The following is a 72,089-nucleotide window of genomic DNA, read 5'->3' on the forward strand; positions in this document are numbered from 1 at the left end:
AAGGGAAAGCTCTATTTGTGGGGAAGAAATCTAGATAGCTCTAGATCTAAATCTAGTTCTGGATTTGGCTTATTATTCAGTGATTTATTGTTCTCCTGAATGCTGCCTTAAGGTCGTTATTCCTCAGGCTGTAGATCAGAGGATTAAGCAAAGGGTTAATGAGGGCAATTATGACTGAAAACAGCTTGTTTATGTCAAACATATTAGTGGAAGTGGGAACAAAATAAATAAAAATTAGGGAGCCGTAGAAGATGAAGACCACCAAGAGGTGCGATGTGCAGGTAGAGAAGGCTTTCATCTTTCCGGTTTTGCCAGGAATGTGGAGAATTGTACTGATAATTCTAACATATGGAAGGAATGTGAAAAGAAAGGCAGTTATTGAGACACTGCCGCCCAATGCAAAAACCAGCACTATGTTTATTGTTGGGTCAGTACATGAAATCTGGAACAAGTGTGGGAGGTTACAGAAGATGCTGTGGATGGAATTTGGACCACAGAAGGACAACCTGAGCGTACAAAGTGTATGAACCAAGGAATAAATAACCCCAAAGACCCAAATTATAACAGCTAAATGACTGCACATCCTCCAGGACATAATTTGTGTGTAATGTAGGGGGTGGCAGATGGCGATGTACCGGTCATAGGACATAGCCGAGAGCAAGAGGAGCTCAGAGCAAGCAAAATAGGCAAGGAAAAAGATTTGGACTGTACAGGCAGGGAGGGATATTGATCCGATTTTGGTGACCAAGTCAAAGAGCATCCTTGGTCCACTCACTGATGAATAGGACATGTCCAGAAATGCCAAATTGCTGAGAAAAAAATACATTGGGTTGTGCAGATGGTGGTCAACGATGACCAAGAAAAATATAATGAGGTTTGTGATCAGAGTCATCAGATAGATGAGAAGGAAGAGCACAAAAAGTCCATTCATGGTCGGTGGATGGTCTGATAGACCCACAAGAATAAGAGTGATAATCTTTGTGAGATTTCTCATATTCACTTACTGTGTAAATGTATCAACAAAACACAGAAAGAAAATTATTATTCTGAGAAATAATTAATTGGAGAAACATGTGTGCCGCACCTTATGCTCAGACTTCCATATAAACATTTGATTCAGTTCTTGGCTTATATAGATATAAAATCCTGACATTCCCACAGGACAGTCTGATGTGTTGTAAGAAAACAAAGCTTTGAGTCTCGTTAATTGTCTCTTAAGACGTAATTTCAAACACCTTTGTCACCCGAGAGCCTTTCTTTTTATAAAAAAAAGTTTAAAGTTATCTTTAAATAAATACGATTAAAGGTAATAAAATAATTTCTGACGAAAACTCTGTAATTCCATTCTTCTTCAGTTCCATTTTATTGGCTATTGGACAAGTACAAAACACTTTAAAGGGTAACTCCCCAAAAAATTTTAAAATAATAGGAAATAAAGAAAAATAATATGGCATATTCAATTACGACTCAATTGAAATTGTAATTGAATGTTATTAAAAATTATCTTCTCTTATGGTGCGCATTAGGCTTGTGCAATTCGCTTCGTAACGAATCGAAATTCGGCCGAATTTTGCATCTTTCAGACATTCGGATGCATCCGAATGTCCGAATAAAAAAAATAACGAATTACAACGAATATGAAAGAAATATAACAAATGAATTCGACATGATTTGGTAATTCTTTAAAGATCTAATGAAACAAAAGGTCAGCTCAAAGTAAATCTTATAGTCCAATCAGCTAATTAATTTTGTGCCGGAGGTTGGATTACTGGCAAAGTGCATTCCTGAGAACTGAGTGAGAAGGATGTTGTATTGTATTTGAGCCGAGGAGACGAGACGTTGTCATTGTGTGTGTGTTAAAAGATTCAATAAAAAAACGACTTTTCAAACCACGAATCATTATCACGAATGTCTATACATACATAAATAGTGAATTTCAACGAATACGAACGAATGATTTCGACACTCTACAAATAATAATAAATTATCCGAAAACATATTAACGTAACATAACCAATATAACAGAACGAAATGATGTATTTTACGAATGACAACGAACCGAAACTAAACAAAATTTTCCGTTGTACACAAGTCTAGTGCGCATGCACGAGGGATCAGTGATGACCGCCTGATCACAGAGCTCCGCGCCACCTCAGACCAACAGCACCCACTGAACCCGCCCAAGCTGCAATTAACTCATGATTTCGAGGTGTCCAGACCCCAGCACCAATGGAGAGTATCCCCCGCATGTCAAACCCGGCTTTCAGGCATAATCTGCAGCTGGCTTTCTCAGCCCTCCTACACTTCCCCCCTGGGCCTCACGGACAAAGCCAGCAGGACATGATACCCTCCCCAGCCTCCACAGGGTCCCTCCTCGGCCACTCATTTGGGGACCAAGCTTTCTCCCCACCCCGCAGGGCCTGCAACGTCTGCCTACACTGACCGGAAATGGCACAAGCAAAGTTTCCCTTATTATTTTTTTGTTCTTGTTGTAATGTAATTTCCTATACCTCTATTGCAGCTGTGGCGTTTCATCATTTGGGTTTGTACAAAAGTGGATTGAGATGTTTGTACATGTTTACTCTCAATAAAAGTGTTTATTTAAAAAATTAGGTAGCAGAATAACATGTAGTTAGGTAAGGGGAAATTATCTTTGAGAGTTTGAAAAGACTTGACCGTCCCATTAGCTACAACTTGCGGCAAGTATATGACGCCCTTGTTTACCGACATACCATGATCAGGGATAGAGGTTAGTTTGGACATATGTGGGTTGTCCCAAAGGGGCGTGTGGGAATGGGGGTAAGGTGCCTTACCGAGGTGCATAGCGAGTTGCCAGATCTTACAGTGGTGAAACAGCATGTGAGCCGCGGGGTCTGCAGAACAGAATCTGGAAGGGATGGGTCAGTGGGCCAGGGGCCTGTGAGCAGACTAGGGTGGGGTAACGTTCTCTGTCAGATTGGTTGAAGTGGAAGAAGTGAGAGAGTTGGGACGCTATGTAGTAGAGAGAGAGGTCAGGGAGTGTGGTGCCACCTAGATCGGTCGGGCATTCCAAGACCCGCCACAACAGTTTATGGTGGGAGGAGCCCCAAATGAATGTGTTGAAGATAGATTCCATGAACTTAAATATACGTGGGGGGGTGGGGTGTAGCGGGGCCTGTCAGAAAACGTAGAGGAGCTTGGGGGGGAGAATCATTTTGACCAAGTTAATTCGGCCGTAACCCCAAGGGGGAGATGGGACCATATTTGTGTTTTGGTTTTCAGGACAATGAATAGGGGTTCAATTTTGAGGGTAATGTAGTCAAGAAGGGATCTGGAGAAGTGGACACCTAGGTATTTAATGGTGCTCGCTCTAACCAGGGGAAGTGCGGCTTGGTCAGCAGTCCAATTTATCTGAAGCCCGGAGAATGCTCCAAAGACTGTGATGACTTGTAGGGATATCTGAAGTGGGAGGCCAGCATCAGCGAGATAGAGGAACATGTCATCCGCGTACAGGCTGATTACCTCTGTCAACCAATCGCAGCATAGGCCCTTAATACCTGGATGGCTCCTGAGAGCTATAACCAGGGGCTCTACAGCCAGGGCGTACATTAGGGGTGAGATGGGGCAGCCTTGGCGTGTGCCGCGGGAGAGTGGGAAGGAGATGAAGATTCTGCCATTGACTTGGGTGCGTGCCGTGTGGGCCTAATAGAGAAGTTGAAGCCACTTGATAAACTTTGGGCCGAAGCCAAATCTGTAGAGGCATTCCCACAGTTAGCTCCACTCCATGGAATCAAATGCCTTGGCAGCATCTAAGCTGACCACTACTCTGGAGCCTACATCTGTGTGCTGGGATTGGAGGTTCATGTGGAGCCGCCTGAGGTTAAAAGCCTTGTTTTTGTCAGGCATGAATCCAGTCTGATCGGGGTGTACTAGATTAAGGATTACTTTGTTGAGGTGCAGGATTTTAGCCAGTATTTTTGCATCTAGTTGGAGGAGGGTGATGGGCCTGTATGATTCAGGAAACAGTGGGTCTTTGCCTGGTTTGGGTATGAGGATGATGAGGGCTTCGCCCATGGATGTCGGGAGTGCGTTTGTGTCAAATATGTGTGTGTACAGCTTGCAAAGTTTAGGGATGAGGGTCTCAGTGAATTGGTTGTAAAATTCGAGGGGGAGTGCATCCGAGCTGGGTGCCTTGGATGTGGGAAGCTGCTCCAGGGCCTTTGCTATACAGTCAGTGGTGACAGGTGCTTCGAGCTGGGCAATCTGGGAAGGAGTGAGTGTAGGGAAAGTAAGTCCTGCCGGAATGCTGACAGCTCAACACGGAAGGGATGGGCGGTAGAGGAGTACAGTTCAGAATAGAAGGTCCTGAACTCCTCAGCCACTAGGCCAGGGTATTTTATCTTGGCCCCAGATGCCGACTGAAAAGAAACCACTACTGGTTGTTTGTGGTCTAGGTGGGCCATGTAGGCAAGGAGCTTGTTCGCCGTGTTCAAATATGCGTTGTTTGTTGAAGAAGATGCCCTGTTTGGCCTTCTCAAAGTGTAGTTGGTCTGTGAGCCTGGTCTGCATTCCTACAAGGAAAGCATTGGCAGCTGTTGGGTCATTCTGGAAGACCTGCTCAAGAGTATTTAAGCGTTCCTCTGTCTGGCAGAGCAGAAATTTAGAGATGGCCTTGTGTCTATTGATTCGCGTGGAGAGGATCATGCGGGTATGTATCTTAAAGTGGTTGTAAACCCTATTTTACAACCTTATGCTACAGGTAAGCCTATATTAAGGCTTACCTGTAGCTACCCAGGATATCTCCTAAACCTGCATGGTTTAGGAGATATCCCCTGTCCCCTGCATGTGCCGATGTCATCGGCACATGTGCACTGGGGAAAACTGAAGCAAATGGCACCTATGTTCTGTTGCTGCAGTCTTTGTGCCGTTACCTGCAGCTACCATGCACATGCGTGGGAGTGACATCATCGCGGCTCCGGAGGGGGAGACCACTGTGGGGGCTTCGATCTGAGGTAAGTAATACATAATGAGCTAGTATGCTGTACTAGCTCATTATGCCTTTTTCTTGCAGGGTTTTTTTTCTAGTTTTTTTAAGAGGGTTTACTTCCTCTTTAAAGGCTTCCCATATGGATCTGACCGGGGCATAATATTCCCACTCAAGTTGGATAGTGTCCAAGTCTGATAGGGTAGTGAGCCAAAATGGGTTCAGCCTCCAGATTCGAATCACAGGGGGAGCTGGCAACTGCAATGTTATCCAGTATGGGGAGTGATCAGAGAGCACTCTGGTGTCAAAGCCTGCGTCAAGAAGGTGAGGAAGGAGGGGGGGGCAAGGAAGTTGAAATCTATACGGGACATAGCTGAACGTGAGGGGGTAAAGCAAGAGAAGTGTGATTGTGTTGGGTGCTTATGTCTCCACGTGTTGGTGAGGGCAAATTCTGCAAGAAACTTCCCAAATCTGGTGGTACTAGGTAAAGAGGCTGGATGGGTAGCTGGGCTCAGTCTGTCTAGGCTTGGGGTAATGACCATGTTGAAATCTCCTGCCCAGATGGCCGGCACTGAGGGATGCTGGGTCATGAAAGCTACCCCCAGCTGCAGCAGAGCAAAGTGAAATGGGGGGATGTAAAAAGCCAGGAGGAGGACCTCCAGGTCTTCAAGGGAAGCATGCAGAAACAGTCACTTTCCCTGGGGGCCTGATTGCGGGAGTTGGTGGTGTGCAGGGCTTGGTATAGCCATCCCACCCAGGGCATTTGAGACACATCGGCTTCTGAACTGCCAGATGAGTTTCAACAAGAATTGAAATGTCCGCCCTCTGAAATTTAAGGTGGGAGAGGACATTTCAATTCTTATTGAGACTCATCTGGCAGTTCAGAAGCAGATGAGTGTCAAATGCCCTGGGTGGGATGGCTATACCAAGCCCTGCACACCACCAACTCCCGCGGGGTTGGCGGTGCATCGCCAAGGCGGTGCAGTTTCATCTCCACACATTGCAGAGACCCCAGACATTTCAGGTTACAATTTTAAGGGAGGCCATAGTGTGCCGGGGGGGGGGGGGGGGGGGGGAGTGTACAGTCAGACTCCCAGGGGGCAGCAGGTAGCACAAAACATTAAAAACAGCATAAGACAGTTCCTGGTAAAATAAACATGCATACTGAGCACCCAGGGGCCAGAGCAGCCAGCCAGAGGGTGCTCAGCCAGCACTGTGAAGTTATTATGAGCATGGATCTAGCACACACACACACTGGTGGAAGGCATAGCAGACCCAGACAGAAAAATTGTAAACATAGGTGTCAACAGCAAAAAAGAGGCAACATAGTTAATGCGGTATATCAATGTAGATTCAAAAGAAATGCAAAAAACAGCAAAAAATAAATAGTCTACAAAGACTCTGGACCAGAAAAGCAGATTTAACGCTCTGCCATCCACTACGAATAGAGGGGCAGAGGCTCGCCAGGGAAACAGTGGTGGGTAGGTGGTAGTCAAGAGTGGCATGGGTGCCAATTTCTTGGGGTGATCAACAAGGTTGAGGGGGTGATCAAGCTGGAGAGCGCACAACGGTGCAGGGGGGGGTGTCCAGTCTTTGGGGATGTGGGTGCAAGTGAGCAGCCCAAGGCACATAGATCAAGCGTGAGGTTGGGGAGAAGGCAGTAGCTTGCAGTATGGATGCAAGGGGAGCGGGACAAGCACAGAGCCTCAACAGAGGATGGGAGGGGAGGAGGACTGTAAGACGAACAGTGCATGTGACCAACTCACGGTTCCAGGAGAAGTAGGGGAGGTAGGCCAAACAGGGAGAGCAGTCCTCCAACTCCAGGCGGTCAAGGGTGATGGAGGATAAGGATCTAGGCATGGGCCGAGCCGGCCGCACCGTGGTGCTCCAGCCAGGAGAGAACAGTCTGCGGGTCTTCAAAGAACTGTGCTTTGCCATCGCACACCACACGGAGCCATGCTGGGAAGAGCATCACGTACGGTAGGTGGTGAACACGGAGCTGCAGCTTCGCTTCAATGAAGCGTGCTCTTTTCTTCTGGACTTCGGCCGGGAAGTCTGGGAACACCGCCACAGTCATGTTGCCAATGGGGATATTACCTCTTTCCCGGGTGAGCATGAGTATGGTATCTTAGTCACGGTAATTTAGGAATTTGGCAATGAAAGTTCCTGGCGGGGCTCCAGCAGGTGGGGGTTTTGCGGCAAGGCGATGGGCGCGCTCCACCACAAATGTGGAGGAGAAGACCTCCCTGCCATAGGTTTTGATTAGCAGGTTTTCCACCCTCAGATTTTTCAGGTTACATCTCCCAAGGCGGTTCTCCATATCGTCTTGTTTGGAGAGGACCGCGTTCAGTTGGTATTGTAGTTGTTCAGTGGTGATCTGGAGTGGATGCCGGCCTTCATCCACATGGCCGACCCGGCGTTCAGTCTCAGTCACCCGTTCACTTGTGGATATCTTGCCTAAGGAGATGTCGACCTTCACCTCCTCAATCCTGGAGGTGAGAGTGGATTGGCACAAGGCTTCCAGTACTCTAATGCCCTGTACACACTGTTATGACTAATTTCTGATTGGGACTATAAAACAAAGTTAATACTGCAGCTGCATGAACAGATTCACAGGACTCAATCACTGTGTTTAAAATGTCCGTTCAGTGAAAACATTTATTATTACATGTTATTTTATACATAGATAAGAAAAGGGTAGTGTGAGATGTTATTAACCACTTCCCACCCGGCCAATGCATATATACGGCCGGGTGGGAGCCGTCTACTCCTGATAGGACGTTCAGGAACGTCCTTCAGGAGTAGCGGGATCGCGCGCGCGCGCAGCGGCGCGATCCCGATGTGCTCGTGTCACCCGGACACGGCACATCTCAGATCGGCAGGAGGGCTCTGTGATTGGCCCTCCTGATCACATGACGGCCGTGTCCAATCACGGCTGTCATGTGATGTAAACAAACAGCCGGTTGCTAGGCAATCGGCTCTCCTCTCCTCACACGGAAGTCACCGCTGAGGAGAGGAGAGCAGAACGCTGCAGCCGGCTGATGATCAGTGAGTATGGGCTGCTTTTTACAGCTTTTTACTCACTGATCATCAGTGTAGTGTAAACACACAACACACCACACAGTACAAACACAGTCCCCACATATGTCCCCAAAACACACATGTCCCCAAAACATACATGTCCCCAAATAATAAAAACACATGTCCCTAATAATAAAAACATGTCCCCCACATATGTCCCACTAAAATCACATGTCCCAATGATTATCTGCACACATATGTACATGATCATTTGCGTACATATGTCCGTGATCACACAAACCAATTATTATACACTTAACGGAATTTTTTTTACCAAAAACATGTAGCAGAATACATTTTGGCTTAAATTTATGACAAAATTTGATTTTATTGGATTTCTTTTCAAATAGAAAAAAGAAAATATTGTTTTTTTTCCAAATTTCCGCTATTTTTGTGCTTATATCGCAAAAAAAAAAAAAACGGAGTCGTGAATAAATAACACCAAAATAAAGCTCTATTTGTGCGAACAAAATGATAACAATTTCATTTGGGTACAGTGTAGCATGACCGCACAATTGTCACTGAAAGCGCTAGAGCGCTGAAAGCTGAAAATTGGGCTGGGAAGGAAGGGGGTGAAAGTGCCCTGTATTGTAGTGGTTAAAAACGAACAAATAGAAATATGTTGTTAAAATCTAACAAATAGAAATCTATTATTAATGTTGTGATTAAAATGGTATTTCTATATACCTGACAAAGACCAGCTAGGTATAATTACGGCAATTACCATACTCACGAAACCTGCTTAGCACTGCAGACTAAGGAGACAACATCTTGCTGAACACAAGAAGAGATGAGTCAAGATTGGTGTTCAGGGGTTGTTTGGTTTATTCTGGGCGGGTCTACAATTTATATGTACCATTATTAGCCAATCATTGCATAGAACATGGGTGTGGTTAATACAGAGGTGTACATTACATATCACTACATATCATTAATTATGTCATCTGCTTTCATGAGTCACAGTTGAGTTCATGAGTTCTGTGGCCCAGACTTATTGTGACACAATTTCTTTATTTAGACAGTACAGAATAAAACTGCTTATGCAAGCTATATTTTCTTATATGTATGCTTTATAGGAAAACTGCTACAGTCTGTAAATACAGAGTTTAAACTAATTAATAGCTTAACCCAAGTTAATCTTATATGAACTTATAAAGATGGAGTCACTCTGGTTCAGCCATATCACAAGAATTAAAAGCTAGCGAATAGAACAATTGCAAAAGTAAAACCTTGTGAGGGGAGGGGGGAGTAGAGAGTGTTTAGTAGGAGAAGTCTGTGTGTTAGGTGAAGGTTACAGAACACATTTCAACAGTGAGAACAAAATGGAGTCTCTTGTGCTTAAATGAACAGTAGAGTGAATGTCCATGTCATTTCCCTCCTTTTGTTTATTTGACACCATTCTTCTCCACGTTACATTCAGCCGATTGCTGGTAACTCCTGTTACATTGGCGCAGAGAGACGGCGTCCTGTTCAGCTCCCTCCTAGTTTTCTCACAATAATGGGCTCATCAGGGCTTTGTCGGACCATTTGTTGGTACAGCGGGTAGTCACACAGAGGAATAGCCTGATGAGGAAGTAAATAACAAATATGAGAAATAGGAACATCACAATGTAAGCGCCTAGTTTCTGTAACCATGTTGCTATGCCATATAAAAAGTCACCAAAACCTCCTAAACCCTTAAAGGGGTTCCATCCATCTTTAGCAATATCTCTGGCCTTATTCTGTAGGTCTCTTATCTTAGCAAGATGCTCTTTAATAATGTTCTCATTATCAGAAATGTACATACAACAGTCAGTGCGAAATAATTTACACATCCCACCTTGAGTTGCAGTGAGATCATTTACACCCCTTTCACACCAGGGCGTTTTGCAGGCGCTATAGCATTAGAAATAGCGCCTGCAATCCGCCCTAAAGAAGCTGCACCATTGTGTGTAGTGTGATCCCCGAGGGCTTTCACACTACAGCGGTGCGCTGGCAGGACGTCAGAAAAAAGTCCTGCCAGCAGCTTCTTTGGAGCGGTGAAGGAGCGGTGTGTTTACCGCTCCTCCTCCGCTGCTCCCCATTGAAATCAATGGGGCAGCGCTGTAATACCGCCGGCAAAACGCCGCCATTGCGGCGTATTGCCGGCGGTTTCAACCCTTTCGCGGCCGCTAGTGGGGGTAAAAGCGCCCCGCTAGCGGCCGAAATGCGCCACAAATCCGGCGGTAAAACGAGGCTAAAATTTACTGCCAACGCTATGGGCGGTGTGGTGTGAAAGGGGTCTTAGCATTAGTCTGTGCTCTATTACTACTTTTTTTAATCTGAGACATTTCTTCACTTAATAAACCTATATCAGTGGTAGTAAGGGTAATAATCTCATCTACAATTCTAGTGTAATTATTTATTCTTTTCATTGCTTCAATTCCCCATCCTGTCCAGGAAGGGAACCATGACCACGCCATGTCGCCTTCAGTGATCAGCTCTCTTCTGAACACTAAAGGGTATTCCGGACTTTGATCTGCTCGCACTGTATCTTTGCGAACAGCCAAAGCAGGTGACTTCCCAATATAACATTTACCTGTAACATTAGTAGGAAGCCAGGTGTAAGCTTTATTTCCACATATATAATATAACCCTCTACGTATGGACGGTATGCCTGCTCCTAAAAAAAATGAAAGCAATAACATGGAATCTCAGGTAACCGATATTTTCACATATTGGGAACTGTGAGCAATTTGTACTATAAAGGGTTCTATTTAGTTCTGGATCCAGGATATAATAATATTGACCATGGTTTCCTCCATAAACTGTAATATTTGCTCCGGTGCAATCTGAACATTTAACCCTTGTACACAAGATCGGAGATTCCGACGGAATGTGTCCGATCGGAGCGTTTTGTCGGATATTCTGACTGTGTGTGGTCTCCATCGGACTGTTTCCGTCGGAATATCCGTCGGACCAAATTTTCCAACTTGCCGGAAATATTTTCCGACAAAATGCTCTGATCGGACATACTCCGATCATGTGTAGCCTACTCCGACGGACAAAGTGCCACACATGCTCCGATCAAATTCCTACATCAAAGCTATTGGCTACTAGCCTGAACGTAGTCCCATCGTAACGAAATTACGTCATCACGTTCTGAAAGATCGGATTTTCCGACAACTTTGTCCGACCGTGTGTATGCAACAGTTGCGGACAAAATCCAACGGATTTGGTTGTCGGAATCTCAGACCGTATGTACAGGGGCTTAGTGTTAAACAGGCATGTAACGTTTTAAACAAATCTGTGTCTATCTGTTTTGAAACCATCAAAGTTACTGATCTGTGCTGATTAGCTGTGGAGACGATGTATGAGCCATTTATTCTGGTCCTGTTTAGATCAGTGAATTTGAGAGGCATTGCTATCCTGGGTATTGTTCCTGTTTGGGGATGTAAGTGAGAACACACCCAGCAGTCTCTAGCGTTGCTATGGGTTGCATACAATTTTAACAATTTTAACATTTGGATGAAAGGGTTATGTTTCCATGTCTCAGTTCTCACAAACAACAAAAAGAAAAGGAACAACATCATCATTTTTTCAAAGGATATCATCACTTCGGGATTTTCTTGCAGTGACCGGCGTGAATCCAGAAGGGCTTTCCTTCCAACTTGACAGCGGAACCGGTTGTCAAAAGCACCAAATGTCAAATTTTGGTTCAAGCGGCTTTCTGACGTGTCGCTTGACCACCACCCAGTCACCTGGTTGGATTCTGTGAATACCTGAGACAGAATCTGGGTCAGGGATAGATTTATAAACACCTTCATGTATTTTATTCAAAGTTCTTTGCAAAATCTGAACATATTCTAACAGACTAGAGTGAGAAGCCTGCAACTGTTTAGTAAAATATAGCCCTGATTTGGGTGGCCCTCCAAATAAAATCTCATAGGGGCACAGCCCATGTGTTTTTTTTAGGGGTAGTTCGTACAGAATATAGGGCTAATGGCAAAGCTTCCACCCATCCTTTGCCTGTATCTGCTTTAATTTTTGCACATCTGTTTTTCAAAATCCCATTAAGTCTGTCAACTTTACCACTACTTTGTGGATGATGAGGTGTATGGAAAGCTTGCTGTATGTGAAGAGCTTCCATTACCTCTTTCATTACTTCCCCAGTAAAATGGGTTCCTCTGTCACTCTCAATAGTTTCAGGAACTCCATATCTACAAACTATTTCATTCAAAATTTTCTTTGCTGTTGTTTTTGCATTTGCTTTAGCTACCGGCCAGCACTCGGGCCAACTTGAGAACCTGTCAACACACACTAAAGCGAACTCATAGGTGCCTATTCTGGGCATCTGAATGTAGTCTATTTTTTTTTGTAATTCCTTTATTTAATGCCAGAAAAAATAACAGGCGCATGGACAACTTCAATAAAACATACAGAATTCCAAAACATAAACCTTTCGGTAGCACCCGGGTGGGAGATATAGGGACCACCCCCAACAGAAACTGAAACTAAACATAGAAGCATACCCGAACAGGGGGCTATAATTCCCCTCTAAGACCTCTGAGACCAAATGAGCAATCTGACCCCACCCAGGTGAGCGGTAATCATCACATGGCCATGCATTACAGTGAGAAGCACGGATTTTGTTATTTTATAAAGAAAGGGAAAAGGAGGGAGATGGGTGATGGGCCGGGCCCCTAGCGGGCAGCGCATACATTGTTAAAGACTGGTCATTCCCGGGGGAGCCCGCAACCCACCACATCCTGCATGGGCTAGTCGGCAAAATCTAACCATGAAAGAAAAAGGACTGAGGAAGTGAAGGGATGAAGGGGAAAGGGGTTACGGAAGAAAGGGACTACAGGGGGGGAGACAGAGAGGGGAGGGGGGGCCCGAGAGAAGGGAAAAGAGAGCAAGACAGAGAGACAGACCAGATAGAAGAGGCAAAGAAGAGACTCCAGGCAGGATGAAGCAAAAGAGCCAAACACGGAAGAGCAGAAAAATGACCGTGGGTGACACGAATGTAGTCTATTTGAATTCTTTGGAAAGGGAAATCTGGATTAGGAGAATGCTTCTGGGGAACATGGACAGGCCTCCCTGCATTGTACAGAGCACAAGTGAGACATGAAGCACAAAACCTGGCTGAAAATGCACTAGATCCAGGTGCTATCCAATAACAGTAAGTAAGTGCCACCATCGCGCCCTTAGCAAGATGACTGACGCCATGAAAAAGTTGTGCTAAAATTGGGTACAAACTCCTGGGTAGACACCACCTGTTGTCAGCGCTCCACAGGCCCTGCTGATTTTGGGTAGCATTACATTTGATCCACTTATCCTTCTCTTCATCAGGAGCCTGGTTCTGCAACTGAATTAGAGTTTCTACATCCCACTGCTCTTCATGAGGGGAATCTGTCCCCGCTTACCTGGGCGACCCCTACAGTGGGTCGCCCAAAAGTGGGTCTGCCTCAATTACATTGTTAACGGCTCTCAAATCATGCACCATGCCTTATGTCACCTGCCCACCCTTCTTGTCTGGCTTCTTTGCAACTGGGAACAGGGTTGTATTGACTTGGGACTTAATTGGCACAACAACCCTTGCTGCTTTCAGTTGAATGATTTGATCCTTTATCCCCTCAGTCTGAGCAATACTCCGTGGTTACTGTTTAATCTGTGGGAGATGAGCTCCTGGTTTAATTTTTATCATGACTGGGGTGCAATCCAACAGACCTACATCATATTTGCTGGTGGTCCATAATTCAGTGGGAATCACTGGTGGAAATGGCGGAGTGGAATCTTGGATTAAAAATACTCCACAGGCAGAATTTAAAACTTTTCCTGACAGACTACTGACCACTTGGACTCCTGTAGGAGTGTAGTCTATGTTTGCTAAAATTTGGTTCAAAATGTCAGCTCCCAAAAGATTGGTAGGAACTGTGTCTGGAACTAACACTTTAGTGACAACTTCTGTTTGCTGTCCTAGCCTGAGTTTAAGTGGCTTGGACTCAACCAAATCAGTAGAGGTCACGGTTAGGCCAACACCAGAGATAACATTTGTAGATAATAATCCTGGAGGTAAGTCCTCCATTAAACAGGTTATCTAGTATCTATTAAACAGGTTAATTCTGTTTCTCCTCCAGGATAGGGGAGTTCTTGTAAAAATACTTTTACTCTGGCCTCAGGTCCATGGTCTCCTCTATTTAACTTGATTGATACTGGCATGCCATTTTCCTATGCCTGATCCACTGCTTTTGGCAGAGAACTGGGATCAGCATGAGCTCTTTTCCAGTCTACGGTCAGGAAGATGGCAGAATTTGGCTATGTGTCCTTCCCCATTACAATTGCAGCATATAATTGGTCCCCGATTACCAAGATTTCTGAAACTGTCTTCCTCTTCCTCTATGCTTCCCCATGTACATAACCTTGGGTTTTCTGTCTTTTTGGTTAATCCTGTTTTCTATGGATAACAGGATAGGCAGGACGTCACGAACAGACATATTCACTGCATCAGGCCTTGCTGTGAACAACTTTTCTTTCAACTGGGGTATTAAACCATCAAGAAACCTTTGTTTTACCAGTTGTATAGATGGATTTGCAGTTTCTCCCGCCTTCTCTTCCTCTATTTTAAGGCCTGCTTCCTCAGCCATATCACTTAACCTCCTCCAATAAGTCCCTGATGCCTCCTCTTTCCCTTGCTTAGCATTCATAAATTCAGCATGTCTGGTTTGTCCATATATTTGGGGCAATTTTTCCTTCAATTTCTCACAAACCTCCCGTCCACTAACCATCTTACTTAGATTTATTTTTTTACGTCTAAACCACATTCTTTAAGTATATCGCCAGACATGTTGCTTCCCACTGTTTGTTTGCAAATCCAATTGGATTCTTTCTAGGATCTCCCAATCCCTCTAATATGGCTCTCATATCTTTGGGACTAAAAGCTACATTCCATTTAATTTGAGACTTACTGTCAACAGCATTACCTTCAAAAAGGAATTGGGTTCTGACAGGATGAACTGCAACAGATTGCTCTGTGACCGGGGCAGAAGGGGCGGCATCTCTCTTCTTTCTCTCTTCATCTTGCTGCCACAATTGGGAAATGATGGTTTGCTCCGGAAGTTCAGACTCTATCTCTCTCTTTCTCTGGCCAAAGCCTTAAGTTCAGAGAGATCTAGTTTTGCATATGTGCCGTTGGATTTATGCCAATCATCTGTTTCTAGGACACGAGCCAAATCCCTCTTCGTAGGTTGATATGGGGGCTGTTAAACCTCTGCTCAATACTATATTGCCCAGCTCATCTGTTGTGTGTTCCATGTAACCTAATTCTTTTTCTTTTGTGTGTGGACTCCTTAAAGCCAAACTGGCAGCCACATTAGGCGGGGGGCCTCCACTACAGAGTCTTCTGGCCAAAAGTAGTAAATTTGGGCATTACTTTTATTAAACATCTCCGTCAAGCCAGTTTAATTTGCTACTTCAGCTTCTGTCTCCCATGTGCGAGCTATTCTCCACGCTCCTTCACTACACAGTAGTGGGCCATAATCGTGCAGAAAAGTTTGCCATACTTGTAAATCAAAAGTCCCTTCAGATTTTAAAGGTTTAGCTGCTCCCTTTGTCCATTCTACCCATTTATCTAGGGGCTCAGTATAGGCGGAACCGTACCTTCAGTTCAAATATTCTCTAGATCTCATCTTGCGGTGGGCATTTTCTGAAGGCCTCTCTCCCCCTTCATTCCCTTAATTAATTGAATGCCCAAAATGACTGGCCAGTCTTCTCTACTTGTGCCTATACCCTCTTGCCTCTAAAACAAATAGTACAGCAAATCTGCAGATTTACAAGAATAGTCTCCACTTATCTACGTGGATAGAAGGGGTTTATGACAACAGAGAAAACACTCATTAACCACTTTCAGACCGGACCATTTTGCTGGTCAAAGACCAGACCACTTTTTGCGATTCGGCACTGCGCCACTTTAACTGACAATTGCGCGGTTGTGCGATGTGGCTCCCAAACAAAATTGACGTCCTTTTTTTCCCCACAAATAGGGCTTTCTTTTGGTGGTATTTGATCACCCCTGTGGTTTTTATTTTTTGCGCTATAAACAAAAATAGAGTGACAATTTTGAAAAAAAACGCATTATTTTTTACTTTTTGTTATAATAAATATCCCCCAAAAATATATAAAAAAACTTTTTTTTCCCTCAGTTTAGGCCGATACGTATTCTTCTACATATTTTTGGTAAAAAAAATCGCAATAAGCGATTATTGATTGGTTTGCGCAAAAGTTATAGCGTTTACAAAATAGGGATAGTTTTATAGCATTTTTATTAATAATTTATTTTTATTTTTTTTACTAGTAATGGCGGCGATCAGCGATTTTTTTTGTGACTGCGACATTGTGGGGGACACATCGGACATTTTTGACACATTTTTGGGACCATTGTCATTTATACAGTAATCACTGCTATATAAATGCAGTGATTCCTGTGTAAATTACACTGGCAGTGAAGGGGTTAACCAGTGGGTGGCAGTGTAGGGGTTAAGTGTTCCTAGGGGTGTGTTACTAACTGTGGGGGGGTTGGGCTTTCATTTAGTGAACACTAATCTCTGCTCCAATCACACGGAGCAGAGATCAGCGTCACTAGTTGCTAGGCAGAATGGAGAAATGCTGTTTACAACGTTCGGCCGCTCCGTGAGATGATCGCGGGTATGCCCGTGGCGATCGAGTCCGTGGGTCCCGCGACCGGACTCACGGGGGTCCCGACCAGCGCGGTAGCGCGCCGGCGGCGGCGCGCTCCCGATGGTAGGGAGGCAAATTTAAAGGGACATACATGTACGCCCATTTGCCTGCCCGTGCCATTCTGTCGACGTACATCATCGTGCGCTGGTCGGCAAGTGGTTAAGATGCCCTCCTCGTCTCTTCTCTTCTCTGTGAGTCTTATCTGACCCTATTTTTCCTGCAGCTGACCCTCTGCGTTTCAGAGGATGCCAGCTTATAGGCACGATGCCCCACATCTGGTGGGAGTGCCCCAGAATACGATCCTTCTGGGAAAAAAAAAATTCAATTTGATGGACAAGGTTGCGGGAAGTCAGATGCCCAGAACCCCAATGGTCGCCCTTCCTTAGCGCTTACATCCCAAAAATGCCCAAAGCCTCCCGCAGGCTAACTCACTTCATTCTTCTATGGGGCTAAACTTACTGTGGCAAAGGCCTGGAAAAATACGAAAATCTCCTTCCCAGGGGTAGTCAGAAAGGTCTCCTGGATAATGTCGCAGGAGAAACTCTCCAGCATACTCTTGGATATGGCTAGAAAATTTGAGTCCATCTGGGCACCCTGGGCTAATCACGTGGGAACCCCACTGACCACTAACTCACTATCAGCTCAATTTAAAATATGATCTAGATTCGTGGCTCCTTTCTTTATCTTCTCCTCTCTCTTTTCTTACTTCTACCTTTTCTCCCCTCCTTTCCTCTCTTTCCCTCCCACTCTACCCCCCATGTTACAAAAGTTTAAGGAAGAAAACGACAGTTTGCCTTATATTATCCCTTTATTGAGAAGTTTATTATCGGTAATATGAACCATGGCGATTTTCTCTCATTCCTGTTTATATTTCATCAGAGGTCGGGAGCCGGAACCGTCTAATCCGGTACAGTTAGTTCCCATATGGGGTGCCGGAAGGCGAGGGGTCCCTCCACCTGACGCTCTGGGAAGTTTCCTATTGCCTTAGTCTGACCACGGTCCTCCAATCTCAGGTTTTCTAATATTATTCTTGTTTACATGAACCAATTGTTTTTCATTCTGCTCAGCTACAATGCTTTTATACATTGGCGTTATACGTAATGTCGTTTTCAAATGTATTTATCGTGTTACTCAAAATAAAAAACTTTGAAATAAAAAAAAAAAAATGGCCTTTTCTTTTCAATCTACAACTGCTGTAATTGTCTGTGAAATGTAATGCAATATGGCCACACGGAGGCGCTGTGTACAGAACGCCCCCAGAAACATCATTTCCTGCTTGTGTGCTCACTGATTTTCTCAGAAGTCTGTACTAAGATACAAACTACATACAGATTTTTTTTTTTTATGTCAATAAATTTTTATTGTTTTATAAAGGATATACAAAGGCAAGTGGTACAGGACATGTTGACTTTTACAGTTGTAATTAACAGTCGATGCAATAGAGGGAGGGAAGAGGGGAGAGGGAAAGAAAGGGTAGGGAAGAAAAAAAAAAGAAACAAAAAGAAACAAGAAAAAAAAAACGAGAAAGAAATGGATAAGTAGGTGGTTACACAAACAGTAATGCAAATACTGGTTACTACACAGAATATATCTTATCAGGATTAAGATCTAGTTCACAGAATTCTTATATTTGTTGGTCCAAATTTTCCATTGCTTATCAAATAGATCGCACTTCAATGTATTTATAGCAAGAGCACGCTCTATAGTGTGGTGTTGGTTCACTCTTCTAATTAGGTCAGAGATGTTTACCGTCATGGCAGTTTTCCAATGTTGTAATATCATGGATCTAGCAGAAAGAAGGATGTTGGAAATAACAATCCGCATATCATGTGGAAATTGTTCAATACCCATATGTAAAATCCCTAGGGATGGATTGGGGCGAGTGACAATACCCGTGAGCGATGTTATTAGTTGGAACACTTGGTTCCAGTAACTAACCAAATTGGGGCACTCCCAAAACATGTGTAGTAGATGTCCTAGCTGTCCACAATTTCTCCAACATGTACTTTGGGCAGATGAAGAAAATGTCGCCAGTCTACACGGTGTGTATTGCCACCTGTTAATAATTCTAATGGCCATTGCCCAATGATTAATAGAACGGGAGGCTTTTTGAATTTCCCGAAATGTAGTTGTCCACTGATCATCTGTAAATGTTTTCCCTAAATCCGCCTCCCATTTATCAATCGATTTTGTTTTCACAAAGAATTGTTTATCATGTAGAAGGGAGTAGAAAAGCGAAATGCCTTTCCTGGTGGGGCGTTCGCGAGTTAAGAAGGTCCATGCACTGGATGGCATTGTTATGGTAGGGGGAGGGTTACGTTTTAGAAAATGTGCCACTTGGATACATGTAAACTGGTACTTGTTGGGGAGATCGTATTGAGCCATAATCTGTGTGCTGGAAAGAGCTGTACCATTAGACAATAGGTCTTGGACGGTATGGATACCGTGGTTGGGGAACTGTTTTAGGGACAGCATAGGGATTTTATGCTCGAGCAGGCTAAGCGGAAATTTGTATTCCACGGCATTTTGAGATTTATGGGTATGATGTAGGAAGAACCTCCATGCCTGTAGGGAGGCTATGAGGGTGGGAGCCATGGAATGGAGAGCCCAGGGTTTCCAGACATCACTCACGAGTAGTGCCACTAGATCTGGCATTGGGGCCATATGCCTTTCCAGCTCAACCCAAGGTGGTGAATCTATAGTTTTGAACCAGTGTTGGACCAGTCTAGATGCCCACAAATAATCATAAATGTCAATTAGTCCTACTCCACCTACACGGTTATTCGGGATCAGGTTACTAGGAGAGCAACAAGCTTTTTTACCATTCCATATGAATTTTCCACAGAGTAGTAGACAAGGTCTTAAGGAAATGGGTTGGGATAGGTATAGGTATGGATCTGAACATATACAATATGAGAGGAAGAACTAACATCTTACACGCTGCCCATCCAGGAGAGTTCAGTCTTGGCTATGCATTTAAGCGTTTCATCTATCTTTAGAAGCAGTGGCTTTATGTTGACAGAGACTAGGGTTTTCGTGGAATTGGTGATTTTTATACCTAAGTAGGGTATGCTATCCTCTTTCCATACATACGGAAGGGTGGTTTGAAGTTGGAGTTTGATACGTTTGTCAATTCCTAAATCTAGAATCAATGATTTAGCGAAATTAACTTTATAGTACGAAATCTCACCAAAGTTTTTTAAAGTTTCATGGACTAAGGGGAGAGATCTAGATGGGTTTGTCAGCATCAGGACAACGTCATCGGCAAACAAATTAATAACGTGGTTACGAGATCTTAACACGTGTCCAGTAATATCGGCCTGGGATCTAATGGCCTCCGCCAGAGGTTCTATCATAAGGTTAAAAATGGTTGGGGATAGTGGACACCCCTGACGGGTGCTACAAGTCAGATTTTGGGAAACCCCTGCAACAAACATTAAATTTTTGTTAAGATACTCCCAATAGGAAATTGTGTCTAAAGGGATGTAGACCCTGCAAGTTTCCTCATTAGTGCCCTGTAGGTGCAGCAGCTGGTTCATAAAAAAATAATAGCAAATAAAGAAAAAATAATATGGCATGTACAATTACGACTCAAGTCAAATTGTAATTGAATGTTATTAAAAATGACCTTTTCCTTCCAATGTGCAGCCGCTGTAATTTTCTGTAATATGTAATGCAATATGGCCACCTGGAGGCGCTGTGTACAGAACGCCCCCCCCCCCAGAAACATAATTTCCTGCTTGTGTGATTGGCTCACTGATTTTCCTGCACTAAGATACAAGTCAGATTTTTGGCATCCCCTGCAACAAAAATTTAGTTTTTGTTAAGTTACTCCCAATAGGGAATCGTGTCTAAAGGGATGTAGACCCTGCAAGTTTCCTCATTCGTGCCCTGTAGGTGCAGCAGCTGGTTGATAATTAAGAAACCACTTCCATTAGACTCACTGACCACATGGACACAGACAAACACACAGGCACTTCTTCAGAATGAAAAAAGGTAGGAATCTGCAACAAAGTTTCTTAAAGCAGATGTAAACGCGATTCATGAAATTTGAGCTGGGCACATCTACCTGCAGTATTTTCTTGTCTTTCTTCAAAGCCCTAAGCCCTTGTACACACGGTCGGAGATTCCGACGGAATGTGTCCGATCGGACCGTTTTGGCGGAAATTCCGACTGTGTGTGGTCTACATCGGACTGTTTCCGTCGGAGTATCCGACAGGACCAAGTTTTCCAACTTGTTGGTAAAATTTTCCGACAAAATGCTCCGATCGGACATACTCCGATCATGTGTAGAGAATTCCGATTGGACAAAGTGCCACGAATGCTCAGATCAAATTCCTACACCAAAGCTATTGGCTACTAGCCTGAACGTAGTCCCGTCGTAACGAAATAACGTCATCACGTCAGATTTTCCGACAGCTTTGTCCGACCGTGTGTATGCAACAGTTTCGGACAAAATCCGACGGATTTGGTTGTCAGAATCTCCGACCCGTGTGTACAAGGGCTAAGGCTTTCTCCTGCTCCGTTCTTCTGTTTCCCCTGGGCACATTTATCTGCAGTACTGTCTGCAGTTGCACTCTCCCTAGTATGTATGATGTTTATTCTTAGCCCCCAAGTGCAGAACTTTACATTTATCAACATTAAACCTCATCTGCCACATAGTCACCCAATTAAACAGAGCATTGAGGTCGGCTTGTAAGTTGGAGACACCCAACGGCATTGCATGAAAGTTATTTCTATCTAAATCTAGTTCTGGATTGGCTTATTATTCAGGGATATAAAGTCCTCCTGAATGCTGTCTTAAGGTCGTTATTCCTCAGGCTGTAGATCAGAGGATTAAGCAAAGGGTTAATGAGGGCCATTATGACTGAAAACAGCTTGTTTATGCCAAACATATTAGTGGCAGTGGGAACCAAGTAAATAAAACCTATGGAGCCGTAGAAGATGAAGACCACCAAGAGGTGTGATGTGCAGGTAGAGAAGGCTTTCAGCTTTCCGGTTTTGCCAGGAATGTGGAGAATTGTACTGATAATTCTAACATATGGAAGAAATGTGAAAAGAAAGGCAGTTAATCCCACACTGCCACTCAATGCAAAAATGAGCACTATGTTTATTGTTGGGTCAGTACATGTAATCTGGAACAAGTGCGGGAGGTCACAGAAGAAGCTGTGGATGGAATTTGGACCACAGAAGGACAACCTGAGCGTACAAAGTGTATGAACCAAGGAATAAATAATCCCAAAGACCCAAATTATAACAGCTAAATGACTGCACATCCTCCAGGACATAATTTGTGTGTAATGTAGGGGGTGGCAGATGGCGATGTACCGGTCATAGGACATAGCCGAGAGCAAGAGGACCTCAGAGCAAGCAAAATAGAGAAAGAAAAAGACTTGGGCTGTACAGGCAGGGAGGGATATTGATCGGGTTTTGTTGACCAAGTCAAAGAGCATCCTTGGTCCACTCACTGATGAATAGGACATGTCCAGAAAAGCCAAATTGCTGAGAAAAAAATACATTGGGTTGTGAAGATGGTGGTCAGTGAGGACCAAGAAGAGAATAAGAAGGTTTGTGATCAGAGTCATCAGATAGATGAGAAGGAAGAGCACAAAAAGTCCATTCATGGTCGGTGGATGGTCTGATAGACCCACAAGAATAAGAGTGATAATCTTTGTGAGATTTCTCATATTCACTTACTGTGTAAATGTATCAACAAAACACAGAAAGAAAATTATTATTCTGAGAAATGATTAATTGGAGAAACATGTGTGCCGCACCTCATGCTCAGACTTCCATATAAACATTTGATTCAGTTCTTGGCTTATATAGATATAAAATCCTGACATTCCCACAGGACAGTCTGATGTGTTGTAAGAAAACAAAGCTTTGAGTCTCGTTAACTGTCTCTTAAGACGTAATTTTAAACACCTTTGTCACCCGAGAGCCTTTTTTTTTATAAAAAAAAAAAGTTTAAAATTATCTTTAAATAAATCCGATTAAAGGTAATAAAATAATTTCTGAGGAAAACTCTGTAATTCCATTCTTCTTCAGTTCCATTTTATTGGCTATTGGACAAGTATAAAACACTTTAAAGGGTAACTCCCAAAAAAATAAAAAATAATAGCAAATAAAGAAAAAATAATATGGCATGTACAATTACGACTCAAGTGAAATTGTAATTGAATGTTATTAAAAATGATCTTCTCTTATGGTGCGCATTAGGCTTGTGCAATTCGTTTCGTAACGAATCGAAATTCGACCGAATTTTGCATCTTTCAGACATTCGGATGCATCCGAATAAAAAAACAACGAATACGAAAGAAATATAAACGAATGAATTTGACATGATTCGGTAATTCTTTAAAGATCTAATGAAACAAAAGGTCAACTCAAAGTAAATCTTATAGTCCAATCAGCTAATTAATTTTGTGCCGGAGGTTGGATTACTGGCAAAGTGCATTCCTGAGAACTGAGTGAGAAGAGTGTTGTATTGTATTTGAGCCGAGGAGAAGAGACGTTGTCATTGTGTGTGTTAAAAGATTCAATAAAAAAACGACTTTTCAAACCACGAATCATTATCACGAATGTCTATACATACATAAATAGCGAATTTCAACGAATACGAACGAATGATTTCGACACTCTACGAATAATAACGAATTATCCGAAAACATATTAACGTAACATAACGAATATAACAGAACGAAATGATGTATTTTACGAATGACAACGAACCGAAACTAAACAAAATTTTCCGTTGTGCACAAGTCTAGTGCGCATGCGCGAGGGATCAGTGATGACCGCCTGATCACAGAGCTCCGCGCCACCTCAGACTAACGGCACCCTCTGAACCTGCCCAAGCTGCAATTAACTCATGATTTTGAGGCATCCGGACCCCAGCACCAATGGAGAGTATCCCCCGCATGTCAAACCCGGCTTTCAGGCATAATCTGCAGCTGGCCTTCTCAGCCTTCCTACACTTCCCCCCTGGGCCTCACGGACAAAGCCAGCAGGACATGATACCCTCCCCGGCCTCCACAGGGTCCCTCCTCGGCCACTCATTTGGGGACCAAGCTTTCTCCCCCCCCCCGCCCCCCACAGGGCCTGCAACGTCTGCATGTACTGACCGGAAATGGCACAAGCAAAGTTTCCATTATTTTTTTCTTTTTCTTGTTGTAATGTAATTTCCTATACCTGTATTGCAGCTGTGGCGTTTCATCATTTGGGTTTGTACAAAAGTTGATTGAGATGTTTGTACATGTTTTCTCTCAATAAAAGTGATTTTAAAAAATAGGAAGGTAGCAGAATAACATGTAGTTAGGTAAGGGGAAATTATCTTTGAGAGTTTGAAAAGACTTGACCGTCCCATTAGCTACAACTTGCGACAAGTATATGACGCCCTTGTTTATCGGCATACCATGATCAGGGATAGAGGTTAGTTCAGACATATGTGGGTTGTCCCAAAGGGGTGTGTGGGAATGGGGGTAAGGTGCCTCACCGAGGTGCATAGCGAGTTGCCAGATCTTACAGTGGTGAAACAGCATGTGAGCCACGGGGTCTGCAGAACAGAATCTGGAAGGGATGGGTCAGTGGGCCGGGGGCCTGTGAGCAGACTAGGGTGGGGTAACGTTCTCTGTCAGATTGGTTGAAGTGGAAGAAGTGAGAGAGTTTGGACGCTATGTAGTAGAGAGAGAGGTCAGGGAGTGTGGTGCCACCTAGATCGGTCGGGCATTCCAAGACCCGCCACAACAGTTTATGGTGGGAGGAGCCCCAAATGAACGTGTTGAAGATAGATTCCATGGACTTAAATATACATGGGGGGGGAGGTGTAGCGGGGCCTGTCAGAAAACGTAGAGGAGCTTGGGGAGGAGAATCATTTTGACCAAGTTAATTCGGCCCGTAACCCCAAGAGGGAGATGGGACCATATTTGTGTTTTGGTTTTCAGGACAATGAATAGAGGTTCAATTTTGAGGGTAATGTAGTCAAGAAGGGATCTGGAGAAGTGGACACCTAGGTATTTAATGGTGCTCGCTCTAACCAGGGGGAGTGCGGCTTGGTCAGCAGTGGGGGCGCCTAAGTCTAGTGGGAAAATTTGGGACTTGGTCCAATTTATCTGAAGCCTGGAGAATTCCTCAAAGGCTGTGATGATTTGTAGGGCTGTCTGAAGTGAGGGGCCAGCGATAGAGGAGCATGTCATCCGTGTACAGGCTGATTACCTCTGTCAACCAATCTCAGCATAGGCCTTTAATACCTGAATGGCTCCTGAGAGCTATAACCAGGGGCTCTACAGCCAGGGAGTACATTAGGGGTGAGATGGGGCAGCCTTGGCGTGTGCCGCGGGAGAGTGGGAAGGAGGAGGAAATTTTGCCATTGACTTGGATGCGTGCCGTGGGGGCCTAATAGAGAAGTTGAAGCCACTTGATAAACTTTGGGCCGAAGCCAAATCTGTAGAGGCATTCCCACAGTTAGCTCCACTCCACAGAATCAAACGCATTGGCAGCATCTAAGCTGACCACTACTCTGGAGCCTACATCTGTATGCTGGGATTGGAGGTTTATGTGGAGCCGCCTGAGGTTAAAAGCCGTGTTTTTGTCAGGCATGAATCCAGTCTGATCGGGGTGTACTAGATTAAAGATTACTTTGTTGAGGTGCAGGGCTAAGATTTTAGCCAGTATTTTTACATCTAGTTGGAGGAGAGTGATGGGCCTGTATGATTCAGGAAATGATGGATCTTTGTCTGGTTTGGGTATGAAGACGATGAGGGCTTCGCCCATGGATGTCGGGAGTGCATTTGTGTCAAATATGTGTGTGTACAGCTTGCAAAGTTTAGGGATGAGGGTCTCGTTGAATTGGTTGTAAAATTTGAGGGGGAGTCCATCCGAGCTAGGTGCCTTGGATGTGGAAAGCTGTGCCAGGGCCTCTGCTATACAGTCAGTGGTGACAGATGCTTCGAGCTGGGCAATCTGGGAAGGAGTGAGTGTAGGGAAAGCAAGTCCTGCCGGAATGCTGACAGCTCAACACGGAAGTGATGGGCGGTAGAGGAGTACAGTTCAGAATAGAAGGTCCTGAACTCCTCAGCCACTAGGTCAGGGTATTTTATCTTGGCCCCAGATGCCGAATTAAAGGAAACCACTACTGGTTGTTTGTGGTCTAGATGGGCCATGTAGGCAAGGAGCTTACCAGCTTGTTTGCCGTGTTCAAATATGCATTGTTTGTTGAAGAAGATGCCCTGTTTGGCCTTCTCAAAGTGTAGTTGGCCTGTGAGCCTGGTCTGCATTCGTACAAGGAAAGCATTGGCAGCTGTTGGGTCATTCTGGAAGACCTGCTCAAGGGTATTTAAGCGTTCCTCTGTCTGGCAGAGCAGAAATTTAGAGATGGCCTTGTGTCTATTGATTCGCGTGGAGAGGATCATGCGGGTATGTATCTTAAAGTGGTTGTAAACCCTATTTTACAACCTTATGCTACAGGTAGGGATGAGCCGAACACCCCCCGGTTCGGTTCGCACCAGAACTTTCGAACGGACCCCAAATTCGAACGAACTTTAGAACCCCATTGAAGTCTATGGGACTCGAACGTTCGAAATTAAAAGTGCTAATTTTAACGGCTAATATGCAAGATACTGTCCTAAAAAGGGTTTGGGGACCTGGCTCCTGCCCCAGGGGACATGGGTCAATGCCTAAAATGTTTTTAAAAATGGCCGTTTTGGCGGGAGCACTGATTTTAATGACGATTAAAGTGAAAAAACGTGAAATATTCCTTTAAATATGGTGCCTGGGGGGTGTCTGTAGTATGCCTGTGAAGTGCCACGTGTTTCCCGTGTTTAGAACAGTCCCTGCACAAAATGACATTAAACGGAAATAACACCATTTAAAACTGCTTGCGGTTTTAATGTTATATCTGGTTCCTGCAATATGGTTGAAACTCATTGAGAAAAATGCCATGGGTAGCCCCCCCTGCCCATTACCAGCCCCTTTGGGTCTTGTACGCATATTAAGGGGAACCCCGTACCCATATTAAAAAAAGGAAATGCGTGTGGCCCCCAGGCCCTATATACTCAGAACAGCAGTATACAGGCAGTGCAAACAAGACAGGGACTGTGTAGGTTTGTTGTGTTAAGTTGAATCTGTTTGTAATTTTCAACTGGTACATTTTTAAAGTGTAGCTCCAGTCAAAAAAACTATTTTTAAACTTTTTGGAAAACATAGGGAAGGGTTATCACCCCTGTATAATTTGTTTTGTCGTCCATCTTTTTTCATCTCACTCGCTGTTTTTTCTTTCCGTTTGCAAGTAGATGTTTGTAAATTGGATGTTTGAAAGTAGGGGCCTGCCCTATATGCTCTGCAGAAATGGCGGAACAAGGTGTTGGTTTTGCCACAACATTGTAAGCCCTCAAAGTGACTCTTGGTGGGCGCTGGAGCACCCTGCTGTGAACGATTATATCAAGAATTGTAATTACATGCCATTGTTGAACAGTGGTAGAAAATTTGACCTTTGGTGGTTGTGGTGCTGGTGCCACAACACTATAAGTCCTCACCGTTACTCTGGGTGGGCACAGGAAGGGGCCCTCCTGTGAAATATTATATCAAGAATTGTAATTACATGTCCCTGTTAAACAGGGGCAGAAAAATTGGGCCTTAGGCACTGGTGCTGGTGCCACCACACTGCAACCTCTGCCCTATACTCTAGTTTTATTGCAGGAATGAGCCCTGCTGCAAAGCATTGCATCAAAAATTGTAATTAAACGCCCCTGTTAAACAGGGGCAGAAAAATTGGGCTGATGGCATCAACCAGAACCAGAAATGTTCTTCCAACATATCAGCGGAGGAGGAAGAGGATAGACAATCAACATAATAGGACAGTCACTCAGCATCAGCATAGGCAGTCTTGAAGGGATGTGATATTTCAAAAAAAATTATTCTGTTACATCAGCTTCAGGTGCTTGGTAGCTGTGGGTGATCCAAGACTGATTCATCTTGATGAAGGTCAGTCGATCAACTGATTCAGTGGACAGGCGCACCCTGTGATCGGTAACAAAGCCACCAGCAGCACTGAAGGTGCGTTCCGAAAGAACGCTGGATGCAGGACAGGCCAGTAGCTCAATTGCATACTGTGCAAGCTCTGGCCAGTGATCCATCCTCAAGACTCAGTAAGCCAGAGGATTTTCGGTGGGAAAGGTGTCCAAGTCTGACCTTGCCCCTAGGTATTCCTGCACCATGTAAATCAGACGCTGGCGATGGGTGCTGGAACTGATCATACCTTGGGGCTGCGGACTAAAAAATTGTCTGAAAGCATCAGTCAGACGGCCACCTTCTCCACCGCTCCTTCTGACCGATGCCTCAGCAACACGTTGTCCAGGACCAGGAGTTTGCAACCTCCCAGTCTCTGGGAACGCGTTGCACAGACCTTTCTGCAAGGCCTCCCGGAGATGTCTCATCCTCTGCTCCCTCTGCGATGGCAAGATAAGGTCGGCAACCTTACCCTTGTACCGTGGATCAAGGAGAGTGGCCAGCCAGTAATGGTCCCTCTCCTTGATCCGAAGAATACGAGGATCCTTCCGCAGGCTTTGCAGGATCAGGGAGGCTATGCAGCGTAGGTTAGCTGAGGCATTCGGTCCGGAGTCCTCTGGGTCACTAAGGACAACATGATCCGCAGCTACCTCCTCCCAGCCACGTACAAGTCCACAGGTTTCTTGGGACTGTAAATCATCCCTACAAGACTGCTGCTGCTGCTGATACTGAGTGCCAGCCTCCACCTCCATGCTGACACAATCATCCTCCTCCTCCTCTTCCTCCTCCTCATCCTCTTCCTGTGTGATGGGTGGCACAGCAGGAACACTGTCTGGATAAAGGGGGCCTTGAGAGGCAAGGAAGTCCTCCTCTTCCTGCCTCTGTTCTGCCTCAAGTGCCCTGTCCATTATTCCACGCAGCGTATGCTCCAAGAGGTGGACAAGAGGTACAGTGTCACTGATGCATGCACTGTCACTGCTCACCATCCTTGTGGCCTCCTCAAACGGTGACAGGACAGTGCATGCATCCCTGATCATGCCCCACTGGCGTGGTGAGAAAAAACCGAGCTCCCCTGACCCTGTCCTGGTGCCGTAGTCACACAGGTACTCATTGATGGCCCTCTGCTGCGTGTGCAGCCGCTGCAGCATGGCCAACGTTGAGTTCCATCTGGTGGGCATGTCACATATATATGGCGGTTCTTGGGCAGTTTCAACTCCTTTTGGAGCTCAGCCAGCCGAGCACAGGCATTAAATGATCGGCGGAAATGCACACAGACTTTCCTGGCCTGCTTCAGGACATCCTGTAAGCCGGGGTACCTGCCCAAGAACTGCTGCACCACCAGGTTAAGGACGTGAGCTACACAGGGCACATGGGTCAGTTGTCCCTGTTGGAGGGCGGAGAGGAGGTTGGTGCCATTGTCACAAACCACCATTCCTGGCTTAAGCTGGCGTGGCGTCAACCACCTCTCGGCCTGCCCCTGCAGAGCTGACAAAACATCCGCCCCAGTGTGGCTCCTGTCCCCCAAACAAACCAGCGCAAGCACGGCATGGCATCGTTTTGCCTGCGTACTTGCGTAGCCCCTGGAACGCCTACGAAGCACCGCTGGTTCTGAGGACAGAGCACTGGAAGAGGCCATGGAGGAAGAAGAAGAGGAGGGGGTGAAGGAGAGAGGTGTGTCACAACCAATAGTAGCATTTTGGAGGCGTGGTGGCGGAACAACCTCCAACACTACTGCACCTTGTCCTGCATCCTTCCCAGCTGCCAGAAGAGTGACCCAATGGGCCGTGAAAGACAGGTAACGTCCCTGTCCATGCCTGCTGGACCATGAGTCAGTGGTAATATGCCTTACCGCTGACCGCCCTGTCCAGCGAGGCAAGGACATTGCCGGTAGAGAGCCGGAATCGCCTTCCGTGAGAAAAAGTGGCGTTTGGGGACCTGCCACTGAGGAACCGCACATTGTACAAACTCACGGAAGGGGGCCGAGTCTACCAACTGAAAAGGCAGCAGTTGAAGTGCTAGCAATTTAGCCAAGCTAGCATTCAACCGCTGGGCATGTGGATGGCTGGGAGTGAACTTCTTTCGCCGGTCCAGCAGCTGGGGCAGGGACATTTGCCTGCTATAATCGGACGTGGGTGTACCGCTAGCAGAGTTCCTGGAAGCACTTGGCTGTGACACACCTAATTCTACACCTTCATTCCTCTCAGAGCAGGTTTCAGAGAGGACTGAAGGTCTAGTGGGGTTGGAGATGCCAGCTGATGAGGAGCAAGGAGAGGTCCGCTTTGTTCTTTGGTGTGGGTCTTTGAGGTACGCTTGCCAATGAGCTGCATGGCAGGTCAACATATGTCTGGTCAAGCATGTGGTGCCCAAGCGGCTGATGTTTTGGCCACGCGAGATACGCTTGAGACATATGTTGCAAATAGCAGCGGTGCGATCTGATGCACTCGTCTCAAAAAAGGCCCACACCAAAGAACTTTTAGAATAACGCGCAGAGGCAGCGCCCTGCACAGGCGGAGCTCTGCGGTGTGATTCAGTCGGTGTGCTGCCACTAAGCTGGCCCCCGGAGGGCATCCTGCCTCGTTGGACATGTGCCTCTTCCTCCTCCTCCTCCTCCTCCCTCCTTCCAGGCACCCACGTGGAGTCAGTGCCCTCATCATCCCCTCCCTCTTCATCGCTGTAGCAAACCTGGCAGTATGCTGCAGCTTGTGGAACATGACTGCCAGATTGCTGTCCTTCTTGAGCATCCCCTCTCTCTGCGCTCACGCTACTGCCTTCCTCTAGCTGAGTGTCATCATCAGAGCCCACAAAACACTGGGCATCCTCCTGGAGCATGTACCCAACACTGTGCTCAAAGAGTTCAGGAGACTCCTCAGGAGGACGTGGTGGGTCTAGGGAAGGAGTCACTGATGATGACATTGAGAGGAGGGAAGACGATGCGTTGGCAGCTGCTTTGCTAGTACCCTGAGACTGGGTGAGAGAGGATGAGGAGGATGAAGAGGGCTTGGTCATCCACTCTACCAAGTCGTTGGCATGTTGCGGCTCAACATGTCCAGCTGCCGAAAAGAAGGACAAGCGTGTCCCATGGCCACGTGCTGATGACAATGCACCGCGTCCACGACCAGCACTGTTGTCTCTAGACACAGAGCCTACTTGCTCTCTTTTATCAGCTCACGCCTGTCTGCCTCTCCTTGCTGGCCTTCCAGACATGGTAATGGCCTGAAGGGAGTTGGGTAAAAAAGCAGTTGGGTAGTGTATATTGTGCTAGAGGCACACAACACCCACTAACTCCTGCAGATGCCTTTATTATAGAACACCAGAGATAAAGGGATATATACAGATGTATACTGTGCTGTGCTGGAGGCACACACAACTTCCAATAACTCCTGCAGATGGCAAGTGGTCTCAAATAGAGAAGAGCTATGTAGGTGGATATAGCGGTATGTACTGGGTACAGAGCACACAGACAGCACGCACAAGCTCCTAACACTACTGACTGCAAGCTCTATTATAAAAGATAGATCACTAGCTATATAGGTGAGGTGAATATAGCGGTGTATACTGCAGTCAGGGCACGCAGACAACAACCACTACACAACAGCAAGATCGAAAATCGTCCGAAAACGTTCGGTGTGTACTGTGTTAAAGGTACATAGAACACCCACTAACTCCTGCAGATGCCTATATTATAGAACACCAGAGATAAAGGGGTATATACAGATGTATACTGTGCTGTGCTGGAGGCCTAGAGGCGATTCAGTTCGCATTGTGCGCTATATAAGTATTTCATTCATTCATTCAACACCCACTGCTTCAAACGCCAACACACTACACAAGGCCGCCGCGCTGGCGGCCTTATATAGTGTGGGGAGGGCACTACACAGTCTGAGCTATGATTGGCCACAGGCATCCTGCCTGTGGCCAATCATGGCTCTCCTCACTGCTGGCGCTGCGATTGGCCAAGCATGTGGGGTCACAGTGCATGCTTGGCCAATCATGAGCCAGCAATGCACTGCGCCATCGCCAACGGACCAAAATGTTCGGACTTCGCCGAACGGACGAACAGCCGATGTTCGAGTCGAACGTATGTTCGACTCGAACACGAAGCTCATCCCTAGCTACAGGTAAGCCTATATTAAGGCTTACCTGTAGGTACCCAGGATATCTCCTAAACCTGCACGGTTTAGGAGATATCCCATGTCCCCTGCTGCCGATGTCATCGGCACATGTGCACTGGGGAAAACTGAAGCAAATGGCACCTATGTGCTGTTGCTGCAGTCTTTGTGCCGTTACCTGCAGCTACCATGCACATGCGTGGGAGTGACATCATCGTGGCTCCGGAGGGGGAGACCACTGTGGGGGCTTCGATCTGAGGTAAGTAATACATAATGAGCTAGTATGCTATACTAGCTCATTATGCCTTTTTCTTGCAGGGTTTTTTTTCTAGTTTTTTTAAGAGGGTTTACTTCCTCTTTAAAGGCTTCCCATATGGATCTGACCGGGGCATAATATTCCCACTCAAGTTGGATAGTGTCCAAGTCAGATAGGGTGGTGAGCCAAAATGGGTTCAGCCTCCAGATTCGAATCACAGGGGGAGCTGGCAACTGCAATGTGATCCAGTATGGGGAGTGATCACTCTGGTGTCAAAGCCTGCGTCAAGAAGGGGAGGAAGGAGGGGGGGGCAAGGAAGATGAAATCTATACGGGACATAGCTGAACGTGAGGGGATAAAGCAAGAGAAGCGTGATTGTGTTGGGTGCTTATGTCTCCACGTGTTGGTGAGGGAAAATTCTGCAAGAAACTTCCCAAATCTGGTGGTACTAGGTAAAGAGGCTGGAGGGGTAGCTGGGCTCTGTCTGTCTAGGCTTGGGGTAATGACCATGTTGAAATCTCCTGCCCAGATGGCCGGCACTGAGGGATGCTGGGCCATGAAAGCTACCCCCAGCTGCAGCAGAGCAAAGTGAAATGGGGGGATGTAAAAAGCCAGGAGAAGGACCTCCAGGTCTCCAAGAGAAGCATGCAGAAACAGTGACTGTCCCTGGGGGTCTGACTGCAATGTGTGGAGATGAAACTGCACCGTCTTGGTGATGCACCGCATACCCTGCAGGAGTTGGTGGTGTGCAGGGCTTGGCATAGCCAGGCCACCCAGGGCATTTGAGACTCATCTGCTTCTGAACTGCAGATGAGTCTCAACAAGAATTGAAATGTCCGCCCTCTGAGATTTAAGGTGGGAGAGGCCCACTACATGTTTGGCCCTCTCACCGAGACCCCAGACATTTCAGGTATAAATTTTAAGGAAGGCCATAGTGTGCGGGGGGGGGGGAGCTTTTGTGTACAGTCGGACTCCCAGGGGGTGGCAGGCAGCACAAAACATTAAAAACAACATAAGACAGTTCCTGGTAAAATAAACATGCATACTGAGCACCCAGGGGGCCAGAGGAGCCAGCCGGAGGGTGCTAAGCCAGCACTGTGAAGCTATTATGAGCACGGATCCAGCACACACTTTGGTGGAAGGCATAGCAGACCCAGACAGAAAAATTGTAAACATAGGTATCAACAGCAAAAAAGAGGTGACATAGTTAATGCGGTATATCAATGTAGATTCAAAAGAAATACAAAAAACAGCAAAAGAACAGTCTGCAAAGGCTCTGGACCAGAAAAGCAGATTTAAGGCTCTGCCATCCATTATGAATAGAGGGGCAGAGGCTGGCCAGGGAAACATTGGTGGGGAGGTGGTAGTCAAGAGATGGCATGGGTGCCAAGTTCTTGGGGTGATTAACAAGGTTGAGGGGGTGATCAAGCTGGAGAGCGCACAACGGTGCAGGGGGGGTGTCCAGTCTTTGGGGATGTGGGTGCAGGTGAGCAGCCCAAGGCACATAGATCAAGCGTGAGGTTGGGGGGAAGGCAGTAGCTTGCAGTATGGATGCAAGGGGAGCGAGACAAGCACAGAGCCTCAACGGAGGATGGGAGGGGAGGAGGACTGTAAGACGAACAGTGTATGTGACCAACTCACAGTTCCAGGAGAAGTAGGGGGGGTAGGCCAAACAGGGAGAGCAGTCCTCCAACTCCAGGCGGTCAAGGGTGATGGAGGATGAGGATCTAGGCATGGGCCAGGGGGTGCTTCAGCCAGGAGAGAACAGTCTGCGGGTCTTCAAAGAACTGTGTTTGCCATCGCACACCACACGGAGCCATGCTGGGAAGAGCATCGCGTACGGTAGGTAGTGAACACGGAGCTGCCGCTTCGCTTAAGTGAAGCTAGCTCTTTTCTTCTGGACTTTGGCCGGGAAGTCTGGGAACACCGCCACAGTCATGTTGCCGATGGGATATTACCTCTTTCCCGGGTGAGCATGAGTATGGTGTCTTGGTCACGGTAATTTAGGAATTTGGCAATGAAAGTTTGTGGCGGGGCTCCAGCAGGTGGGGGTTTTGTGGCCAGGCGATGGGCGCGCTCCACCACAAATGTGGAGGAGAAGACCTCCCTGCCATAGGTCTTGATTAGCAGGTTTTCCAGATATGGGGGGGGGGGGTCCGCACCCTCAGATTAGACAGATAGCCCCATGAGGAGCAGGTTACATCTCCGAAGGCGGTTCTCCATATCGTCTTGTTTGGAGAGGACCACGGTCAGTTGGTATTGTAGTTGTTCAGTGGTGATCTGGAGTGGATGCCGTCCTTCATCCACGTGGCCGACCCGGCGTTCAATCTAAGTCACCCGTTCACGTAACTTGTGGATATCTTGCCTAAGGTGATGTCGACCTTCACCTCCTCAATCCTGGAGGTGAGAGTGGATTGGCACAAGGCGATGGCTTCCAGTACTCTAATGCCCTGTACACACTGTTATGACTAATTTCTGATTGGGACTATAAAGCAAAGTTAATACTGCTGCTGCATGAACAGATTCACAGGACTCAATCACTGTGTTTAAAATGTCCGTTCAGTGAAAACATTTGTTACTACGTGTTATTTTATACATAGATAAGAAAGGGTGGTGTGAGATGTTATTAAAAACAAACAAATAGAAATATGTTGTTAAAAGCTAACAAATAGAAATATATTATTAATGTTGTGATTAAAATGGTATTTCTATATACCTGACAAAGACCAGCTAGGTATAATGATGGCAATTACCATACTCACGAAACCTGCTTAGCACAGCAGACTAAGGAGACAACATCTTGCTGAACACAAGAAGAGATGAGTCAAGATTGGTGTTCAGGGGTTGTCTGGTTTATTCTGGGTGGGTCTACAATTTATATGTACCATTATCAGCCAATCATTGCATAGAACATGGGTGTGGTTAATACAGAGGTGTACATTACATATCATTACATATCATTAATTATGTCATCTGCTTTCATGAGTCACAGTCATGAGTTCTGTGGCCCAGACATATTGTGACACAATTTCTTTATTTAGACAGTACAAAATAAAACTGCTTATGCAAGCTATATTTTCTTATATGTATACTTTATAGGAAAACTGCTACAGTCTGTAAATACAGAGTTTAAACTAACTAATAGGCTAACCCAAGTTAATCTTATATGAACTTATAAAGATGGAGTCACTCTGGTTCAGCCATATCACAACAATTAAAAGGTAGCGAATAGAACAATTGCAAAAGTAAAACCTTGTGAGGGGAGGGGGGAGTAGAGAGTGTTTAGTAGGAGATGTGTCTGTGTGTTAGGTGAAGGTTACAGAACACATTTCAACAGTGAGAACAAAATGGAGTCTCTTGTGCTTAAATGAACAGTACAGTGAGTGTCCATGTCATTTCCCTCCTTTTGTTTATTTGACACCATTCTTCTCCACGTTACATTCAGCCGATTGCTGGTAACTCCTGTTACATTGGCGCAGAGAGACAGCGTCCTGTTCAGCTCCCTCCTAGTTTTCTCACAATAATGGGCTCATCAGGGCTTTGTCGGACCATTTGTCGGTGCAGCGGGTAGTCACACAGAGGAATAGCCTGATGAGGAAGTAAATAACAAATATGAGAAATAGGAACATCACAATGTAAGCGCCTAGTTTCTGTAACCATGTTGCTATGCCATATAAAAAGTCACCAAAACCTCCTAAACCCTTAAAGGGGTTCCATCCATCTTTAGCAATATCTCTGGCCTTATTCTGTAGGTCTCTTATCTTAGCAAGATGCTCTTTAATAATGTCCTCATTATCAGAAATGTATATACAACACTCAGTGCGAAATAACTTAGACATCCCACCTTGAGCTGCAGTGAGATAATTCAGCGTTAATCTGTGCTCTATTACTACTTTTTTAATCTGAGCCATTTCTTCACTTAATAAACCTATATCAGTGGTAGTAAGGTTAATAATCTCATCTACAATTCTAGTGTAATTATTTATTCTTTTCATTGCTTCAATTCCCCATCCTGTCCAGGAAGGGAACCATGACCACGCCATGTCGCCTTCAGTGATCAGCTCCCTTCTGAACACTAAAGGGTATTCCGGACTTTGATCTGCTCGCACTGTATCTTTGCGAACAGCCAAAGCAGGTGACTTCCCAATAAAACATGTACCTGTAACATTAGTAGGAAGCCAGGTGTAAGCTTTATTTCCACATATATAATATAACCCTCTACGTATGGACGGTATGCCTGCACCTAAAAAACTGGAAGCAATAAAATGGAATCTCAGGTAACCGATATTTTCACATATTGGGAACTGTGAGCAATTTGTACTATAAAGGGTTCTATTTAGTTCTGGATCTGGGATATAATAATATTGACCATGGTTTCCTCCATAAACTGTAATCTTTGCTCTGGTGCAATCTGAACATTTAGCCCTTGTACACAAGATCGGAGATTCCGACGGAATGTGTCCGATCGGAGCGTTTTGTCGGATATTCCGACTGTGTGTGGTCTCCATCGGACGGTTTCCGTCGGAATATCCGTCGGACCAAATTTTTTTTTTTCCCTACAAAATGCTCCGATCGGACATACTCCGATCATGTGTAGAGAATTCCGATCAGACAAAGTGCCACGCATGCTCAGATCAAATTCCTACATCAAAGCTTTTGGCTACTAGACTGAATGTAGTCCCATCGTCACGAAATTACGTCATCACGTTCTGAACGATCGGATTTTCCAACAACTTTGTCCGACCGTGTGTATGCAACAGTTTCGGAAAAAATCCGTCGGACAAAATCCGTTGGACAAAATCCGACGGACAAAATCCGACGGACAAAATCCGACGGATTTGGTTGTCGGAATCTCCGACCGTGTGTACAAGGGCTAAGGCTTTCTCCTGCTCTGTTCTTCTGTTACCCTGTTTCCCCTGGGCACATCTATCTGCATTTGTACTCCCCCTAGTATGTATGATGTATATTCTTAGCCCCCAAGTGCAGAACTTTACATTTATCAACATTAAACCTCATCTGCCACATAGTCACCTAATTAAACAGAGCATTGAAGTCGGCTTGTAAGTTGGAGACACCCAACTGCATTGCATGAAAGTTATTTCTATCTAAATCTAGTTCTGGATTGGATTATTATTCAGGGATATAAAGTCCTCCTGAATGCTGCCTTAAGGTCGTTATTCCTCAGGCTGTAGATCAGGGGATTAAGCAAAGGGTTAATGAGGGCCGTTATGACTGAAAACAGCTTGTTTATGCCAAACATATTAGCGGAAGTGGGAACCAAGTAAATAAAAATTGAGGAGCCGTAGAAGATGAAGACCACCAAGAGGTGCGATGTGCAGGTAGAGAAGGCTTTCATCTTTCCGGTTTTGCCAGGAATATGGAGAATTGTACAGATAATTCTAATATATGGAAGAAATGTGAAAAGAAAAGCAGTTAATCCCACACTGCCGCTCAATGCAAAAACCAGCACTATGTTTATTGTTGGGTCAGTACATGTAATCTGGAACAAGTGTGGGAGGTCACAGAAGAAGCTGTGGATGGAATTTGGACCACAGAAGGACAACCTGAGTGAACAAAGTGTATGAACCAAGGAATAAATAACCCCAAAGACCCAAATTATAACAGCTAAATGACTGCACATCCTCCAGGACATAATTTGTGTGTAATGTAGGGGGTGGCAGATGGCGATGTACCGGTCATAGGACATAACCGAGAGCAAAAGAATCTCTGAGCAAGCAAAATAGAGAAAGAAAAAGACTTGGGCTGTACAGGCAGGGAGGGATATTGATCGGGTTTTGGTGACCAAGTCAAAGAGCATCCTTGGTCCACTCACTGATGAACAAGACATGTCCAGAAATGCCAAGTTGCTGAGAAAAAAATACATTGGGTTGTGCAGATGGTGGTCAGTGAGGACCAAGAAAAATATAATGAGGTTTGTGATCAGAGTCATCAGATAGATGAGAAGGAAGAACACAAAAAGTCCATTCATGGTCGGTGGATGGTCTGATAGACCCACAAGAATAAGAGTGGTAATCTTTGTGAGATTTCTCATATTCACTTACAGTGTAAATGTATCAAAAAAAAACACAGAAAGAAAATTATTATTCTGAGAAATGATTAATAGGAAAACATGTGTGCCGCACCTCATGCTCAGACTTCCATATAAACATTTGATTCAGTTCTTGGCTTATATAGATATAAAATCCTGACATTCCCACAGGACAGTCTGATGTGTTGTAAGAAAACAAAGCTTTGAGTCTCGTTAATTGTCTCTTAAGACGTAATTTTAAACACCTTTGTCACCCGAGAGCCTTTCTTTTTTCAAAAATAAGTTTAAAGTTACCTTTAAATAAATACGATTAAACATAATAAAATAATTTCTGACTAAAACTCTGTAATTCTAATAGCAAATAAAGAAAAAATAATATGAAATGTACAATTACGACTCAAGTGAAATTGTAATTGAATGTTATTAAAAATGACCCTTTCTTTTCAATGTGCAGCCGCTGTAATTTTCTGTACAATGTAATGCAATATGGCCACCCGGAGGCGCTGTGTACAGAACGCCCCCCCCCCCCCCCTCCAGAAACATCATTTCCTGTTTGTGTGATTGGCTCACTGATTTTCCTGCACTAAGATACAAGTCAGATTTTTTACATCCCCTGCAACAAAAGTTTTATTTTTGTTAAGATACTCCCAATATAAAATCGTGTCTAAAGGGATGTAGACCCTGCAGGTTTCCTCATCCGTGCCCTGTAGGTGCAGCAGCTGGTTGATAATTAAGAAACCACTTCCATTAGACTCACTGACTACATGGACACAGACAAACACACAGGGATTTCTTCAGAATGACAAAAGGTAGGAATCTGAAACAAAGTTTCTTAAAGTGGATGTAAACGCGATTCATGAAATTTGAGCTGGGCACATCTACCTGCAGTATTTTCTTATCTTTCTTCAAAGCCCTAAGGCTTTCTCCTGCTCTGTTCTTCTGTTACCCTGTTTCCCCCGAAAATAAGACCTAGCGTGATTGTCGGTGATAGCTGCAATATAAGCCCAACCCCACCCCCCCAATATAGCCCCTAGTTAAAGTCATTGTAGGTCTTATTTTCAGGGTAGGGCTTATTTTCCAGGAAACAGGGTAGGGCTTATTTGGGGGGGGGGGGGGTAGGGCTTATATTGCAGCCATCACCGACAATCACTCTAGGTCTTATTTTCAGGGAAACAGGGTATCAGCATGACAAGTTCTCTGACATCCGTGATAAAACCAGGCTGAATTTCGTGTCGCCATTGGTGCTATAAATAGATTAGCAGAGAGCTGGTCTATTCACAGCACAGTTCCACAAGTCTCTGCCTATGTGGAGAGGGGATGTGTGCCTTTCCTCCAATCAGCTGCCTCAAAGTGTATGGCAAGTGAACAGGCCAATCAAGAAGAGAATATTCTATCAGGACAAGCACTTTCTAATCAGTATAGGAGACAGCAGATATACCTGTACAACGTATTCAGGGAGATTTGTTTCATTGCTGTGTATTATCTGAGGCTGTTCACTTCACTGGCTATATGGGAGGGTTTAAATTCTCTTTAAAATCCTTCCAATGACAAAAAAGTTGATTGGTGGTCTTTGAGCAGCATGTTGAGCAAAGTTAGGGATCTGCAAGACTTCAGGCACCACTCGGATGACGACATTCTGAAAGCCGGCATTTGGATAGGAATCTTTGGAGGCTCGAGGTTTGCTTGAGGACGCCGTCCATGAGAAAAACGCCAACTTGTACCTCAAGTGTTCAATTTCTTAAAACAGGGTTGAAAAGCCCCTTAGGTATGGTGGGACTTTATTATGGTGTATACCAGCAGTTTGACAATTGACCTGATGTTTGTGTTTGTCCATTTGGGAGGGTGACATTGTGGTCATTTAGGACCCAGGGGTAGTGCCTAAGCTTCCTACGGGGAGGAAAGTGCCAACTTCAGAACGTGATGATCTACCAAGACCCACATAGGGGCTATGAACCAATCGGTCCCTATTTGATTGTGATCTTTTGAAGGGTATTTCAAGATATTGCTTAATATATTTTCTGGCTGCATTATCTGCTTATGTTGCGTGGTATACCTAGTAATCAAACGTGTAGTCTGAAAGGATGTTTTGGTCTTTGTATGAAAAATCAGTGAGCATCTGCCATGATCTTTGGCTTTATTATAGGCCTTTTTTAAGGATCAGCATGGATGTTTGTATATATTTGTAGCTCAGTGGTAGAATTCTCACTTTGTCGTAGAGGTGGTCTGGGTCCAATTCCTGGCCAATGCCTTGTAACCACATGTATATTATGAGAGGGTGTTTTGGTCTTTGTATGAAGGATTTCGTTATGGGCTTGGCTCTATTGTAGGCCTTCTTAGAGATCTATTTAAACAGTGTAGCGGATGACATTTGGGACCAAATGTCATACGCATGTAAATTTAGTTTTTTGCCTCAGAACAATAGGGGTTCTGAGGGTTAATTACGTAGGTTGGCCTTAACACCAGTCTTGCCAGGCTGTGTTTGGAAGTTCTGCCTGGTCATGTGAAGGGTGAGGTGCACATGACAGGCCAGAACCAGGTCTGGTTGGATGTTTGGGTATCAGCCTTCTCGGAGTCAATCAGTGGGAGTGCTGGGGCCCGCTGGGGAGTCTGGGAAGGGGTGCTTAAGGGGTGTGGGTCACGTGTTAACCACTTCAGCCCCAGACCATTTTGCTGGTCAAAGACCAGACCACTTTTCGCTTTAACTGACAATTGCGTGGTCGTGCAACGTGGCTCCCAAACAAAATTTACATCCTTTTTTTCCCACAAATAGAGCTTTCTTTTGGTGGTATTTGATTATCCCTACGGTTTTTATTTTTTGCGCTATAAACAAAAATAGAGCGACAATTTTGAAAAAAACGCATTATTTTTTACTTTTTGTTATAATAAATATACCCCAAAAATATATATAAAAAAAATGTTTCCCTCAGTTTAGGCTGATACGTATTCTTCTACATATTTTTGGTAAAAAAAATCTCAATAAGCGATTATTGATTGGTTTGCGCAAAAGTTATAGCGTTTACAAAATAGGGCATCATTTTATGGCATTTTTATGAATATTTTTTTTTTACTAGTAATGGCGGCGATCAGCGGTTTTTATTGTGACTGCGACATTGTGGCGGACACATCGGACATTTTTGACACATTTTTGGGACCATTGTCATTTATACAGCAATCACTGCTATATAAATGCACTGATTCCTGTGTAAATGACACTGGCAGTGAAGGGGTTAACCAGTGGGTGGCAGTGTAGGGGTTAAGTGTTCCTAGGGGTGTGTTACTAACTGTTGGGGGCTGGGCTTTCATTTAGTGAACACTGATCTTTGCTCCAATCACATGGAGCAGAGATCAGCGTCACTAGTTGCTAGGCAGAACGGGGAGATGCTGTTTACAACAACATTTCTCCATTCAGCCGCCCCGTGAGATGATCGCGGGTATGCCTGTGGTGATCGAGTTTGCGGGACCCAGGACCAGACTTACGGGGGTCCCGACCGGCACGCGAGCGCGCCTTTGGCGGCGCGCTCACGATGGCAGGGCGGCAAATTAAAAGGGACGTACAGGTACGCCCATTTGCCTGCCCGTGCCATTCTGCCGACGTACATCGGCAGGAAACGGTTAAAGTGTTTTGAGGTGTTCGTGAGACCCGTGTGGTCTGTTCTGGTTCCAGAACCGGGGTAGCCCTGTGAGGGGTCCTGGTCACGGGGTGTTCAACATCCCACAACATGTTCCTGTCGGTGGCCCCTGATAGACCTGTCTGGTCTGGGGTAGGGATCCGTCTGTTCCCGAGTCTCAGAACCGACTGGTCCGAGGCGCAGTAACTGAGGGAGGATTCAAGGTGTCCGGGTGTGCTCTCGGCTTGGAGGGACACCACAACTCGTGGAAGTGATCGGGGGAGGACTCTTCGGAGGAGGGCTAGCAAGTGGCATCCTGAGAAGTGCCTGGTTACTGAGTTGGGAAGGACATTGACGAATTCACACTTTTCCAGTACCATTGAGGAGACGGGAAACGTTCCAGGTACGGTGAAAAACGGTTCCTGTTCACCCTTAGTTGATTGTTCGAGTTTTGAGTCAACGTGCCGACTGCCATGATCTCTGGCTAGAGATCTGTTCAGCCTTGAAGTAGACATGTGCAAAAGGAAAAAATGTGTTTAGTTTAGTTTCGTTTTAATTCGTTAATTAATTAATTTCGTTTAGTTATATTAGTTAAATTAGTTAAATTCGTTTTCGGATTTCGTTTCGTTTTCTACTGCATTCGAAAATATTTCAACCAAATTCGAAAATATTTCTACCAGATTCAAAATGATTTCCACATGAGTCGAAATTATTTCAACTGCATTGGAAATTATTTCAACCAGATTCGAAAATATTTTGCGATCCGAATTTAGGGCCATGTATCTCGGGGTCAATTGGTGCTAGAAACCCCAAATTTGGAGATGTTGTAGTGCTAGTTCTATTGTGTTTGCATACCAAATTTGGGGTTTCTAGCTATAAGTGACCCGAGATGTGTGGCCCCAAATTCTGGTTGCAAAATGTCATTCTCTGCTGCAGAAAAGTGCTTGACATTTTGTGACCCGATTTGGGGCCCCGTAACTCGGGGTCACTTAGAGCTAGAAACCCCAATTTGGTATGCAAACACAATAGAACTAGCACTACAACATCTCCAAATTTGGGGTTTTTAGCACCAAGTGAACCCAAGATACATGGCCCTAAATTCGGGTCGCAAAATATTTTCGAATCCGGTTAAAATAGTTTCCAATGCAGTTGAAATAATTTCGAAAATATTTCAACTAAATTCGAAAATATTTCTACCAGATTCGAAATGATTTCAACTGCATTGGAAACTATTTTAACCGGATTCGAAAATATTTTGTGACCCGACTTTATGGCCATGTATCTCAGGGTAATAATATAATAATAATTTTTTATTATTTTTTTTACTAGTAATGGCGGCGATCAGCGATTTTTATTGTGACTGCGACATTGTGGGGGACCCATCGGACATTTTTGACACATGTTTGGGACCATTGTCATTTATACAGCAATCACTGCTATATAAATGCAGTGATTCCTGTGTAAATGACACTGGCAGTGAAGGGGTAAATCAGTGGGTGGCAGTGTAGGGGTTAAGTGTTCCTATGGGTGTGTTACTAACTGTGGGGGGGTTGGGCTTTCATTTATTGAACACTGATCTCTGCTCCAATCCCATGGAGCAGAGATCAGCGTCACTAGTTGCTAGGCAGAATGGAGAAATGCTGTTTACAACGGCATCTCTTCATTCGGCCGCTCCGTGAGACGATCGCGGGTATGCCCGCGGCGATCGAGTCCGCAGGTCCCGCGACCGGACTCCCGGGGGTCCTGACCAGCGCGGGAGCGCGCCGCCGCCGGCGCGCTCCCGATGGCAGGGCGGCAAATTTAAAGGGACGTAAATGTACGCCCATTTGCCTACCCGTGCCATTCTGTCGACGTACATCGTCGTGCGCTGGTCGGCAAGTGGTTAAAGAGGACTTCAACTGTGTCAGTGTTTGAGTTGTTGGGTATCAACCTTGGGAACCCCTAGACGTGGAGGAGCAGGCCAAGAGAAGGTAACCGGTAAGCCCATTAAGTCAAGGCCGCCCTGCAATGGGTTATGGCGGCTACAACAGTATCTCACAAAAGTAAGTACACCCCTCACATTTTTGTAAATATTTTATTCTATCTTTTCATGTGACAACACTGAAGTAATTACACTTTGCTATAATGTAAAGCATACATACACAATGTAAAGTACATATACTAAGGACACAAACACATATCTTGGTAAATGTCTAAAAAATAAAAAATACGGGATCTAAAATACATTTGCCAGCGAAGGAGAGAAATAAGAAAACTCGGGCTAGTCATTGACAAAAAAAAAAAAAAAAACATAATTTTTATTTATTTATTTTTGTCAACGACCAGCCCAAGTTTTCTTATGTCTCTCCTCTTCATTTAGATAATGAAGACCAAGAAAAAAAGGAGGGTGTACGATATGCCATCAGAAGAGGACAAAAAAAAATGCATCCATGGATGGTGGATGGTCTAATAGACTCAAGTAAATAAAGCAGAAATCTTTGTGTGATTCTTCATATTATATAATTTTTATTTCAGGTGTATTTTTTATTTATTTTTTTGCCAAGAATAATAATAAAATGATCAATCTAAAGAAATAATAAAAGGAATGGAGATCTCATGTGGCCGCACATTCAGGAACATTTTCTCCAGCTGCCGACATTGAAAAATATAAAATCTTTACAGTCCCAAAGGACGTTCTCCTCTGATAGAAGAACACAAAAACTGAACGTCTTAACAAATGTCTCAGGACCTTTCATTTAAAGCGCATTTGTCACTTGAGAGTTGGGAGCCACTTATTTTGTAACAAACAAATCTGCAGTCTTTTTTCATTTTCTAAATGTGAATACAGATTCACGGAGATTTCTTATATTGCCGTCTGCTCTATTTCTTGTGAAAATTATGTTTTGAACAATTGGTGCCGTTTTGAAAGCAAAGCACCCACTTTTTTTTTTTTTTAACCTTGACAACTTAAATATATATTTTATTTCATCATTTTAAATCAAAACTTACATTTTGTTTTCCTTTTTATTGCGAGACATATGTCAAAAGAAATAACATGGCGTTACAATGAAGGGTAAAGGGTAAGCCACTCTTGTGGCTGCTTTTTCTCATGGTCTCTCGGATACCATCAAAGATGAGCATCACGAATGTTATAAATAAACATCTAAGCAGGTGGTCAGATCGCTGCGCTGCACCAAGGAATGGGGACAACAAGTAAAATGCAAAAAAAAAAATATATAACACTTGCACCACCAATAAACAGCAGCCATAAGCAAGCAAAGAAAACACAAAACCACCTACCGTAACTAACTAACCAACTAATATAATACACAAGCAAGGATACAAACAAGAAATAATAAGGCAGGGACAAAAGCAACAAGGGGACAGAAACCAGGGATAAGGAAGCAGACCAAGGAGCAGGGAACAGGACTGAATTACAGGATAACAAATGGGGTGTTGGAACAAACTGAAACGAACTGGAAACAAACTGGAACACGAGCAGGTATTGGAAGGAACAAGCGCTAGCAGAGGAATTCTGAAGCACTGAGCATAGTTCAGGGCGGATCTTTATAGTCCAGCAGACCCATGACAGGTGTGCTCGATGGCAAGTCTGAAGTCCGAGCAGGGAGACACCCGCTGGTGGCCACTGGAATTACACCTTTTGGTGCAGAACGTAATAGTGCCACCAGCAGGTGAAACCAGAAATGACACCGTTCCTGACAGTTCCCCCTCCTAAAGGAGTGGCCTCCGGACGCTCCATTCAGCCCTGGGTACAACCGCCAGAGTGGGTGCAGGAACACCCTAAAATGTTTCCCTACTGAGTCTGTGGACTTATTCGCACTTCCAAGGCCAGAGTCTTTTAGTTCACTGGGGGATGCGCCACCAGAGTCTGAAAATAGGACACGCACCCCACCACCCGGGTCAGGAAGATTGGATCCGGAGATGAAACTTAGTAGGGTAACGGGCAAGAAACCATCAGAGGCAGACCACACAGGGGCATTACATTCAGGCACCATGTCATCAGGCCGGGAAAAGGGCACCAGGTCATCAGGCTGGGCAGAAGGCTCTGAGTCATCAGGCTGGGCAGAAGGCTCCGGGTCGTCAGGCTGGGCAGCAAGCAGAGGTACATCAAGCTGAGCAGCAGACAAAGGCATATCAAGCTGGACAGTGGCACATCAAGCTAGGCAGCGGGCAAAGGCACTTCAAGCTGGGCAGCGGGCAAAGGCACTTCAAGCTGGGCAGCGGGCAAAGGCACTTCAAGCTGGGCAGCAGGCAGAGGCAATTCAAACTGGGCAGCGGGAAAAGACACTTCAAGCTGGGCAGCAGGCAAGGGCACTTCAAGCTGGGCAGCAGGCAGATGCACCTCAAGCTGGACAGCAGGCAGAGGCACATCAAGCTGGGCAGCAGGCAGAGGCACTTCAAGCTGGGTAGCAGGCAGAGGCACTTCAGGCTGGGCAGCAGGCTGAGGCACTTCAGGCTGAGCAGCAGGCAGAGGCACTTCAAGCTGGGCAGCAGGCAGAGGCACCTCAAGCTGAGCAGCAGGCAGAGGTACTTCAAGCTGGGCAGCAGACAGGAACACATCAGACTGGGCAACGAACAGTGGCACATCAGGCGGGGCAGCGCACAGTGGCACATCAGGCTGGGCAGCGGCACATCAAGCTGGGCAGCAGGCAGTAGCACATCAGGCTGGGCAGCGGGCAAAGGCACTTCAAGCTGGGCAGCAGGCAGAGACACTTCAAGCTGGGCAGCAGGCAGAGGCACAACAACCCTTGCTGCTTTCAGTTGAGTGATTTGATCCTTTATCCCCTCAGTCTGAGCAATACTCCGTGGTTACTGTTTAATCTGTGGGCTCCTGGTTTAATTTTTATCATTACTGGGGTGCAATCCAACAGACCTACATCATATTTGCTGGTGGTCCATAATTCAGTGGGAATCACTGGTGGAAATGGCAGAGTGGAATCTTGGATTAAAAATACTCCACAGGCAGAATTTAAAACTTCTGACAGACTACTGACCACTTGGACTCCTGTAGGAGTGTAGTCTATGTTTGCTAAAATTTGGTTCAAAATGTCAGCTCCCAAAAGATTGGTAGGAACTGTGTCTGGAACTAACACTTTAGTGACAACTTCTGTTTGCTGTCCTAGCCTTAGTTTAAGTGGCTTGGACTCAACCAAATCAGTAGAGGTCACGGTTAGGCCAACACCAGAGATAACATTTGTAGATAATAATCCTGGAGGTAAGTCCTCTATATTAAAAACACTTCGGCTTGCACCAGTATCTATTAAACAGGTTAATTCTGTTTCTCCTCCAGGTACCATTGTCTCCCCTATTTAACATGATTGATACTGGCATGCCATTTTCCTATGCCTGATCCACTGCTTTTGGCAGAGAACTGGGATCAGCATGAGCTCTTTTCCAGTCTACGGTCAGGAAGATGGCAGAATTTGGCTATGTGTCCTTCCCCATTACAATTGTAGCATATAATTGGTCCCCGATTGCCACGATTTCTGAAATTGTCTTTGCCTATTCCTCTTCCTCTATGCTTCCCCATGTACATAACCTTGGGTTTGCTGTCTTTTTGGTTAATCCTGTTTTCTATGGATAACAGGATAGGCAGGACGTCTCGAATAGACATATTAACTGCCTCAGGCCTTGCTGTGAACAACTTTTCTTTCAACTGGGGTATTAAACCATCAAGAAACCTTTGTTTCTCCCGCCTTCTCTTCATCTATTTTAAGGCCTGCTTCCTCAGCCATATCACTTAACCTCCTCCAATAAGCCCTTGATGCCTCCTCTTTCCCTTGCTTAGCATTCATAAATGCAGCATGTCTGGTTTGTCCACATATTTGGGGCAATTTTTCCTTCAATTTATCACAAACCTCCCGTCCACTAACCATCTTACCTAGATTTTTGACGTCTACACCACATTCTTTAAAGCCCCATACACACTATCAGATTTTCTGCTGACTTTTTCCTTCAGATTTACCAAAACCATGTAGTAGAAGGGCCGGCCTGATTGCATACAAATTGAAATTCCTAAGGTTTGACCTCATATTACCGGTATATGGTTTTGGTAAATCTGAAGGAAAAACTCAGCAGAAAAACTGATAGTGTGTATGGGGCTTAAGTATATCGCCAGACATGTTGCTTCCCACTGTTTTAATAAGAAGCTGATGAATGTCAGTAGCAGAAGCCTCATATGCTTCCTGTGCAAACCCAATTGGATTCTTTCTAGGATCTTCCAATCCCTCTAATATGGCTCTCATATCTTTGGGACTAAAAGCTACATGCCATTTAATTTGAGACTTACTGTCAACAGCATTACCTTCAAAAACGAATTGGGTTCTGACAGGATGAACTGCAACAGATTGCTCTGTGACCGGGGCAGAAGGGGCGGCATCTCTCTTCTTTCTCTCTTCATCTTGCTGCCACAATTGAGAAATGATGGTTTGCTCCGGAAGTTCAGACTCTATCTCTCTCTTTCTCTGGCCAAAGCCTTAAGTTCAGAGAGATCTAGTTTTGCATATGTGCCGTTGGATTTATGCCAATCACCTGTTTCTAGGACACGAGCCAAATCCCTCTTCGTAGATTGATATGGGGGCTGTTAAACCTCTGCTCTCTACTATATTTCCCAGCTCATCTGTTGTGTGTTCCATGTAATCTAATTCTTTTGCTTTTGTGCGTGGACCCCTTAAAGCCAAACTGGCAGCCACATAAGGCGGGGGGGTCCTCCTCCATAGAGTCTTCTGGCCAAAAGTAGTAAATTTGGGCATTACTTTTATTAAACATCTCCGTCAAGCCAGTTTGATTTGCTACTTCAGCTTCTGTCTCCCATGTGCGAGCTATTCTCCACGCTCCTTCACTACACAGTAGTGGGCCATAATCGTGCAGAAAAGTTTGCCATACCTGTAAATCAAAAGTCCCTTCAGATTTTTTTTTTAGCAATCAATAACAATTTTATTTAGTATTATTCCAGATACATTCCAATTGCAGTGCTTGTACATTTTATACATGAAGTACTTGTTTTCTTTGCATACACGGTTGCAATATATCCTGAGTGCTAAGTTATTCTCTATCTGGAAACCAAATTCTCAACTGCTAATGTCTGACTATTTATTCTTTTACTCAAGTAGTTAGCAACCAAACCTTTTAACTTGTAAGGTTTGTTGGAGTATAAGTACTACCATTAGGGGGAAAAAAGAAAGAGAGAAGAATAGATAAAGGGGGGGGGGGGGTAGGGTATGTCGTCGTCAGCTTGTGCCACCATCCGGATCTCTTTGTTCCTCCCGTTGGTGCCACAACTCCCAGACAATATTGTGTGCATCCAGGCGGTCCCGAATCCTCGCCGTCATCTTCTCCATTAATTCTATATCCCTTATTCTAAATAAAGCTCCTTTGGTCGGGGGGAGCTGCACTTCCAATTCAGCGCCACCAGGCAGCGTGCCGCTATGAGGACATGCCTAACCAGTTTCCACTGTGGGGCTGGTGCTTTCAATGGTAGCAGTCCTAGCAATAAAAACTTAGGAGTAATGGTGACTGCCCTCTCAAGGAGACATGTCGAAAGCTGCTGGACTGATGTCCAAAAAGGGATTTTCTGTGGGCATTCCCAATAAATATGGAACAGTGTTCCCTTGGCTCCCATGCATCGCCAGCAGCGGTCTGAACTAGTTGGATAGATGGCATGGAGCACATCTGGGGTCATGTTCCAGAAGTATAGAATTTTGTAAGTGTTTTCTTTGTATAGCGTGCAAATCAAGCTCTTGGCCACCTGGGTCCATATAGTCCTCCATTGATCCATGGTCATCTCCTCACCCAGAGCCTTTTCCCACTTGAGCATGTATGCATGCTTGCCCATTGATGCGATAGGTCTTTCATTAAGAATTTTATATGTCCCTTCAGATTTTAAAGGTTTAGCTGCTCCCTTTGTCCATTCTACCCATTTATCTAGGGGCTCAGTATAGGCGGAACCGTACCTTCAGTTCAAATATTGTCTAGCGCTCATCTTGCCCTGGGCATTTTCTGAAGGCCTCTCTCTCCCTTCATTCCCTTAATTAATTGAATGCCCAAAATGACTGGCCAGTCTTCTCTACTTGTGCCTATACACTCTTGCCTCTAAAACAAATAGTACAGCAAATCTGCAGATTTACAAGAATAGTCTCCACTTATCTACGTGGATAGAAGGGGTTTATGACAACAGAGAAAACACTCATTAAGAGACCCTCCTCGTCTCTTCTCTGTGAGTCTTATCTGAACCCTATTTTTCCTGCAGGTGACCCTCTGTGTTTCAGAGGATGACAGCTTATAGGCACGATGCCCCACATCTGGTGGGAGTGCCCCAGAATACGATCCTTCTGGGAAAAAAAAAATTCAATTTGAGGGACAAGATTATGGGAAGTCAGATGCCCAGAACCCCCAATGGTCGCCCTTCCTTAGCGCTTATATCCCAAAAATGCCCAAAGCCTCCAGCAGGCTAACTCACTTCATTCTTCTAGGGGCTAAACTTACTGTGGCAAAGGCCTGGAAAAATACGAAAATCTCATTCCTAAGGGGTAGTCAGAAAGGTCTCCTGGATAATGTCGCAGGAGAAACTCTCCAGCATACTCTTGGATACGGCCAGCAAATTTGAGTCCATCTGGGCACCCTGGGCTAATCACGTGGGAACTCCACTGACCACTAACTCACTATCAGCTCAATTTAAAATATGATCTAGATTCGTGGCTCCTTTCTTTGTCTTCCCCTCTCTCTTTTCTTACTTCTACCTTTTCTCCCCTCCTTTCCTCTCTTTCCCTCCCACTCTACCCCCCATGTTACAAAAGTTTAAGGAAGAAAACGACAGTTTGCCTTATATTATCCCTTTATTGAGAAGTTTATTATGGGTAATATGAACCATGGCGATTTTCTCTCATTCCTGTTTATATTTCGTCAGAGGTCGGGAGCCAGAACCGTCTAATCCGGTACAGTTAGTTCCCATATGGGGTGCCGGAAGGCGAGGGGTCCCTCCACCTGACGCTCTGGGAAGTTTCCTATTGCCTTAGTCTGACCACGGTCGTCCAATCTCAGGTTTTCTAATATTATTCTTGTTTACATGAACCAATTGTTTTTCATTCTGCTCAGCTACAATGCTTGTATACATTGGCGTTATACGTAATGTCGTTTTCAAATGTATTTATCTTGTTACTCAAATTAAAAAATGAAATAAAAAAAAAAAATGGCCTTTTCTTTTCAATCTACAACCGCTGTAATTTTCGGTAAAATGTAATGCAATATGGCCACGCGGAGGCGCTGTGTACAGAAAGCCCCCAGAAACATAATTTCCTGCTTGTGTGCTCACTGATTTTCTCAGAAGTCTGTACTAAGATACAAGTCAGATTTTTGGCATCCCCTGCAACAAACATAAAATTTTTGTTAAGATACTCCCAATAGGAAATCATGTCTAAAGGGATGTAGACCCTGCAAGTTTCCTCATTAGTGCCCTGTAGGTGCAGCAGCTGGTTCATAATTAAGAAACCACTTCCATTAGACTCACTTACCACATGGACACAGACAAACACAAAGGCACTTCTTCAGAATGACAAGAGGTAGGAACCTGCAACAAAGTTTGTTATGCCGCGTACACACGATCAGATTGTCCGCCGTACTTAGTCCGCCGAAACGCATTTCAACAGACAATCCGATCGTGTGTGGGCTTCAGCGGACTTTTTCAGCGTGCAGTCCGGAGTACTAAGAAGGCCGGTTTGCACACCAATCTTCCCATCATACTTTGGTTTCAGCGGACAATACGTTCGTCAGTATGCTAGTCCGACGGACTAAGAATGGCGCATGCCCAGAAAGGATTTACAGGGCGGAAGCGCTCTGTCTTGTAAAACTAGTGTTCGTATTGAAGCTAGCATATTCGTCATGCTGCTAATTTTGTGATTTTTTAATATAGCACATTCTTTTCTTCTTCATAATGCGAGAAAAGTGAAGTTGCTTTGCTGCTTATATTCACACAGAGTTATCACAAATGTCTTTATTCATCCTCATCCTATGATTAATATTCCAATTTGAGAATAAATAAAAAAAATAAATAACGGACGAATTAAGCTGAAGTCTGAAAAGCGTGAATCGTCTCTAACCAAACTTCCACTAACGCAAAGTCAGCAGAAGGAGCCCAAAGGGTGCTTTACTGTGTCTTGGACTTCCTATTTCTAGTCCCGTCGTACGCGCTGTACGTCATCGCGCAAGCTTTCGGCGGACTGTTTGTGTATCCGTGTGTGGCCAAGTCCGTTCGGCAGAAAGTACGCCGGATTGTCCGCCGGATTGTATGACGGACTAAGTACGTCATACAATTCGATCGTGTGTACGCGGCATTAAAGTGGATGTAAACCCGATTCATGAAATTTGAGCTGGGCACATCTACCTGCAGTATTTTCTTATCTTTCTTCAAAGCCCTAAGCCCTTGTACACACGGTCGGAGATTCCGACGGAATGTGTCCGATCGGACTGTTTTGTTGGAAATTCTGACTGTGTGTGGTCTACATCGGACTGTTTCCATCGGAGTATCCGACAGACCAAGTTTTCCAACTTGTTGGTAAAATTTTCCGACAAAATGCTCCGATCGGACATACTCCGATCATGTGTAGAGAATTCCGATCGGACAAAGTGCCACGCATGCTCAGATCAAATTCCTACACCAAAGCTATTGGCTACTAGCCTGAACGTAGTCCCGTCATAACGAAATAACGTCATCACGTCGGATTTTCCGACAACTTTGTCCGACCGTGTGTATACAACAGTTTCGGACAAAATCCGTCGGACAAAATCCGACGGATTTGGTTGTCGGAATCTCCGACCGTGTGTACAAGGGCTAAGGCTTTCTCCTGCTCCGTTCTTCTGTTACCCTGTTTCCCCTGGGCACATCTATCTGCAGTACTATCTGCAGTTGTACTCCCCCTAGTATGTATGATGTATTATCTTAGCCCCCAAGTGCAGAACTTTACATTTATCAACATTAAACCTCATCTGCCACATAGTCACCCAATTAAACAGAGCATTGAAGTCGGCTTGTAAGTTGGAGACACCCAACTGCATTGCATGAACGTTATTTCGATCTAAATCTAGTTCTGGATTGGCTTATTATTCAGGGATATAAAGTCCTCCTGAATGCTGCCTTAAGGTCGTTATTCCTCAGGCTGTAGATCAGAGGATTAAGCAAAGGGTTAATGAGGGCAATTATGACTGAAAACAGCTTGTTTATGGCAAACATATTAGTGGCAGTGGGAACCAAGTAAATAAAAATTAGGGAGCCGTAGAAGATGAAGACCACCAAGAGGTGTGATGTGCAGGTAGAGAAGGCTTTCATCTTTCCAGTTTTGCCAGGAATGTGGAGAATTGTACTGATAATTCTAATATATGGAAGAAATGTGAAAAGAAAGGCAGTTAATGAGAAGCTGCCGCCCAATGCAAAAACCAGCACTATATTTATTGTTGGGTCAGTACATGTAATCTGGAACAAGTGTGGGAGGTCACAGAAGAAGCTGTGGATGGAATTTGGACCACAGAAGGACAACCTGAGTGAACAAAGTGTATGAACCAAGGAATAAATAATCCCAAAGACCCAAATTATAACAGATAAATGACTGCACATCCTCCAGGACATAATTTGTGTGTATTGTAGGGGGTGGCAGATGGCGATGTACCGGTCATAGGACATAGCCGAGAGCAAGAGGACCTCAGAGCAAGCAAAATAGAGAAAGAAAAAGACTTGGGCTTTACAGGCAGGGAGGGATATTGATCCGGTTTTGGTGACCAAGTCAAAGAGCATCCTTGGTCCACTCACTGATGAATAAGACATGTCCAGAAATGCCAAATTGCTGAGAAAAAAATACATTGGGTTGTGCAGATGGTGGTCAGTGAGGACCAAGAAAAATATAATGAGGTTTGTGATCAGAGTCATCAGATAGATGAGAAGGAAGAGCACAAAAAGTCCATTCATGGTGGGTGGATGGTCTGATAGACCCACAAGAATAAGAGTGGTAATCTTTGTGAGATTTCTCATATTCACTTACTGTGTAAATGTATCAACAAAACACAGAAAGAAAATTATTATTCTGAGAAATGATTAATAGGAAAACATGTGTGCCGCACCTCATGCTCAGACTTCCATATAAACATTTGATTCAGTTCTTGGCTTATATAGATATAAAATCCTGACATTCCCACAGGACAGTCTGATGTGTTGTAAGAAAACAAAGCTTTGAGTCTCGTTAATTGTCTTTTAAGACGTAATTTTAAACACCTTTGTCACCCGAGAGCCTTTCTTTTTATAAAAATACGTTTAAAGTTACCTTTAAATAAATCTGAATAAACATAATAAAATAATTTCTGACTAAAACTCTACAGTAATTCCATTCTTCTTCAGTTCCATTTTATTGGCCATTGAACAAGCACAAAACACTTTGAAGGGTAATGCCAAAAAAAAATAAAAAATAATAGCAAATAAAGAAAAAATAATATGCCATGTACAATTACGACTCAAGTGAAATTGTAATTGAATTTTTTTTTTAAAGAAAATGACCTTTTCTTTTCAATGTGCAGCCGCTGTAATTTTCTGTACAATGTAATGCAATATGGCCACCTGGAGGCGCTGTGTACAGAACGCCTCCCCCTCCAGAAACATAATTTCCTGTTTGTGTGATTGGCTCACTGATTTTCCTGCACTAAGATACAAGTCAGATTTTTGGCATCCCATGCAACAAAAATTAATTTTTGTTAAGATACTCCCAATATGAAATCATGTCTAAAGGGATGTAGACCCTGCAAGTTTCCTCATTAGGGCCCTGTAGGTGCAGCAGCTGGTTGATTATTAAGAAACCAATTCCATTAGACTCACTGACCACATGGATGGACACAGACAAACACACAGGGATTTCTTCAGAATGACAAAAGGTAGGAATCTGCAACAATGTTTCTTAACCACTTCAATACAGGGAATTTATCCCCTTCCCGCCGAGCGTACGCAGATGTGCTTACTCGGCTTCCGGGGGGTATACCGGGATGATGCCCGCACCTGCAGGCATCATCCCAGTACCGTTTTTTTCAGCGAGCGATTGGCTTTCCAGCCATAACAACCAATGCGGCTAAAAGCCACTCGGCTGTTATGCCGGAGGAGCGGGAGGGGACGTCCCCCCTCTCCTGCTGCCTCCCGCCGCTGTTACCGGTGCTCCCGCTCGATCGGGAGCACCGATTCGCGATCCGACGCCTCCAGCTGCTGGGGAGGAACTGGAATGAAGCCGTAAGCAGCTTCGTTCCAGTCTCCTCATAGTAAAAATGGAAGCGACGTCATGACGTCACTTCCTGTTTACTCGGGTGCCAATGGCGCCGGTTTTAAAAAGATATACGGTATTCAGAATCGCAGTTTTCAGTGATCTGAATACATTGAAGTGTAAAGGAGGGGTGGGGGGTCTTTTAGACCCCCGATCCCTCCATAAAGAGTACCTGTCACCACCTATTACTGTCACAAGGGATGTTTACATTCCTTGTGACAGCAATAAAAGTGATCAAATTTTTTATTTATTTTTTTAAAACAATTTATTAATTTAAAAATAAATAAAATAAAATAAAAAATATTTTTTTAAAGCACCCGCCGTCCCCACGAGCTCGCGAAGCAAAGAAAACGCATACGGAAGTCGCGCAAAAACAAAAATGTTATCATTTTTTTCATACAAATAGAGCTTTCTTTTGGTGGTATTTAATCACCACTGGGTTTTTTATTTTTGCGGCATAAGTGAAAAAAGAGCGAAAATTTTGAAAAAAATACACTTTTTTTTAGTTTCTATGATAAAATTTTGCAAATAAGTCATTTTTGTTCATAAATTTGGGCCAAAATTTATACGGCTACATCTCTTTGGTAAAAGTAAACCAAATTAGAGGATATTATTTAGTCTCTTTGAAAGTTATAGAGTCTACAAGCTATGGTGCAAATCATTGAAAATTGATCACATCTGATCACACCTGAAGCACTGACGGCCTATCTCATTTCTTGAGGCTCTGAAATGTCAGGAAAGTACAAATACCCCCCAAATGACCCCTTTTTGAAAAGTAGACAGTCCAAGGTATTTAGTAAGAGGCATGGTGAGTTTTTTGAAGTTGTAATTTTTTCCCACAATTCTTGGAAAATAGAAGAATGATTTTTTTTTGTTTTGTTTTTTTACAAAATTGTCATAATAACAAGTTATTTCTCATACACAGCATATGCATACTTCCAATTACACCCCAAAATACATTCTGCAACTCTTCCTGAGTATGGCGATACCACATGTGTGGGACTTTTACACAGGCTGGCCACACAGAGAAGTCCAAACTGCAGGGAGCATAAATGACACTGTCATGGTTATGCAATAGAGTTCGTCTGCTTACCTGTCTCCATGTGTTCATCTCTAGAGACCAGCCGACCCTCACCTGACTGCTTTTATAATCCATCCACTGGCATGGCTCCACCCTAGCTCCTATCAGAGAACTCTATATTAACCTGTGCACTGCAGGCCAGCTCTGCTGATCAACCTTTGTGTGTTAGCTTCCTGTTACCTGCCATGTGCTCTGCTGTTATTCCGTTACCGACTTTGGCGTGTCCTTGACTATCCCTGTTTGCCTGTGATCCTGACCTTTTGGCGTGTCCCTGACTATTCCTGTCTTCTTGTGGCCCCGACCTTGGCTTTGTCCCTCACCATCCCTATCCTCCTGTTGCCTACTGTGGGTGTGAGCTGGGGGACCCTGGGGGTCGCAACCTGGAGCCAGTTGCAGCCAAGTCCATCCTCACCACTCAAGGCTCTGGTGAACACCTGCTGGCTCTTAGACTCCGTGCCCCAGGGAATCTTACGCTCTAACCCCGGTTGGATCCATCTTGGTGTTCTGGCGGCCCTGCCTTCCTATCACCTTGACCCCTGTCTGCAGCAGTCAGCCGTAGGGTCCACAACCTTGCGGTGCACTCCTAATCCCTACGGTGTGCATCTGTCACCTGGCCTCAAGGTGACCTGACAGACACCTCTAATTTCCTAACGACCTATTACATTTGTGAAGGCCCTGGAGCACCAGGACAGTAGAATTACCCACAAAATGACCCCATTTTGGAAAGCAAACACCCCAATGTATATTCTATGAGTCTTTTTAACAGTTAATTTTTTTCCACAAGTCTTCGGAAAACGTGGAAAGAAAATGAAAACATATTTTTTTTTACACAAATTAGTCAGTTTATAAGATATTTCTAACTTAAAGCATGTACATAGCAAAAATTACACCCCAAAATACATTCTGCTACTCATCCTGAGTATGCCGATACCACATGTGTGTGACTTTTACACAGCCTGGCCACATACAGAGGCCGAACATGCAGGGAGCACCGTCAGGTGTTCTAGGAGCATAAAGGACACCTCTAATTTCCTAACGACCTATTACATTTATGAAGGCCCTGGAGCACCAGGACAATGGAATTACCCACAAAATGACCCCATTTTGGAAAACAAACACCCCAAAGTATATTCTATGAAGCATTATGAGTCTTTTGAACGGTTAATTTTTTTACACAAGTCTTCAGAAAACGTGGAAAGAAAATTCAAATCTTTTTTTTACACAAAGTTGTCCATTTATAAAATATTTCTAACACATAGCATGTATATAGCAAAAATTACACCCCAAAACACATTCTGCTACTCCTCCTGAGTATTGTGATACCACATGTGTGAGACTTTTACACAGCCTGGCCATATACAGAGGTCCAAAATGGAAGTGGTACCTTCAGGCATTCTAGGAGCATAAATTACACATCTCATTTCGTTCCTACCTATCACACTTTTGAAGGTCCTGGAGCACCAGGACAATAGAATTACCCGCAAAATGACCCCATTTTGGAAAGCAAACACCCCAATGTGTATTCTATGAGGCATGGGCTGCAAATAGGTACTCGGGTACTCCGACGGGCTGGTGACAGGTACTCGGGTACTCCGACGGGCTGGTGACAGGTACTCGGGTACTCCGACGGGCTGGTGACAGGTACTCGAGTACTCCAATGGGCTGGTGACAGGTACTTGGGTACTCCGAAGGGCTGGTGACAGGCATTCGGGTACTCAGATGAACTGTGACAAGTACTCGGGTACTCATATGGGCTGTGACAGGTACTCAGGTACTCAGGTACTCAGATGGGCTGTGACAGGTACTCAGGTCCTCAGATGGGCTGTGACAGGTACTCGGGTACTCAGATGGGCTGGGACAGATACTCGGGTACTCAGATGGGCTGGGACAGGTACTCAGGTGGGCTTGGACAGGTACTCAGGTACTCGGGTACTCAGATGGGCTGGGACAGGTACTCGGGAACTCAGATGGGCTGACAGGTGCTCAGGTACTCGGATACTCAGATGAACTGTGACAGGTACTCGGGTACTAAGATGAACTGTGACAGGTACTCGGGTACTCAGATGAACTGTGACAGGTACTCGGGTACTCAGATGGACTGTGACAGGTACTCGGGTACTCAGATGGGCTGTGACAGGTACTCGGGTACTCAGGTACTCAGATGGGCTGAAAGGTACTCGGGTACTCGGATGAGCTGACGGGTACTCGGGTACTCAGATGGGCTGACAGGTACTCAGGTACTCGGGTACTCAGATGGGCTGGGACAGGTACTCAGGTACTCAGACGGGCTGACAGATACTCAGGTACTCGGGTACTCAGATGGGCTGGGACAGGTACTCAGGTACTCGGGTACTCAGATGGGCTGACAGGTACTCGGGTACTCAGATGGGCTGACAGGTACTCGGGTACTCAGATGGGCTGTGATGGGTGATGACAGGTACTTTGATGGGTGGTGATGGGTCCTCTTTATTGGGGGGGTGGGGTAATCAGTGTGTGAGGAGGAGAACCCGGTAACATCTCGTTACCGCGGTTTGTTTACATTCTGTGACCGGCTGTGATTGGACACAGCCAGTCACGTGGTAAAGAGCCAGTTTCATGGGCTCTTTACTGCGATCGGGGTTGGGCTGTGTCAGGGTGACAAGACGCATACCCGATCGGCGCTCTGCACGAGCCCTAGTACATGTGACCGGCTGTGATTGGACACGGCCGGTCACATGTATCGGGGGGTCGATGGGGAGGAAAATCCCACAGATCGGGAATGGGCTGTGTCCGAGGGACACAGCTCATCCACGATCGCAGCGCTGCGGGCCTTCGGGGGCCCGCAGGAGCGGCGCAATACCGAGGCCGTCATATTAAGTCCACCCAGGATGGGAGATCCCATCTGTGGCCGTCATTTGACTATGTCCAGGTATTGAAGTGGTTAAAGTGGATGTAAACATGATTCAGGAAATTTGGGCTGGGCACATCTACCTGCAGTATTTTCTTATCTTTCTTCAAAGCCCTAAGGCTTGCTCCTGCTCCGTTCTTCTGTTACCCTGTTTCCCCGAAAATAAGACCTAGCGTGATTGTCGGTGATGGCTGCAATATAAGCCCTACCCCCCCCCCCAAATAAGCCCCTGGTTAAAGTCCTTGTAGGTCTTATTTTCAGGGTAGGGCTTATTTTCCGGGAAACAGGGTAGGGCTTATTTGGGGGGGGGTAGGGCTTATATTGCAGCCATCACCGACAATCACTCTAGGTCTTATTTTCAGGGAAACAGGGTATCAGCATGACAAGTTCTCTGACATCCTTGATAAAACCAGGCTGAATTTCGTGTCGCCATGGGTGCTTTAAATAGATTAGCAGAGAGCTGGTCTATTCACAGCACAGTTCCGCAAGTCTCTGCCTATGTGGAGAGGGGATGTGTGCCTTTCCTCCAATCAGCTGCCTCAAAGTGTATGGCAAGAATCCCCTCCCACAGGCCAATCAAGAAGAGAATATTCTATCAGGACAAGCACTTTCTGATCAGTATAGGAGACAGTAGATATACCTGTACAACGTATTCAGGGAGATTTGTTTCATTGCTGTGTATTATCTGAGGCTGTTCACTTCACTGGCTATATGGGAGGGTTTACATTCACTTTAAAATCCTTCCAATGACAAAAAAGTTGATTGGTGGTCTTTGAGCAGCATGTTGAGCAAAGCTAGGGATCTGCAAGACTTCGGGCACCACTCGGATGACGACATTCTGAAAGCCGGCATTTGGATAGGAATCTTTGGAGGCTCGAGGTTTGCTTGAGGACGCCGTCCATGAGAAAAACGCCAACTTGTACCTCAAGTGTTCAATTTCTTAAAACAGGGTTGAAAAGCCTCTTAGGTATGGTGGGACTTGACAATTGACCTGATGTTTGGGTTTGTCCATTTGGGAGGGTGGCATTGTGGTCATTTAGGATCCAGGGGCAGTGCCTAAGCTTCCTACGGGGGGGAAAGTGCCAACTTCAGAACGTGATGATCTACCAACACCCACATAGGGGCTATGAACCAATCGGTCCCTATTTGATTGTGATCTTTTGAAGGGTTTATTTCAAGATATGGCTTAATATATTTTCTGGCTGCATCATCTGCTTATGTTGCGTGGTATACCTAGTAATCAAACGTGTAGTCTGAGAGGATGTTTTGGTCTTTGTATGAAAAATCAGTGAGCATCTGCCATGATCTTTGGCTTTATTATAGGCCTTTTTAAGGATCAGCATGGATGTTTGTATATATTTGTAGCTCAGTGGTAGAATTCTCACTTTGCCGTAGAGGTGGTCTGGGTCCAATTCCTGGCCAATGCCTTGTAATCAAATGTATATTGTGAGAGGGTGTTTTGGTCTTTGTATGAAGGATTTCGTTATGGGCTTGGCTCTATTGTAGGCCTTCTTAGCCCTTGTACACACGGTCGGAGAATCCGTCGGAATGTGTCCTATCGGACCGTGTCTTCGGATAATCCGACTGTGTGTGGTATGCATCGGACTGATTCCGTCGGAATATCCGTCGGACCCAATTTTCCAACATGTTGGAAATATTTCCCGACCAACTGGGCCAGTCGGACATACTCCGATCATGTGTAGCGAATTTTGATCGGACCAAGTGCCACGCATGCTCAGATCAAATTCCTACATCAAAGCTATTGGCTACTAGCCTGAATGTAGTCCCATCGTAACGAAATTACGTCATCACGTTCTGAAAGATCGGATTTTTCGACAACTTAGTCCGACCGTGTGTATGCAACAGTTTCGGACAAAATCCGACGGAGAAAATCCGACGGATTTGGTTGTCGAAATCTCCGACCGTGTGTACAGGGGCTTAGAGATCTATATAAACAGTGTAGCGGATGACATTTGGGACCAAATGTCATACGCATGTAAATTTAGTTTTTTGCCTCAGAACAATAGGGGTTCTGAGGGTTAATTATGTAGGTTGGCCTTAACACCAGTCTTGCCAGGCTGTGTTTGGAAGTTCTGCCTGGTCATGTGAAGTGTGAGGGGCACATGATAGGCCAGAACCAGGTCTGGTTGGATGTTTGGATATCAGCCTTCTCGGAGCCAATCAGTGGGAGTGCCGGGGCCCGCTGGGGAGTCTGGGAAGGGGTACTTAAGGGGTGTTAACCACTTCAGCCGCAGACCATTTTGCTGGTCAAAGACCGGACCACTTTTCGCTTTAACTGACAATTGCACGGTCGTGCGACGTGGCTCCCAAACAAAATTGACGTCCTTTTTTTCCCACAAATAGAGCTTTCTTTTGGTGGTATTTGATCACCCCTGCGGTTTTTATTTTTTGCGCTATAAACAAAAATAGAGCGCCAATTTTGAAAAAAACGCATTATTTTTTACTTTTTGTTATAATAAATATCCCCCAAAAATATATAAAAAAACATTTTTTTCCCTCGGTTTAGGCCGATACGTATTCTTCTACATATTTTTGGTAAAAAAAATTGCAATAAGCGATTATTGATTGGTTTGCGCAAAAGTTATAGCGTTTACAAAATAGGGGATAGTTTTATGGCATTTTTATTAATAATTTTTTTTTTACTAGTAACGGCGGCGATCAGCGATTTTTTTCGTGACTGCAACATTATGGCGGACACATCGGACATTTGTGACACATTTTTGGGACCATTGTCATTTATACAGCAATCACTGCTATATAAATGCACTGATTTCTGTGTAAATGACACTGGCAGTGAAGGGGTTAACCAGTGGGTGGCAGTGTAGGGGTTAAGTGTTCCTGGGGTGTGTTACTAACTGTTGGGGGCTGGGCTTTCATTTAGTGAACACTGATCTTTGCTCCAATCACATGGAGCAGAGATCAGCGTCACTAGTTGCTAGGCAGAATGGTGAAATGCTGTTTACAACGACATTTCTCCATTCAGCCGCCCCGTGAGATGATCACGGGTATGCCCGTGGTGATCGAGTTTGCGGGACCCGCGACCAGACTCACGGGGGTCCCGACCGGCACGCGAGCACGCCTTTGGCGGCGCGCTCATGATGGCAGGGCGGCAAATTAAAAGGGACATACAGGTACGCCCATTTGCCTGCCCGTGCCATTCTGCTGATGTACATCGGCAGGAACCAGTTAAAGTGTTTTGAGGTGTTCGTGAGACCCGTGTGGTCTGTTCTGGTTCCAGAACCGGGTAGCCCTGTAAGGGGTCCTGGTCACGGGGTGTTCAACATCCCACAACATGTTCCTGTCAGTGGCCCCTGATAGACCTGTCTGGTCTGGGGTAGGTATCTGTCCGTTCCCGAGTCTCGGAACCGACTGGTCCGAGGCGCAGTAACTGAGGGAGGATTTAAGGTGTCCGGGTGTGCTCTCGGCTTGGAGAGACACCACAACTCGTGGAAGTGATGGGGGGAGGACTCTTCGGAGGAGGGCCGGCAAGTGGCATCCTGAGAAGTGCCGGGTTACTGAGTTGGGAAGGACATTGACGAATTCACACTTTTCCAGTACCATTGAGGAGACGGGAAACGTTCCAGGTACGGTGAAAAAAGGTTCCTGTTCACCCTTAGTTGATTGTTCGAGTTTTGAGTCAACGTGCCGACTGCCATGATCTCTGGCTAGAGATCTGTTCAGCCTTGAAGTAGACATGTGCAAAAGGAAAAAATTAGTTTAGTTTAGTTTCGTTTTAATTTGTTAATTAATTAATTTAGTTTAGTTATATTAGTTAAATTCGTTTTCGGATTTCGTTTCGTTTTCTACTGAATTCGAAAAATCAGTCGCATTCGAAAATATTTCAACCAAATTCGAAAATATTTCTACCGGATTCGAAATTATTTCAACTGCATTGGAAACTATTTCAACCGGATTCGAAAATATTTTGCGATCCAATTTTAGGGCCATGTATCTCGGGGTCACTTGGTGCTAGAAACCCCAAATTTGGAGATGTTGTAGTGCTAGTTCCATTGTGTTTGCATACCAAATCTGGGGTTTCTATCTGTAAGTGGCCCCGAGATACGTAGCCCCAAATTCGGGTTGCAAAATGTAATTTTTCGAATTGGATTCGAATTTCGTTTGAATTCGTTAGAATTGTAATTCGGTAATTCGGATGCATCCGAATGTCCGAATAATGAAAATTCATCTGAATTTTGATTCGGAACGAAATGAAATGCACATGTCTACCTTGAAGTACCCAGCTGCGAGTGGCTACTCTCTAGGTGGAAATAGAGACTTTGCTAGACCTGCAGTTCAAGGTGCCCGAGTTCTTCCCCCAGTGTCCTCTGTTCCCTAAGAAACTGTGTTATGTGAAAGTTCTTGCTGCAAAATAAAGCCTTTTAAAGAGGACTTCAACTGTGTCAGTGTTCGAGTTGTTGGGTATCAACCCTGGGAACCCCTAGACGTGGAGGAGCAGGCCAAGAGAAGGTAACCAGTAAGCCCATTAAGTCAAGGCCGTCCTGCAACGGGTTATGGACGCTACAACAGTATCTCACAAAAGTAAGTACACCCCTCACATTTTTGTAAATATTTTATTCTATCTTTTCATGTGACAACACTGAAGAAATTACACTTTGCTATAATGTAAAGCAGGGGTCTCAAACAGGTGGCCCTCCAGCTGTTACAAAACTATAAGTCCCATGAGGCATTGCAAGGCTGACAGTTACAAGCATGGCACCCTTAGGAAAAGGCATGATGGGACTTGTAGTTCCGCAACAGCTGGAGGGGCCACCAGTTTGAGACCCCTGATGTAAAGCATACATACACAATGTAAAGTACATATACTAAGGACACAAACACATATCTTGGTAAATGTCTAAAAAATAATACGGGATCTAAAATACATTTGCCAGCGAAGGAGAGAAATAAGACAACCTCGGGATAGTCATTGACAAAAAATAATACATAATTTTTATTTATTTATTTTTGTCAACGACCAGCCCAAGTTTTCTTATGTCTCTCCTCTTCATTTAGATAATGAAGACCAAGAAAAAAAGGAGGGTGTACGATATGCCATCAGAAGAGGTCAAAAAAAAAAATGCACCCATGGATGGTGGATGGTCTAATAGACTCAAGTAAATAAAACAGAAATCTTTGTGTGATTCTTCATATTATTCAATTTTATTTCATGTGTTTTATTTTTTTGCCAAGAATAATAATAAAATGATCAATCTAAAGAAATAATAAAAGGAATGGAGATCTCATGTGGCCGCACATTCAGGAACATTTTTCTCCAGCTGCCGACATTGAAAAATATAAAATCTTTACAGTCCCAAAGGACGTTCTCCTCTGATAGAAGAACACAAAAACTGAACGTCTTAACAAATGTCTCAGGACCTTTCATTTAAAGCGCATTTGTCACTTGAGAGTTGGGAGCCACTTATTTTGTAACAAACAAATCTGCAGTCTTTTGAAAATTATGTTTTGAACAATTGGCGCCGTTTTGAAAGCAAAGCACCCACTTTTTTTTTTTTTTTTTTAACCTTGACAACTTAAATATATATTTTATTTAATCATTTTAAATCAAAACTTACATTTTGTTTTCCTTTTTATTGTGAGACATATGTCAAAAGAAATAACATGATGTTACAATGAAGGGTAATGGGTAAGCCACTCTCGTGGCTGCTTTTTCTCATGGTCATGGTTCTCAAGATGAGCGTCACGAATGTTATACATAAAAATCCAAACAGTGGTCAGATCGCTGGGCTGCACCAAGGAATGGGGACAACAAGTAAAATGCAAAAAAATATATATTTATTAAAGATAAAGACACACGTGCACAGGGCAGGACTTAGGCTCGGTTCACACAGGGGGCGATGCGAGGCGACACGACTTGCCTCGCCGCGACCTGCCGTGACCTCAGGGGCGACTTGCAAATGACTTCTGTATAGAAGTCAATGCAAGTCGCCCCGAGGTCGCCCAAAAGTAGTACAGGAACCTTTTTTCTGAGTCGGAGCGACTCGAGTCGCTCCTCTTAGAACGGTTCCATTGTACAGAACGGGGGCGACTTGTCAGGTCGTGGCACGGCAAGTCGTGTCGCCTCGTGTCGCCCCCTGTGTGAACCGGCCCTTAGGGTGTGTGGGGGCCCCTGGGCTTGAGTCACTTTCGGGCCCTACCTTCAATACATTAATGTATTTATCGCCGTATAACACGCGCCCCAAGTTTAGGAGGGAATTTTAAGGAAAAAACTTTTAGGAGGGAAGTTTAAGGAAAAAAACTACATTTAAATGCCCATCAATGCAGCCTTATCAGTGTCCATCTGCAGCCTTGTCAGTGTCATTTGCAGCCTTGTCATTGCAGTCTTGAAGTTTAAAAATGGCGCCGCCGAGATACAGAGTCCTGTGTATCTCGTCAGCTCTTGGGTCCTCTTGTCGGCTCTCGGGTCCTCTTGTCGGGTCTCGGGTCCTCTCGGCGGCTCTCGGGTCCTCTCGGCGGCTCTCGGGTCCTCTTGGCAGCTCTCGAGTCCTCTCGCAGTCCTGAGAGTAGCCGAGTGTACTTGGCTCGGCTCACAGTCACACCCAGTCCCTGTGTTATGTCCATCATAGGGCAGGGACTAGGCGTGACTGTGAGCGGAGCGGAGCCGAGAACACTCGGCTATGTATCTCAGCGGGGCCCCCTATTGGGCGGGGCCCATGGGCTTGAGCCCAGTCAAGCCCAATGGTAAGTCCAGCCCTGCACGTGCACCACCAATAAACAGCAGCCATAAGCAAGCAAAGAAAACACAAGACAAACCCCAAAACCACCTAACTATCTAACTAACTAATATAATACACAAGCAAGGAAACAAACAAGAAATAATAAGGCAGGGACAAAAGCAACAAGGGGACAGAAACCAGGGATAAGGAAGCAGACCAAGGAGCAGGGAACAGGACTGGATGACAGGATAACAAATGGGGTGCTGGAACAAACTGAAATGAACTGGAACAAACTGGAACAAGCGCTAGCAGAGGAATTCTGAAGCACTGAGCATAGTTCAGGGCGGGTCTATATAGTCCAGCAGACCCATGACAGGTGTGCTCAATGGCAAGTCTGAAGTCCGAGCAGGGAGACACCCGCTGGTGGCCACTGGAATTACACCTTTTGGTGCAGAACGTAATAGTGCCACCAGCAGGTCATCAGGCTTGGCAGAAGGCGCCGGGTCGTCAGGCTGGGCAGCAAGCAGAGGTACATCAAGCTGAGCAGAAGACAAAGGCATATCAAGCTGGACAGTGGCACATCAAACTGGGCAGTGGGCAAAGGCACATCAAGCTGGACAGCGGGCAAAGGCACTTGAAGATGGGCAGCGGGCAAAGGCACTTTAAGCTGGGCAGCGGGAAAAGACACTTCAAGCTGGGCAGCAGGCAGAGGCACTTCAAGCTGGGCAGCAGGCAGATGCACCTCAAGCTGGACAGCAGGCAGAGGCACCTCAAGCTGGGCAGCAGGCAGAGGCACTTTAAGCTGGGCAGCAGGCAGAGGCACTTCAGGCTGGGCAGCAGGCTGAGGCACTTCAGGCTGGGCAGCAGGCAGAGGCACTTCAAGCTGGGCAGCAGGCAGAGGCACTTCAAGCTGGGCAGCAGACAGGAACACATCAGACTGGGCAACGAACAGTGGCACATCAGGTAGGGCAGCGGACAGTGGCACATCAGGCTGGGCAGCGGACAGTGGCACATCAGGCTGGGCAGCGGGCAGCGGCACATCAAGGTGGGCAGCTGGCAGTGGCACATCCGGCTGGGCAGCAGGCACGGGCACCTCAAGCTGGGCAGCAGACAGGAACACCTCAGGCTGGGCAGCAGACAGGAACACCTCAGACTGGGAAGCTGACACATCAGACTGGGAAGCTGGTACATTCACCCCCCCAAAGTCAATACTTTGTAGAGACGCCATTTGCGGCTATCACAGCTCCAAGTCGCTTTGGATAAGTCTCTCTGAGTCTTTCCACATCTCACCACTGGGGTCTTTGCCCATTCCTCCTCCGTGCAAAACTGCTCCAGCTCCTTCAAGTTGGATAGTTTGCGCTTGTGAACAGCAATCTTTAAGTCTGACCACCGATTTTCTATTGGATTGAGGTCTGGGCTTTGGCTAGGCCATTCCAACACATTTACATTTCCCCTTAAGCCACTCAAGTGTTGCTTTAGCAGTGCTTTTGGGGTCATTGTCCTGCTGGAAGGTCAACCTCCGTCCTCGCCTCAAATCACACACAAAGTAGTGCAGGTTTTGCTCAAGAAAATCCCCATACATCAGACCAGAGCACTTTCCTCCATACATGAGACCAGAGCACCTTCCTCCATACATCAGAGCAAAGCACCTTCCTCCATACATCAGAGCAGATCACCTTCCTCCATACATCAGACCAGATCACCTTCCTCAATACATCAGAGCAGATCACCTTCCTCCATACATCAGACCAGATCACCTTCCTCCATACATCAGACCAGATCACCTTCCTCAATACATCAGAGCAGATCACCTTCCTCCATACATCAGAGCAGATCACCTTCCTCCATACATCAGAGCAGATCACCTTCCTCCATACATCAGACCAGATCACCTTCCTCCATACATCAGACCAGATCACCTTCCTCCATACATCAGACCAGATCACCTTCCTCCATACATCAGAGCAGATCACCTTCCTCCATACATCAGAGCAGATCACCTTCCTCCATACATCAGACCAGATCACCTTCCTCCATACATCAGAGCAGATCACCTTCCTCCATACATCAGACCAGATCACCTTCCTCCATACATCAGACCAGATCACCTTCCTCCATACATCAGACCAGATCACCTTCCTCCATACATCAGAGCAGATCACCTTCCTCCATACATCAGAGCAGATCACCTTCCTCCATACATCAGAGCAGATCACTTTCCTCCATACATCAGAGCAGATCACTTTCCTCCATACATCAGACCAGAGCACATTCCTCCATAAATCAGAGCAGATCACCTTCCTCCATACATCAGACCAGATCACCTTCCTCCATACATCAGACCAGATCACTTTCCTCCATACATCAGACCAGATCACCTTCCTCCATACATCAGACCAGATCACCTTCCTCCATACATCAGAGCAGATCACCTTCCTCCATACATCAGACCAGATCACCTTCCTCCATACATCAGAGCAGATCACCTTCCTCCATACATCAGACCAGATCACCTTGCTCCATACATCAGAGCAGATCACCTTCCTCCATACATCAGAGCAGATCACCTTCCTCCATACATCAGACCAGATCACCTTCCTCCATACATCAGAGCAGATCACCTTCCTCCGTACATCAGAGCAGATCACCTTCCTCCATACATCAGACCAGATCCCCTTCCTCCATACATCAGACCAGATCACCTTCCTCCATACATCAGACCAGATCACCTTCCTCCATACATCAGACCAGATCACCTTCCTCCATACATCAGAGCAGATCACCTTCCTCCATACATCAGAGCAGATCACCTTCCTCCATACATCAGACCAGATCACCTTCCTCCATACATCAGAGCAGATCACCTTCGTCCATGCATCAGACCAGATCACCTTCCTCCGTACATCAGAGCAGAGCACCTTCCCCCATACATCAGAGCAGATCACCTTCCTCCGTACATCAGAGCAGATCACCTTCCTACATACACCAGACCAGATCACCTTCCTCCATACATCAGAGCAGATCACCTTCCTCCGTACATAAGACCAGATCACCTTCCTCCGTAAATCAGACCAGATCACCTTCCTCCATACATCAGACCAGATCACCTTCCTAAGTACATCAGAGCAGATCACCTTCCTCCATACATCAGACCAGATCACCTTCCTCCATACATCAGAGCAGATCACCTTCCTCCATACATCAGACCAGATCACCTTCCTCCATACATCAGAGCAGATCACCTTCCTCCATACATCAGAGCAGATCACCTTCCTCCGTACATCAGAGCAGATCACCTTCCTCCATACATCAGACCAGATCCCCTTCCTCCATACATCAGAGCAGATCACCTTCCTCCATACATCAGAGCAGATCACCTTCCTCCGTACATCAGACCAGATCACCTTCCTCCGTACATCAGACCAGATCACCTTCCTCCATACATCAGACCAGATCACCTTCCTCCATACATCAGACCAGATCACCTTCCTCCATACATCAGAGCAGATCACCTTCCTCCGTACATCAGAGCAGATCACCTTCCTCCATACATCAGACCAGATCCCCTTCCTCCATACATCAGACCAGATCACCTTCCTCCATACATCAGACCAGATCACCTTCCTCCATACATCAGACCAGATCCCCTTCCTCCATACATCAGACCAGATCACCTTCCTCCATACATCAGACCAGATCACCTTCCTACATACATCAGACCAGATCACCTTCCTCCATACATCAGAGCAGATCACCTTCCTCCGTACATCAGACCAGATCACCTTCCTCCGTACATCACACCAGATCACCTTCCTCCATACATCAGACCAGATCACCTTCCTCCGTACATCAGAGCAGATCACCTTCCTCCATACATCAGACCAGATCACCTTCCTCCATGCATCAGACCAGATCACCTTCCTCCATACATCAGAGCAGATCACCTTCCTCTGTACATCAGAGCAGATCACCTTCCTACATACATCAGACCAGATCACCTTCCTCCATACATCAGAGCAGATCACCTTCCTCCGTACATCAGACCAGATCACCTTCCTCCGTACATCAGACCAGATCACCTTCCTCCATACATCAGACCAGATCACCTTCCTCCATACATCAGACCAGATCACCTTCCTCCATACATCAGAGCAGATCACCTTCCTCCATACATCAGAGCAGATCACCTTCCTCCATACATCAGACCAGATAACCTTCCTCCATACATCAGAGCAGATCACCTTCCTCCATGCATCAGACCAGATCACCTTCCTCCATACATCAGAGCAGATCACCTTCCTCCGTACATCAGAGCAGATCACCTTCCTACATACATCAGACCAGATCACCTTCCTCCATACATCAGAGCAGATCACCTTCCTCCGTACATAAGACCAGATCACCTTCCTCCGTAAATCAGACCAGATCACCTTCCTCCATACATCAGACCAGATCACCTTCCTAAGTACATCAGAGCAGATCACCTTCCTCCATACATCAGACCAGATCACCTTCCTCCATACATCAGAGCAGATCACCTTCCTCCATACATCAGACCAGATCACCTTCCTCCATACATCAGAGCAGATCACCTTCCTCCATACATCAGAGCAGATCACCTTCCTCCGTACATCAGAGCAGATCACCTTCCTCCATACATCAGACCAGATCCCCTTCCTCCATACATCAGAGCAGATCACCTTCCTCCATACATCAGAGCAGATCACCTTCCTCCGTACATCAGACCAGATCACCTTCCTCCGTACATCAGACCAGATCACCTTCCTCCATACATCAGACCAGATCACCTTCCTCCATACATCAGACCAGATCACCTTCCTCCATACATCAGAGCAGATCACCTTCCTCCGTACATCAGAGCAGATCACCTTCCTCCATACATCAGACCAGATCCCCTTCCTCCATACATCAGACCAGATCACCTTCCTCCATACATCAGACCAGATCACCTTCCTCCATACATCAGACCAGATCCCCTTCCTCCATACATCAGACCAGATCACCTTCCTCCATACATCAGACCAGATCACCTTCCTACATACATCAGACCAGATCACCTTCCTCCATACATCAGAGCAGATCACCTTCCTCCGTACATCAGACCAGATCACCTTCCTCCGTACATCACACCAGATCACCTTCCTCCATACATCAGACCAGATCACCTTCCTCCGTACATCAGAGCAGATCACCTTCCTCCATACATCAGACCAGATCACCTTCCTCCATGCATCAGACCAGATCACCTTCCTCCATACATCAGAGCAGATCACCTTCCTCTGTACATCAGAGCAGATCACCTTCCTACATACATCAGACCAGATCACCTTCCTCCATACATCAGAGCAGATCACCTTCCTCCGTACATCAGACCAGATCACCTTCCTCCGTACATCAGACCAGATCACCTTCCTCCATACATCAGACCAGATCACCTTCCTCCATACATCAGACCAGATCACCTTCCTCCATACATCAGAGCAGATCACCTTCCTCCATACATCAGAGCAGATCACCTTCCTCCATACATCAGACCAGATAACCTTCCTCCATACATCAGAGCAGATCACCTTCCTCCATGCATCAGACCAGATCACCTTCCTCCATACATCAGAGCAGATCACCTTCCTCCGTACATCAGAGCAGATCACCTTCCTACATACATCAGACCAGATCACCTTCCTCCATACATCAGAGCAGATCACCTTCCTCCGTACATCAGACCAGATAACCTTCCTCCGTACATAAGACCAGATCACCTTCCTCCGTAAATCAGACCAGATCACCTTCCTCCATACATCAGACCAGATCACCTTCCTAAGTACATCAGAGCAGATCACCTTCCTCCATACATCAGACCAGATCACCTTCCTCCATACATCAGAGCAGATCACCTTCCTCCATACATCAGACCAGATCACCTTCCTCCATACATCAGAGCAGATCACCTTCCTCCATACATCAGAGCAGATCACCTTCCTCCGTACATCAGAGCAGATCACCTTCCTCCATACATCAGACCAGATCCCCTTCCTCCATACATCAGAGCAGATCACCTTCCTCCATACATCAGAGCAGATCACCTTCCTCTGTACATCAGACCAGATCACCTTCCTCCGTACATCAGACCAGATCACCTTCCTCCATACATCAGACCAGATCACCTTCCTCCATACATCAGACCAGATCACCTTCGTCCATGCATCAGACCAGATCACCTTCCTCCGTACATCAGAGCAGAGCACCTTCCCCCATACATCAGACCAGATCACCTTCCTCCATACATCAGACCAGATCCCCTTCCTCCATACATCAGACCAGATCCCCTTCCTCCATACATCAGACCAGATCACCT

General features: G+C 45.3%; 4 protein-coding genes across 4 annotated transcripts in view; all 4 read right to left on the reverse strand.

Moving 5' to 3' along the window:
* The window catches only part of LOC143958110 (olfactory receptor 1E16-like), a 3,068-nt gene extending 1,982 nt beyond the window's left edge, over nt 1-1,086 (reverse strand). Inside the window, exon 1 of the mRNA XM_077467561.1 lies at nt 1-1,086. This exon is cut by the window's left edge and continues 1,982 nt beyond it. Coding sequence (XP_077323687.1) covers nt 77-994 — 918 coding nt within the window. The 5' untranslated portion in view covers nt 995-1,086 and the 3' untranslated portion in view covers nt 1-76.
* An 18,637-nt stretch (nt 1,087-19,723) lies between these two features.
* Nucleotides 19,724-22,520, reverse strand: LOC143958111 (olfactory receptor 5V1-like). The gene has a single exon (XM_077467562.1). It carries the CDS (start codon nt 22,423-22,425, stop codon nt 21,508-21,510), a length of 918 nt encoding a protein of 305 aa, XP_077323688.1. The 5' UTR covers nt 22,426-22,520; the 3' UTR covers nt 19,724-21,507.
* An 11,887-nt stretch (nt 22,521-34,407) lies between these two features.
* LOC143958043 (olfactory receptor 1M1-like) lies at nt 34,408-38,300 on the reverse strand. The gene has a single exon (XM_077467489.1). The coding sequence runs from the start codon at nt 38,160-38,162 to the stop codon at nt 37,245-37,247; it is 918 nt and encodes a 305-aa protein (XP_077323615.1). The 5' UTR covers nt 38,163-38,300; the 3' UTR covers nt 34,408-37,244.
* A 9,513-nt stretch (nt 38,301-47,813) lies between these two features.
* LOC143958044 (olfactory receptor 1E16-like) lies at nt 47,814-53,877 on the reverse strand. The gene has a single exon (XM_077467490.1). The coding sequence runs from the start codon at nt 53,781-53,783 to the stop codon at nt 52,866-52,868; it is 918 nt and encodes a 305-aa protein (XP_077323616.1). The 5' UTR covers nt 53,784-53,877; the 3' UTR covers nt 47,814-52,865.
* Between the last annotated feature and the right edge of the window lie 18,212 nt (nt 53,878-72,089).

The sequence above is a fragment of the Lithobates pipiens genome, unplaced genomic scaffold (assembly GCF_037356315.1).
Source record: "Lithobates pipiens isolate NorthernLeopardFrog02 unplaced genomic scaffold, aLitPip1_a1.2 Scaffold_56, whole genome shotgun sequence".
In the NCBI taxonomy this organism is placed as follows: domain Eukaryota; kingdom Metazoa; phylum Chordata; class Amphibia; order Anura; family Ranidae; genus Lithobates; species Lithobates pipiens.

Excerpts from the sequence above, each read along its gene's own strand:
- LOC143958111 (XM_077467562.1), bottom strand. The coding sequence starts at position 22,425 with ATGAGAAATCTCACAAAGATTATCACTCTTATTCTTGTGGGTCTATCA.
- LOC143958043 (XM_077467489.1), bottom strand. The coding sequence starts at position 38,162 with ATGAGAAATCTCACAAAGATTACCACTCTTATTCTTGTGGGTCTATCA.
- LOC143958044 (XM_077467490.1), bottom strand. The coding sequence starts at position 53,783 with ATGAGAAATCTCACAAAGATTACCACTCTTATTCTTGTGGGTCTATCA.